This window comes from Miscanthus floridulus, chromosome 4 (genome assembly GCF_019320115.1).
Source record: "Miscanthus floridulus cultivar M001 chromosome 4, ASM1932011v1, whole genome shotgun sequence".
In the NCBI taxonomy this organism is placed as follows: domain Eukaryota; kingdom Viridiplantae; phylum Streptophyta; class Magnoliopsida; order Poales; family Poaceae; genus Miscanthus; species Miscanthus floridulus.
Window position 1 is genome coordinate 62,037,615 of NC_089583.1, and position 72,089 is coordinate 62,109,703.

Sequence of the window (72,089 nt, forward strand, 5' to 3'; positions counted from 1 at the left end):
ATCACATTGCGTACGTGTACATATTCATTTATCAGTTTGGGTATGTTGACATACTAACATTAAGATACTCCATATCTTTACTATATGAAAAAAATTTCAAAAGCGCACATATTTTTTAATATATTATATAATTCTATGATAGTAGCATATATAAAATAAGTATAACCATATACTCTAAGTATACATACATACTTGTCATACATAGTACCCTAGATGGTCTAGTATGATGATATACTCCATCTACATAGAGATATACACATGGGAGTAATAGGAGTAGAAAATAATTTTCATATATATATAGTGCTTATATATTATCTGTAGTCCTGTAGACATCACATCACTCATGGTACAAATCCTATAGACATGTATACGGGAATATCATAAGTAGCATCTATCTCATCTCAAAGAAGAGAGAGAGAGAGGGAGAGAGATGCATACAATGCATCACGGAATTCAAGCAGCCTTAGATCTCGGTTGCTTCTGTTGACTTTGTTGATTGAGATGTTGGGCTTGTTTTATGCGGAGGCCCCAGAAACTTGGTGTGTTGGGTTGTTTGTTTGTTATTTCTTTCACATGATAGTGCGTGTGGTATAGACAAGGTGAGGAGGTGACATATGGCAATGTATAAATGCAGTTGGAACGAGCTAGTAGTACCTGTGGAGTAGTACGTAATAGTTTCTAGGCATGATGCTTGCTATATATACATATCGATCGATGAGACAGATCGCTCCTTCACTTCAATATTTGGATCCATACATGACGACAAGGTCTCAGGAAAAATAACTACAAAAGCACATAATAAGCGGTGTACAGACGTAGTTCTGCTGGGCAATTCTTAGTTTGCTAAATTTCTCTTTAAAAATAAGTTTGCAACCGTTACCATATTTGGCCACCATTTGAACTCACAATCAGAGTTTTGGTAGTGTCCTGTCATACATGCCTCTTTAGTGTTTTTTTTTAAATCTTAAGATTGACGAAATCATAAAAGTGTTTTATTGTGGACGTATACATTGCACATACCATTATATTGAAAGAATAGTGTTGTGAAATTCTAAAATAAATTTAGAAAAATATAGGTATCCATATCAATTTAAGTGCTTGAACACGTGGGCAAGTTCCACCTAACCAGCTGATTTAAAATTGGGAGTTTTTTTCATGTAATGCTGAAATTTAGCCTGACATGACCTATAACGGCTAGTGTTTTCTACAATAAATTGCATGCACACAACTGCCGCATATCAGCTGTCCCCGAGAGAACAAGGCTACACAATTGTTGCATACTAGTAGATTGGCGCGCGCATCCGCGCGCCTGTGTGGCTGTAAATGGAGATTTTGTGTAACAATGGGCGCATTAGAAATCTGAGTGAACTGAAGTATAAAGTTGAAAGCAGTTCAATGTTCAATACATGTATGAAACGGAACTGTTCCATTGATTTAGTATATTATGAATTGAAGACTTAGAAAAAAGTCATCTACCCCTGAATCATTTATCCTTTACTCATCCTTGACACAACAAAGCAGTACAATGAAGTAAAGCTAGCTAATCTACGTAGAAGAGTCTATACAATAGTAGACAATATCCTGGTCATACACAAGGGCCTCAGAATATGTTCAACCAGCTACACAAGCATATATCTCGCTTACACTTATGGTTATGGAGATCATGGTGGTCTCCTCTTCAGCCTTTTTGGGATCAGTTCATGGTAATCTTCTTTAAGACTCCCTTGGCTAAGTGCACAAAAGGATAGAAGAAGCTGAGGAGCCAAATTATACATAGGTAAAATTGAACGCAGATGTTGATCAATGGCAGGCCATTTGTTTGGGGGCTTCAATGTGTGGCCTCTTAATGAGCAGCCTGTGTCCTGCAACAATAAATAATGGATGACTACAACGTCCATAATCTGTGTAGTGTTGACGTTGTTTAAGATCGATATGACGAACCGGACAAATTGACATCAATCTGAAAATGAAGAGCAAGCAAATCTGAGATGTTAACGCCGTTGAAGTGCGCCCTTAATGTGTTAGCTGTCTATGTATATTGTATGTATACCCTACAAAAGTAAATAGAAATGGCAGTAGATACCTATGTCATGAATAGAACCTAGAATTGTATATGAAACAACACTGCTAAAAAAAATCAATTTCCCATGTGGGCAATCTGATTTGCCTTTCTATCTGCAAGGATAGCTTGTCAAAAACTTGTCTTCTTAACCGCCTTAGAGTCTTAAGCAACAGGTCAGAGTTCCTATGAATTCCATTCGAATCCAAGAGGTTTTCATTACGGGAATTCTTAGTATGTTCCTCTAATCAGTTACATCATCAGTTAACTGAGCCATATTATCTTATGATACGTGTACTGTATATAACATATCAGGCACGGATCAACCTAACTACTGGTGCATCCAGAATATGGAGAAGGAAAAATAAGGCAAAGATGAGGTCAGTAAAGCAGCAAAACAGCACTAAGCAAAGTTTTTTTTTATGGACACTGCATTGAACCTTAGTGGAACTTACTTCGATATAGACAAGGTTCCTCCTTTGTAGCTTCATTACTAATCTTTTCTAACTGTAATTTAGAGGCAGACATGGCAGCACATTCTTTAACCAGTTGGACATTTTAAGTGAGAGTGTTCAGTGTAGTTGAATGGTGCTCATAACCAACTATATTTAAGATTAACTGGAAGCTGCAGGTTCGGCCTAACTATTTTGCAGGAGTCACGCTGTTGCAATTAGACCTCTTTTTGCATAGTAGTGCTGTGAGTTCGTCGCTGTGAGTTCGTCAACACGAGTTCATAAGGAAATAAATGGGAAAATAAATTATTTATTACTTTTTCCCCAACCGTGACCAACAACAGCATCACTGAAACTATAAAGATTCTGTATTGTTTCCAACAGTCACCAACAACAGTTTTCTAGCAGCAGTTCCATTTATGACTATTATCTAAACCGAACTATAAACTGTTGAGTCCACTATCATCATCATTAGTTGAATTTTAAACTAATAACTTCTATCAATATCTGTAATTACTACAGGCAAAGCTATATATGCAGGATGATCTGCTTGATTTCCTATTAGCACCAAGCCCATGATTGATGGCTGAAACTTAACAGAGTTTATCAAACTTGGTGGCCCTTTCAGTCCACTTAGCTAACTAAGGTTCCTGAGGTAGTTATCTATCTACATGCACACATATTCTATACAACATGTTGTAGGAGTGTCAAATATTCGTAAACAAACTAATCCATGAGTTCTAGGATCTATCAAAGTCAAAGGCAATGGATTCTGATGTCCCAATTATTTAATAACCAAACAACTCAACTGAAATACATGGAGTACGTAAATTTAGAGCAACAACTAATGTTGCTGATGAATCGATCATCAGCTGACTTCCCCTTATCTAGCATATTTTCTTAGAAACTATGCCCACAAAACATGTGCAGCTCGGCTGTAGTTTGCAAACATCATGTGAAGCAAAACGAAACACAGAGATAAGTTAGAAAATAAGTTCAGCTAGGGAACTCATACTCATTTATGCTGTACATCATTTTGGGATAGGGACCAAAAATAGGAAGTCGAAATCATGACGTATGGAAGCAAACGAAAGACCTCCTATTTGGAGAACCAAAGACACATGTACTGAAGTAAATTAAAAACAATAAAGAAAATTAACCTTTAGGCAGCAGGGTAGCAGCTGACATCTGTGATCAGCTAAACAAACCTTGAGCGGTATAGAGGAGGAAGCTAGAAAATAAAATCAGGAGCTCATTAGACCTGTATTTATGAAAACTCTAAACATTTCAACTATAGTACTGAATTCGAAGCATATGTGCTGTAGTAGCCGACTTTTTTTTTGAAATGTTGTCGCTCGCAACAGAACATTGATTCAATTATCATGTAATAAAAACGCTATGCATGGCAACTGAAAAACCAAGTAGATGTTGGTTCTGTCCTGCATGGAATGGCTAGCATGTGTGATGTAATAAACTGGAATGATTGTAAGGTAATATAATGCATGATAAAAGAAAAAGGCTTTACAGCTGTTTGACTTTATAGGACAAATAGAACAACGATGCATAGTGGGTCCCTTAATGGCAGCATGGTTCATTCTAGATGGTCAAAATCCTATAGCTCACATTGACGCAAATTTGCAGGAAAGCAGTGAGCTATAAATAAACAATAGTGGTATTGTTGTACAACTATTTATACAGCGTATATGTTGAGATAAGTCATAAGTGGGCCGGCAGCGGCAAGGAGCATGTACTGCACGATAGTTAAATAAGCATATTTGGACCAGCTCAAACTTGATACCATCTTCAATTAGAGGAACTGGAAACTGCGAAATCCAATAAGATATCCAAAACAATTTGGAATTTGATTCTGAATATCTTCATGCCATCTGAACACATATTACACCTTATTTGAACACAGAAAACAAAGGAAAGAACATATATATGAGTACATAAGTAGGCAGCATTTCGATCTATTATTATGAAATAATCTAAACTAACATCTAAGGAAGGCAGAGGAAGAGGATAACATACCAAAACGATGAACTGAACCCTAGGTGTCCTCCCGAGGATTGAATAGGTGTTCCCCCTGGATGATTAAGGGAGCCCAACCTACAAAATAGAGCCATATTAGAATTGGCGTTGAAAAATATGATGACACAACAAATCTCTTTTGATTTCATTTTGTGCATTTTTTGAGGTAAAGCTGGGCAGAGCTAAATGTACCTGTTATCCTAAACTTAGTTGATATATATTCCTCTTAAATCTAAAAAAAATAAAACACGAGGAAAAGCGTCGAATCTAATAAATATAGGATTCGAATCCTAACAGAAAGCATGATACGTTTCTCGATCCAAGTTTGATTGATATATTAGTGTCAAATCTCTTATTGGACGAGGCATTAAAAAACTTATGACAGAGTATGTTTCTGGAAGAACCATTGAAAAATTCAAACTGGCAGAGCACTTGTCCATGAAAAGGACCATGGCACTATATGTACGGTTAATCAAAAGAAATGAGCATATACGGTAAGAATTTAACATCAAAGAAACCGGATAACTTAGAATGGGCTACAAATATCATCAACCCGAGACCCTGATAAGGAAAAGAACCTGCATATCAGCAGGCATAAATAGGATGAGACCACTATATTTAGTCAGCTGCTGATGCACCTGATAGGAACTCGGACTCTTCCCTGCTTAGGGCGTAGGTTATTGGAGTGGGAGATGGGAGGTCGTGGCCTGAACAGGGAAGAACGGCGTCGGGGCGCCGTGATCTCGCGTGAGAAGAATAAAAGCTACGGCTAGGGCAAACTCCCGGCTCCCTGAGGGAAGCCGGAAACAGTTATATTGTTTCTGCCTAATTCCACAATAATTGTCTTACAAATATTTATAGTCTCTTGCTAATAATAATTTATAAATAACTCCTTCCTAATATTATAAATAATATAACTATGGCCCTTGGGCCCTCTAATGCCGGCGTCTTCTTAGCCACGATTGGGCCTCCTGCGCTGATAATGGATGCCGGTCATAACATCACCATTTAATGGTACAAAACTAATGGAAATGCATACCACTTTTTATCTGTATGAGCACCTTTAGTTACTCAATAGAAAGCAGAAGCGGAACCATAATGCAATTATTCCATAGAAGCACACACATGTTTCATTTCAGGATTTTCAATTTTATACTGAGAAAATCTCCACCACCACCTTGCTCTAGAAAAGTTAGATCCTGAATTCTCTTTAGGCCCAAGGTATTGAAGGCATAGAATAACGAATGAAGGATATGAAGTAATTCTTTTTTTTTTATCTAGAATGAGTTTTTTAGTAACCTGCACAGTATACTATGTTGCCTCGTTACATACCTGTGCCTGAAGAATCTGCTTGCAAACCTAGCCATAACAATAAAAAAGTCGACTCTGAAGTCCTGTTTTTTTATGAACATTCGAAATACACTGAAGGAAACTGGAGAGGGGAAAAGTACCTAGGCGGTATCACAAAGGAGACCTAGGTTTAGAAGGGGTGCATTCATGGGACTGCCTGATTCATAGCTGCAATAGCGCTACTTATATTGGCGTTTCCGTTGTATGGAATGACCAATCTTTAGAGGAACAGCAAACACGGCGCTACATAATAACCTCTTATATAAGTATATATCCCCTGAAAGAGTAGCAAACCAATCCTTTGGTAGCTGAGTTTGAAACATTTGGTACTAAAGCGATCCATTGCTAGCTGATAAAAAATCCTCATTATATATGAATCCAAAAAAGAATTCGCATGTAGGGAAAATATACCAGATCTATGCACACCAATGCAACAAGAATTGGCTTCGTCCATGTTCTGAACTTTGATCCGTAGTAGGATCTGTACGATGAAGAGACAGCATACATCGGTTAGGCAACAACAATTCTCCAATTGGCCAAAACTAAAGGGAGTAATGGGCCAAAGAAAGGACAATTTAAAACTTTGATATAGGTAGGCACCAACAATTCTATACCTAATCCATATGCAAGAGATTTATTCACGCTGATATGCATGAAGAACAATGTGCTGTTCTGTCCATCTCAAAATGCATAGCGGAAGGAAGAACTTACGAAGCCGAGGAGGAGGCAGATAGGTCACCTGTTGATGGACATATTCGATGTTGTTAACTACATTTTGAAGAGGAACTACCGAATAATCACATTAGGATAATGGAAAACAACAACAGTGGGGTCTCATTAACCTACTCTTGATTGACTGCGGGTGTACAAATATTTCAATGGTGTTCATGGGAGGCTGTTAGAGTGAGGAATAATGCTCACACTAACGATGAAAGTACCAAAGAAAAGGGAAAGTGGATTGGAAAGCACATGCCTTGCGGCAAAGAACTCTTATTAGTATCGCGTCACCATGTTACAGGAAGACACATTGAGAGAGGACCAGCTGTTCCTTGCGTTCCTGAACTCATTAACCTGAAAGAATTATTTACTATGAAATACACAAGAACAGTTAGGTCATATAAAAAACAGCAGCTGAAAATAGGATCATTTCTGGAAATGGGAAAGAAGAGATGAGTGTGGATTTAAGGGGAAAAAAAGGCGCAGTGAAAGCTGTAGACTTTGGATCTACAACAGCAACATAAAAGAAGCAAAGAAGAGAACAAGGGCTTGAACTGCATCTTTGTAGCAGAAAATCAGGGACCAAAGATGAGTCCTATTTAATCCGCAGACCGTGGTAACAGCAACACAACATCCTAAAACATAGAATATTTCTATCCCATCCCACAAAACCATAAATGTATGACACGGTTGCATGAACTCATCTATCAGCTAGCGAGACCAAACCCAACAACAGTAGGCTGTTTACAAATTGGGAAAAGAAACCAAAGAGATCGTAAAAGAGCAAGCCCATCATGGTAAATACGAGGAAGAGATGCCTTTTCTATGTGACCAAGAAGCAAAGGTTACATAGGAAAGGAAGTTTCCATTTCCTAGATCATGAAAGATGCTAACCATACATATTGTAAAATGATGAAATAATTTAATAATCAAGCAGAGTGGGGTGCTTACAGGGATTATTAGTCTGAGAGATAATTGTTTAATGTTTTTGTATACAGTTCTCTATTCTTTGTCGGAGTTTCTGTCGTGGATGGCTGTTGAGGTCCTGCAAGGAAGCATATATAGGTGGATTCAGTTTATACAAGAGGGAAAAGAAAAGAAAACTGGACTGCTATGATCACATAGTGCATATATAAGATCAATCTGAACATTGCGAAGCAAGGTTACAGTGAAGCCCAATGACAAAATCAAATAGAAAGATTGACTTTGAAACATGTAGCGCGTTACTAAATCTGTAAGCACAACATCTGAACTGGTCAATCTGGAGCCAAGCTAACCGTGAGGCTGCAACCTGCCTGGCTTACGAAAGCAAACCTTATTTAGAAATAGCTCTATCAAATTAGGAGCAAATTGCCTCTCAAATTGGGGAAAAGAATTGGAAGCAGATTCGCTTTGTATTTGCACCGGGAATATAGACAAAATCTCACCAAAAATTGATAACTGCAGCAACAATTTGGAGCCCCCGCCAACAATTTGGAGCCCCCGCCATACCTGGCCGCAGCGCAGGCGAGCAGTGGCGCCAGTGCACCACCGACGCCGGGTCATGGTCAATCCGAGGACGGCCAGCGATGGAGACGCGAAACCCTAGGCCGGCGTCATCACCGCGCTGGGGCGCGGCCAGGCCAAGTAGAGAGAGGGAGGAAGGAGGCGGAGGAGGAGGGGCTGCCGGCGCGCCACCCACGTGGGGGAAACGGGGCGATGCGGTACCGACGGTAGAACGTACCAGAGGTGTTCTAGGGGAAGGTGAAACACGCAGGGGAGCGCTGGTCAGGCCCCGAAGCAGCGGACGACGCCGAAAAGCAGGATCCGCGCGAAGACGACGGGAACCGAGCAGGACGGCGATGCCGCCGAGGCTAGGGTTTGTACGGCCGGGCGGCGGACGGGGAGCTGACCACAGGGGAGGCGGTCCACCCCCGCACCCCACGCACCAGATCGAGGCTCACTGAGCCAGATCCGGCAGGCGAAGGACGGCAGCGGGCAGACACAGGCGGAGGTGGACGGCGTGTCCCCGAGCGGTAATGCGGTGGCGGCGAACAAACCCGAAACAAGGAAAGCGCAAGAAGAGAAAGAGAGGGAGCAAAGCAGAGGGAGCACCCGAGGTACAGGAGGAAGGGGAGGAGCCGGCGGCGCTGGTGGGAACGGCGGGAATGGCGGGAAGCGAGGCGGAGACGACGACGGTGCGAGAGGAGAAAACGGACAGGACAGAGAGATAAGACCAAGCTAGTTTTTTCCCCCCTTTTTACCGTGGAGGTCTGCTGCACGGCGAGAATCAGAAGCGCAGGATGTAGAGGATTCTAACGGAAGCGGCTATAAGCACTGTCGGCCATACGATGACAGATCGGACGGCGGTGGCAATTTCGGGCGACGTGGAAGGCGGTCCTGCCGGAGGAGCTAGCCATCTTTTTGGCTTTTAAATAGGGCATGCTTGGTGTGAGGCCCAAAACATGTCGTTCTTCAGTAGAAAATAGAGAGGGACTTAAAAGGCCCAGTCCAGAAGAATGACATGATCGCGTAGGTGTCCATCAAAGGTTTTGCCGTTTCATGAAAGGGACAGTCATGTGTAGGATAGGAAAGGTTAAAAGAGTCGCCTGTTTTGAACAGAGGAATAAAAAACATAGGAACGGAATGAAACACAGGAAACAGATAGGAATGCAGTGACAAAACAGAGGAAAGGAAAAACACAGAAATTTCATAGAAGTGGGTGTTTGGAACACAGGAAACAAATAGTATATATCAAAGCTTCACTAATGTATTAGATGCTACTAAACAAGTAGTTGCAAGGTGCATGCATGGTTCTACTCCCACAAATGATGCACGATGTGCCTTAATGAGTGAGTTTCCCTCAGACTTCGCAAAGGGAAAGAAACCATGAGGTTGAAGTGGATTTTAAATTTCCTCCAAAACGTACAGGTATAGGAATCTTTCCTTTGAAAAGGAATCAATGAATCCTTTGTTCCAAACACATCTACAGTAGCTAAAACTACAGGAATGCCAATTCCTTTGAAATTCCCATGATCCAAACGCAGCCTCAAAAGAGAGCGTCCGGTTATCATCATCAGGAAACCAAGAGAGGGAATCATGCTGCTTACACTTCCTGTTTTAGTAAATAAAAAAGAATGTATGTAGATTTTTTTTTCAAAACACAGTGCAAATGGTGAGGCTCCTATACATGCTCGTACACTACCTTTATAAACACGTGCACATACATTCTATCCCTATGAGTATCTCCGAAAGAATTGGCTGATCAGCAGATGTCGAGATTAACGAAGTCACCACAAAGTGCCTTATTATCATCAAGCATATCGCCTACCACTGAAGAATAACATTGTTAAATCTAAAATAAATCCAGAAAAAATTCAAGCACCCGTGTCATGTTGTTCCACCACTGCAATATCCAGGATATGCATAGAATAAAAATGGTTTTAGATTTAGTGGTTGACCAGGAAGTTGATGTGGGGCCAAAAGTTTGCTTTTTGACCCATTTTGCTCAGATGGACAATCGTAGAGCTTGCCAAATGCTTTCCGTTTGACTAATCATACGCTTTTATCAGAGTTCGGATGGCAGAGTTAAGTAAGAGAATATTAGCTAATTTCAATTGAAGTTTTTATGTCCCATGTTCAAAGTGAACGTTTAGAACTGACAGTTGTAATCTAAATTAGTAAGAGCATCTTTAAGAGTTCCCAAAACGGACTTCCAGTTTTTATCTTGGCAAAGATTAAAAAAAGGCATATCTCCAACAACTGCTTAACTCTTAATCTTTCTGTACCTAGGGAAATCAATCTAATCGTGTGGAAAGATATGCACGCGTATCAAATTAGTCAATCTAGAGGTGGAAGGACATGAGAAAGAATAAGGAGAAATGATGGTTCATAATGTAAATGTACAAGAGAAAACTAAACTATAAAAATGGCTAGAGTGATTTGAAATGGTTCAGAATTTCTTACGTAAAATTGTCTTCTAGATTTTAAAATAAGATAATTAAAATGGTTGAAAAACCAAAAATATACTCCCTATTTTTTTAACGACTTAGAAAACTCACTGATTTACTTATTATTTTTTTAAAACTACTGGAGACGCAGCATGGCTGCTTAAACTATTTTTAAAGGCCACATCAATGCCAAATGAAGCCCTAAGGCTATCTCCAACAATGGCACCTAAAATACAAGACTCATTTGATGTTTGGGTAGCGCTATATGCAAAGAGTTGAATATCTATTTTTGGTGTTCTCCAATAATATAATCGAAAAGAGAACCATTTCTTCAAAATGGTTCTAGGAGAGAGATGCTTATATTTGGATCATGCCTCTCCTATCACTCAAAATATATCTCTCGTATAGGTACTTTATTGGAGGTCGATACAGTACCATCGGATATTTATTTTGGGTTTGGGTGCCCTTACGAGTACTCCGATGGAGATATCATAATTTTTTTTTGAGGAGGAGATATCATAATATATTTGGTCTAGCCTTCCGATCACATGTAATTTTACTCCGCTTTTGCCAATTGTGATAGGAGAGGATGATGAAAACAGAACAAAAACAAGCGGGCAGCCCACGAAACGACTATTGCCCTCGGAAAACCAAGAAGCGGAAAGGCCCTTGGAGCCCACAAATGCCATCATCAATAAACCTCTTCTCCTCTCCTTTCCGTCCCGCCGAAGCCGAACCCTCCTCTCCTCACCTCCCCTGCTGCCCGCGGCGCCGCGCCGAAGCAGGTGGCGGCGGCGCTGCGACCATCTCCGCTGTGACTCATCCGGGCTACGATCCACGTCAAGGTATCTATTCCCGCCGGCCTCCGTCGCCTACCCAACCCTTGTGCCTCGCCGCCGACTCCCAAACCCCACACTCGCCCTGAGCGCCGTCTCCGCCGCCTCTCGTCCCGGATGATTGCGCTTGATACGATTGTGCTTGTCCAGCCTAACATATCATTTCCGTGGATTGGCTGAAGGTGTTGCGAGTTGCATCCGTTGGAGTTGCGGCTCCCGCCGAATCCCCCAATCCATCACCGCCATGGCGTTCTGGGGTGAGCGGGCTGCCTTGTTTGCCAGGTTTAGTTTATTTCATCTGTTATCTGCTTGGCACGTGTCCGATTGATGGATGCAGGGGTGGAAGTGAAGCCCGGTAAGCCCTACAACCACACCCACCAGGCTGACCATGGCCGCCTCCGCATTTGCCAGGTTGGGTTTTTTTTCCCCCTTCAAACTTGTCATTTGTCCAATCAGTGGCGGAGCTTGCATGTAAAATCCAGCAGGGGTTCAAAAATGAACTGCAATTGATAGATTGAGTATTTCCATCGGTTAGCTAGTTGATAGTGTGTACATTTAGTGGAGTTTGCAAGAACTGAGGGGGCTGTGGCCCATGTTGACCTCACTGAAGCACTGCCCCCATGTCCAATTAACGTGTGCCTTTTGCCCTTTCTTATTTCGTACTCCTATGCCCCATCTGTTATCCTGTCACCTGAGATACTTTGGTTTTGTTGGCATGGGTATGTGTTCTCTTTGATTTCTATCTATCATGTTTCATAACAGAGGTCTTAAAATCAGGATGGTATATTCACATGTAATTGCTTTTGATTGTCTTCTGACGCAGAAATGTTTTCCAGTGACATTTGGTTACATGATGTGACCTTGACGTCTTGACCTCACTACATTAAGATCAATAAAAAAAATTATGTTTACACTGCATTAAATGAAGCTTGTTTAAACTAAAATTAAGATCAATATAAAATTTAGATTTACACTGCATTAAACGGAGCTGAATGCCTTGTTAGTTCCTTTTCATTTGGTTAGTACATGATACTGCAATTTACTATTTCTATCTCTATCTTGCTGCTGGGATTGAATGTACTTGGGAGGGATCAAAAGTTTAATTCTAAGCAACACCCTTTTTTTGACAGTATTGAATGTGTTTTGTAACTAAATCTTTTAATTTTTACAGGCTACACTGGGCAATTGTGATGCTGCTGCAAGGACAGTGCTGCAATGCAATGTTGGTAACAAGATTCCCATCAAACTTTGTAGTCTAAATCCGAAATTGGCTGAGACATGCCATCTAGAGATTGAGTTTGAGGAGGTCGATGATGTTGTCTTCTCAGTAATTGGCCAAAGTTCGATTCATCTCTCTGGATACTATGTCCGTGCAAGCAGCAGGTCTAATATGGGAGATGATGAATCGTATCCTTCTCGATAGTGTCATGTCTTTGTTTCAATTATGTAACTCTCAGACTGTGAAGTCATTCTTAACATGTAATTAGAGAATCTTATGGGGAAGATATTGGGCACTCCGACACTGATGAGGAGCATGATGCCAGTGAGGACAGCTATGAATCTGACTTTATTGATGATCGTGAAGTTCCTGAGAAGTATGGATCTGATTCTATAGATGATAGTGATGATGAGTGCACCCTTCGACGCCGCCGCAAACAAAAAGGTAAAAGGTTGACCCATGAGGTTTTACTATTTGATATTTGTCTGGATCTGATCCTGCATATCGTCAAACCGCATTGTACCCACATTGAACCAGGATATTGTACTGTTGGTAGACTATCACTTAGATAGCTTCTGGCCTTGATGTGAATTTAACATTGACTTTGTTGTTATGTTCTTACTATTACCATTATACTTAGTTTCTTCTTTTATGTGTTATTATCTGTCTAGACAGCTTTCTTAAAGGGGTGATACTAGAGTGTCCTATGGTGGTGCACATGCACCAGGGAGAAGAAAAAAATTCAATATCAACTAGCTCATTTCAACCATATAATACAATATGTTTTTAGATATTTACTAGATCCGCGCACAAGGATAGCTTATGCCTAGTTTCGCCCCTGCTTGCACGTTTATTCACATAAAACCATTGAACATTTTCATACGTTTAATGTACAGATATCTGCTCACAGTTCCATTTTCATGTTTTCTAACAAAGTTCCAATTTTGTGTAATTAGCTGTTGAAAAACCGACTCGAAAGGCTGAAAGACGGCGGCGCTTGAAGAAGCACCAAGTAGATAGCACCGATGACAATGATGATGATACTCCAGTCAAGAAGCCTGTTGTCAAGCGCAGTGCTAAAATATTTGATAGAGGTGATGATGACACTCCAGTCACGAAGCCTGTTGACAAGCGCAGTGCTCCTTCAATATTTGATAAAGGCAGTGATGAAGATGATAATGTACCTATATCTGTTGCATTGGGTAAGAAAGACAATGCTAAGGTTGCTGAGGAAACTGACCCTCGAAATCGACAGGCAAATGATGTCACCAAAAAAAAAGATTATTGATGTTAAGAAAAGAAAACATTCTGCCATCAGTGAAGATCCTGCATTATCAATGTATATCTTTTGGTTCCTACTTAGGCTTTTATTTATTTCTCATATCTACGACCCACTGATCTATAACTAATAACATATCATGATCAGGGATACAACAGATGCTAATGCAACATCTGTTTCAAAACAAGGTGCTGAAATAAAAAAGAAATCAAAGAAAAAGCGGAAAAATCAATCAGGGGAAAAGGATGAGAAGCAGTCCAATGTAAGAACATTGGAAGATGGGTTGATGGTAGAAGATCTATCAATAGGACACATTGATGCAAAAGTGGCTTCTGATGGCTGCAAGGTAGCCGCTTTTAGTTCTTTCCAGAGAGTTCTGTTGGATATGCTTTTAGTTGCAAATTTCATATGAATGGGCTTGATAAAGTTCCCACTATGATGACCTTTCTCTCGTCAGTTTCACACAGATTTCTACTGACAAATGTATTGCTAGCAGTTACTTGATCATGCATGGCTTTACGGTCAATACACTAAGTTTTCAATTTCACAGGACTTGTGGGAAAAAGAAATGATGCCAGCTATTATGCTTTTTTCGTGCAGGTCTACATAAAATATGTTGGCATGTTGAAGAATGGGAAAATTGTTCAGTCTAATGTTAGTGAAAAGCCTTACAAGTTCAAGCTTGGTAATATATTTGCAAACATGGTCACTTTCATACTACATCTTAAACTTCTTAATATAAATATTAATGCTGTACCTTGTGCTGATTAAGGTGCTGGAAAAGTTATTCGTGGATGGGATGTTGGTATTCGTGGTAACCACCTCAGAGCTTGATTTTTTTTTTTCAAGTTCATTTGAGTTAGGGTTATGGATTATAATTTCATAATTTATTGTAGGTATTATGCGTGTTGGGGAGAAAAGAAAGCTTACAGTCCCACCTTCTATGCTGTACGCATTCTGACATCTTATTCTTTTTTTTGTTGTATATACACATCGGAAGGACGGGTCTGGTGCAAGCGGTAGAGTCTTACCGTCTATGACCGGAAGGTCCCGGGTTCGAGTCGCGGTCTCCTCGCATTGCACAGGCGAGGGTAAGGCTTGCCACTAACACCCTTCCCCAGACCCCGCACAGAGCGGGAGCTCTCTGCACTGGGTACGCCCTTTTATATACACATCTCTCTAGAGAATCTGTATGAACACTTCATTTATATTGCTTATTGATGGTTTTGTATTCTGCAGCTCTGGTGGTAAATCAGTGGGAGAAGTACCTGAAAATTCTTCAGTCATATATGAAATCGAGTTAGTGAAAGTGAAGGCCCCGTTCGGCTTACCTTATAATCCGCACTATTCAGCTTGTTTTTTCAGCTGGAACAATATTTTTCTCTCACAACAATTCAGCCAGAATAGTGTTTTTCAGCCAACTCAGCTAAGTTTTAGCAAACCGAACGGGATCGAAATAGAGAAAAATGTCAGGCTTCTGCATGTGCCATATGTCAACATCTGCAACAGTTACAGGAATTTTGTTGATATGCAGATGACTCATGCTCATATTTTGCTTCCTTCTGGAAGAATTTCTATGCGGCACTCTTGCCCCGCACCATAGGACATTTAGCAGTGGACTGCAGCGGATGCTTCTCTATGCATGCCTTGAGCAGAAAATTTTGTCAGTCTAGCAAATGTTACTACTTGGTCTTGCACTGCCTAGCTACATTACTTTGTAATATGATGGTTGATTGGGTGAAGCACTATTGTGGTCTGGTAATTTGCCATAGTGCTTTGAATCATGTTTCTTTTGTCAATGATTGATTTAGTTGCGTAACAGTTTGATCAGGGTCTCTTAGACTTACGTGCCGCCTTGAATCTTAGAAGTCTTTCTTACTATAGAAGTGGATTTTTTTTTCTCTTTCTTGTCATGTTCTGCATACATTGAACCTGCTTTGGTGTAGGCCCAGTGATTCTTGTTAATATTGTTGTAGGTGGCCTAGGTGCCCACCGTCATCCAGGTTTTGAACTTCGATAATGATACTTCCGTCCTGTGTCGGACGCGGCTAACTGGACCTGCAGGACTGGCCCACAGCCTGCCCCCGGCCCGCATACAGAGCTCCTCATAAAAAACAAAAATGAAATAAATAAAGCGACGTATCTTTCCTCCTTTCGCATTACCGCTGTGGGCGCCTCCATTGCACTGTCGCCGTTAGCTCGCTTCTTCTCTGCCGCTACGGCTATGAGCCTTTCCCCCCACTCCATGGGGGCTCAAGCAAGTCTCCTCCCCTCCATGGATCTAGCCACCCTTCCTTCTGTCTTCCCTCAAGTCCGGCGGCCTCTATGGCGTCCCCTCACCCCACCCCATGGCAGCCGCGACCCTCCCCCGCATCCCATCAGATCTGGCCGTCCCCTACCCCGACCGACGGTTCCCTCCCCAAATCTGGCAGCGTTTCCTCTCCCTCAGCAGACTGCGGGCATGGCAGGGGTGTGCAGGCGCACACCATCCAGCGAGCCTGCGCCACCGCAATGCCCACCAGGTAGGTCATGGCCGCGCGACGATGCCGTGTTTCAAGTGTTTCTGGACGCTTTTCAGATATGTTGCAAGCCCATGTTTTAAGTGTTTCAGACATATATTTTCAATTGTTTCGTGCGGGTATTGTAAAAGTAGATCGGAATATTGCATATGTTGCAATGGTTGTACAAATATGACGCAAGAGTCTATCCCCAATGTTTCATCTGTTTTTTACACGTATGTTGCAAGTGTTTCGGACGTATGTCTCAAGTGTTTCATCCGTCTTATTTTCGTATGTTGCAAATGTTGCATCTGGATGTTTCAAAAGTAGATCAGGACGTTGCATATGGTGCAATGGTGTTTCAACTGTATATTTTAAATATTTCATCTGTTTTAGACGTATGTTGCAAATGTTTCGTTTGGACGTTGCAAAAGTAGATGGGGGTATTGCACGTCGTGGCCGATGGCTGTCGCTGCTGCTAGGGCACAGCCGTGGGTCAACCCAGGGTTTCCCGTGCAGGGCACGGGGTGGGCACGAGGCGTGAGTCCCTGCTACGGACGCAAGCGTGGGGTGCTGGGCAAGATGCGGGACGCAGGGCGTGGGGTGGGATGCGGACACGGGAGCAGCGCAGGTGTAGGAGGCGCGTCTGGACGTGACATCCCGTCCGTCCGGGCACTTGGCCTCCGTTTGAACTTATGCCAAATTTGCCTCTGAAACTGTAGAGAAGAAACCCGCAAGCAGTAGGTTTACCCTCAACACATGGATAACAGTTCAAAAAAGAACACAACATGGATAAGATCATAAACTAAAGAGGCACTCGTTTGCCACCTGTAGAAATTCCTGCAGCATTATATGTCTTTGCTTCCAAAAAAACTGAGACTTTATCGTTTATGAAAAAAAGAGAGGTTTGGGCTTCCTATTTTGTTTTAAAGAATTGTGCGTCAATTTTGTGATTTTTGCATCTGAAACCTTCTTAAAACTTTGTTCTGTAGTTGCTCCACCTTGTATGCCTGTAGGGTTTCTAATTGTGGTTCCGTTACCTGGTGACTGTTGAGCCTGGCATACTCACATCACACCTCCAGTAGACCTTGTTCCATTGGTATAATTCATTTCAATTCACAGGATTCTGGATTCTGTAGCAAAACACAACACCTAGTCGGCTATCCCAAAGCCAAACCTCTCTCTCCTTGCATAAGATAGAGAGGCCTTCAGCCCGTTCGTTTCGTCGTAAGCGATCGTGGATTATTTACTGCTGGCTGGTTTGGTGTGAGAGAAAAATACTGTTCCAGATTATAATCCACGACCGTATACGAACAAACGAACATGCTGCTTATTTCCTGGCACTTATTCAGAAACAACATATGAGCAAGTCCATAAGCCCAAATACGGAGGCATCATGCAGGACAGTGTGTCCGTCTGCCTCTTGAAATTTACAACTGTAGCTAGAAGCTCTAGGAAGGAGCGCCAAGGTAAGACGCCAGCCGCAGAATGTCGCAGAAGACGCCACCCGCAGTCACCTCTGCGCCCGCGCCTGGACCCCGCACGATCAGTGGCTGCTCCTTGTACCTCGAGGTGGTGAAGGCGATGATGTTGTCAGAGCCGGAGAGCTGGGCGAACGGGTGACCCCTCTTGTACCTAAGTAGTTCCACCTGTCCCCTCTTGTTCACCGTGTCCACCACTCCAACGTAACGCAGGACCTTCAGAAGGAAAAAGGGAAGCTGAATCACCTCTGCTCAAGTAATGTTGGAAATATGCACCGAGAATGGATCCAACAAAGCAAAAGCTAGATCTCATGCATCACACAATCCAATTGTCATGTCCCGATAGAAATGTATCTGATCAGAGTCACGACATGGGAAACAGAGGTCTACTCACTTCGTCTGCAGCCTCAGCATCACTGCGTTGCCTGGCCCAGTCCTCATCAAAAGATGGTAGCTTTTGCATGAATTCATCTGCTGACGAGCACTGACTGCGTGATAAAAAACAAATTAGGAAGATTGAAATACAAGGCATTAGTTGCTAAGAGGAGAATAATCTTACTGCAAGTGCTTCTGGCACAAGGCTTTTCACAGGAATATCGGAAAGTTCAAGCCTCAAACCAGATTCCCTTGCAAGGATAATGACCTGCTCCAATAGGCGGGGGGGGGGGGGGGGGGGGGGGGGTGTTAAAGTATGAGTGACTAAATGAAGAACAAGAAAAAAGAACTACATTAAATGTAAGTTTGGTTTTCAGTTTTTTGAAACCCTTACACACATAGTCAAGGCTAGGAATTTCGTTACGTGGTCAATCAAAAAGTGTGAAGATGAGGGCATAATGATCTTTTCTTCCTCACCTAGTATTGTAGTGTCCTGGAGACAGAACTACAAATTTGCGGTGGCCTATGGCGAAATCAAACATAATAGTGTCCTATAGGCAAAGCCAGTGTCGAAAATACACTTTCCCCATTATCTTTGGTCATATCCTCAACGTTTTAGTTTTATGTTTTCTGTAAGGATTCTTGTTGGTGCATATACAGAAATAAAAAATTGTCCCACTCAAAGAAAAAAGAAAAATAAATAAAAAAAACCATCTAGTGTGCTGATAAATTGAAATACAGTGCCTGGTGTAAGAAAGAATAAGTATGATATTCAATAACCGTTTGACAGAAAACAGGGTCTACCTTTCGGGCAACATCAGTTCCAGATAGATCATCTCTTGGATCAGGTTCAGTGTATCCTGACTCTTTTGCTTCAGCAACAACATCACTAAACGTCTTTGTTCCTTTGAAATTGTTAAATATATAACTCAAAGTTCCACTGAAAAAACAACTCTTCGTATCAGCCATCAATAGAATGATACTGAATTTATTGAATAAAGAAGATCGTGGACTTTCTATTCAAGCATTCCATGCAAACATTTACTATGGTTCACTTGTGGTTTACCAAAGTTGCAGAGTGGCACAGTAAAATTCTCCTGTAGCCTGGTCGGGAGCATACACACAAACCTGAAAATGCCCTCAATTCGCAGTATCTTATCACCCGTCTCCAGAAGACCACGCAAGGTACTAATGATTGGGAGGCCAGCACCAACAGTTGCTTCATAAAAATAATGAGTGTATGAGGCACGCTGCAGAGTCCGTGATTTCAGGTACTGTATCCAAGAAAAAAGAAACATTTATTAATCAATAAACACTGCAGCAGCAAATGTGCATTCTGTATGGAATGTGCTTAAAATTTGACATCTTTATGTAACAAGCAAATAGATCTCAGTTAAGTGATTATGTCTTAAGATTCACAAATCACAGAAGTTTTATGTCTTCCAAGATTCACAAATAACGAGGTTTATGCCTTTAAGATTCTGGATTAGCCATGATCAGGTGATCAGTCATTGATGCAGTTAATGGGCACAAACTGACAGTCAATTAAAATACAGTCAGTGATCATTAAAACAACTATTTCACACAGAAAAAATATAAAAAATTCCACCAGTCAAATAATTACCCGATCAAGTGGCCCAGAATTTGCTTTCTTATTCGGCGTGATGACATGAATACCCTTCTTTAACCAATCGTAATAATGGGATGCTACACTTGTATCCGCTGTGCAGTCCACCAAAACTTTGTTCGGAAATACATGATTATCAGATAAATGATGGACAAAATTATCAATATCAGCTGGTTCTGCTTCCTTTTGTAGAAGCTGTTTCCACTGGGTTAAGTCTATTCCCCTACAGAAAGACAAAAAGGAAAGTTTGTGAAATATTAAGGAAAACATAATTATAGTAGCAAACCCCAAAAGAGCAATGTAAAGCTTTAGGTCAGGAAAAAAAATCAGTAAAACAAATAAATAAATATCCACTGCTGTTTGAATGACATGCAAAATTTCTTAATTTTTAATAAAATTATAAGCTGATTCCTTCCTTCCAATAATGCGCCTGATAATACAAAATTATTTGCAGCAAGTCAGCACAATCACAGAAGAGGAAACAAGGATTCAATTACATACGTGTCACTCAAAAGCATTGTACTTGAGCCAGTTATTCCAATGACACGCAGATCAATGTTCATATTTTCCTTGAGAACAGCAGCCTGCGAAAGATCTAAATCAATACAACTGCAAATTTCTGGTTTAAATGAACTCTGAAAGTCCTTCAAAGAAATGACTGGATGCTGTTTATGAAATTACAAGGCTGAAGATACCTGATCCTTCAGCTGGTTAAGGAGTGTTCCACCAATTAAACCAGGTCCAACGATCCCAACAGCAAGTGTAGTTTTGGAGAGGAAGAACCTTGAGTGAACAGCTCTCAGAGCCCTTACACAATCTTCTTGCTTCAATACAACAGTAATATTGTATTCACTGCAACCTTGAGCTATTGCTCGAACATTAATGTTTGCCTGAATCCGTTATAATAGGTTAATAAGTCCCAGCATCAATGGAACTCCCATTTCACCAAACAAAGAATGCAAAATACCTTTGCTAACGCATCAAAAAGTATTGCACTGACTCCAGGAGTGCTAGCCATCCTCAGACCAACAGCAGCAAGAATGCTGCAACCATTAATAACTTCAACCTGAAATGAATTGTTTGCATAAAAAAATAGAAGTAATCCAATGCATACAACAAAGACTTTGCTATACATTCACATCACAACTCATTAAGCTACTTCCCTTGCTAATAATATCACAAATCTGTAAACTGCAAATAGGGAAAGGAAAATGCAGGAACAAAGTACATTTGAGAGGTGTTCTATTATCTTTCATTTTGTTGCTGGGTTTTTGGAGGTGGTCTTTAATCCAAAGTCATGGTACCGATGAAGAATGGAATGAAATTTATCTTCAATTTATTCTTTCTTGTGACCATGATATCGATTTAGCATCTTATTGTTCACTTCATATAATATAACATTTGGGATGATGCTACTGCTTGGACAGGTGTGTCAATCCGAGTCATGTTTCGCCAGATGAGCAAGCTTCATACGTTTAGACTGGAAATAACATTATTCCGTTCTGAAAACTAACATGATTCGCTCGAATAATGTCAACGGCCTTGTTTGGCACAGCTTATTCCTCAGTTTCTCCACAAATTAAGCAGAAGCTGTGCTGAACACCAGGATCCTGCAGCAGCTTAATAAGCAGAATCTGTGTTTGACTAGCTTTTCAAGTTGCAGATTATGCACAATAACAGGCTTGTCAAACAAGGTCATTTAAGTCATGTTTGCTGATTCGAGTATTTAAAATAATCGCTGTAGAAGATGAGAATTACCTTAGATAACCTCCCTGCTGCTAGTGCCTCACGAAACCTAACATGTAAGGCAGCAGAAACCGCAGCAACTTCCTTTTCTGGAACAGCAAAGCATACTGAATGTTCACTGCTAGCCTGCACGATATTTGCAGTGAGGAAGAACCAAGATGAATCATATGTACATAGCAAGATAAATGGACATTATCTACCTGAGATATCATGATAACATTAGCTCCAACATCTTTAACAGCACTAAATATAACACTTGCTGTACCTGGAACACCAGCCATTCCAGTTCTGCAGTGAAGAATTGTACAATAGAATATTAGGAAATACAAGAAATACCTTTTCAGAGTCACAGTCAATAGTTAAGCCATTTTGTGTGTAGTTAGTTAACATTGCTACATCAGCCAAAAGCAGCATCTAGCGTAGATGTCTCTAGTGGACATGGCAACCAATTTCTATTGAAAGCCACATACAGAAGGTCATGGAAGTTCAGTTTCACAAGGTTAATTGCTAAAAGCATAAATAATCAGTTGTATAGAACTTGGAGGTTTAAAATAATAAATTATGATAGCTTACCCTTCAACATTAACAAGTGCTAAATTATCAATGGTAGCAAATGATTTGACACATGCGTCTAAATCACCATTTTCATTGGCAGGCTGCTTGCAAATCATGGTTCCAGGGGCAGAGAGATTGAACATGTTCCTAATAACAATGGGAATGTTGTCTTTCATCACAGGTATAATGGTGCGCGGATGCAAAACATTCGCCCCAAAATATGACTGCATACAATAAGTAAATCAATGAGACTTAATGTGGTAGGGATATAATAGCTTGGAATGCAAAGAAAGAATGATCATAGAGCATAATTGCATAAAACATGTTGTGCCCCATTGCTCAAATGTAGTTAAATGATGAATGACTTGCATATGAACAACAGTCCCAAGAATAGAGAAAATACCATTTCCCAGGCCTCCTGGTAAGACAAAGTGCTTAAGATCACAGCCTCACTAACTGCATTAGTCAGATGCTTATAAATCAGATATATAATTAACTCATTGATACAAGAGAAGGACATTGCCGTGTTTTAATAAAGAACTAGACAGAGCCAACATGTTTGCTTTCCAATATACATAATGTGGTTAATGATTTTCTGGATAATTGAAGTTTAAATGTTTCATTGGAAGATATATTTGCACCTACATCAAAATGGAGAGATCAAAGTACTTGGAGGCTTTCATCAGCACATCCAGTTCTTTGATAAGTACTTGGAGAGAATACACTCAATACCATGAGTGGCAGTATTAACAAACAATTACTGTTGCAAGTTTCTAGTTAAGTACATAAATCACACTATCACAGGATTTTAGTTAAGCAATGTCAACCGTATTATGGCAAAAAAAAAGCATTATTGTGCTTCTAACCCTTCACATGAACTGTTTGACATATGGATAGACAAGAATTAAAGGGATGTGAGTAGGCACCCTAATCCATGTGACACTTGCAACTCTTTGATCTGATCTATCAAAATCTCATCCAACAGGTGATGCAAGGGTTAGCACCCAAACATGAATTTGCACTATAAGCATCCCCTAAATCAATTATGTGTATGCCAATGCCAACATCAGCAGTTTAAAATGGATCAGAAACAGTCAAAAAGCAAATTATGACTCTCTTAGGACAAACCTTTTCTAGGATCAGCGCTAAATACCCCATCAACATCAGTCCAAATAGTGACCTGGCGTGCCCTGACAAGAGAACCAATTATGGCTGCTGAGAAATCACTTCCATCCCTTTTTAGAGTTGTAGGAATGTTTTCAGCTGTACTTGCAATAAACCCTGTAGCAACTATTATCTCAGCTGGTTGCCGAGAAAACCATTTCTGAAGTCGCTTCTCAGATTCCAAATAATCAGGGTCTACTTGATTAGAACCACTGGGTTTTACAACTAGAACTTCTCTTGTATCCATCCAACTGCAGGGTGCCCCAGACTGCATGGTTTAAATACTGCAGTGTAGGTCAGTTTGTAAAGAAAGGTAAACACTGGATCAAAATACCGGTATCCTGTAACTGTAACAAAGGAATGGAAGTACAACTCGTAGTTGTAAATGTTTATGAAAGACACACACATGTCTAATGGGTAGCATTGTTACTATAAATACTCCTTCAATTCCAAAATGTAAGGTGTTTTAGTTTTGTCCTAAGTCAAACTTTAACCAAGTTTATAACAAAATGCATCAACACCCACAACTATATGGCACTTGGATTAAATTCCTATCCAACTATATTTAAAACTCTAAATTATGGCACTTGGAGAAAGCAGGAGCGATGAATTCACTGCTCCTGTCAATAGATTCAGTGATGATCAATTTGCATCATCAGAGTACCCAACTATATCAGCACATGGTTACAAATGTTGCTGACATGCCAATTCTACGATATTGGAGTGGATGAGCTCGCTGCAGCCTTAATAAGTTGTTCAAATTGCAGATAACTATTAGGTTGTCTAGCTTTTCCCATGTGTACCTTCTTTATTGCATACGACAGCATCTGCGCAGACCACAACTCTCCATGCCCAACAACAAAGTCAGAGAAAGATTCTGTCGCATGCCCAGCTGCAAACATATATAAATAAATATTAAATTGAGGGCATCTAGCAGACTGCAGATATCATGAAGTCAAGTTTTTCCAAAATCCATGATAGCTAAAATAACAAACAAGTAAGAATTCAACAAGCTGAGAATATACTTCCAGACCTGAGAAACAAAATTTGTTACTCAAGAATAGAAGAACATGAGATGTGGAGAAATTAGCAGCTCAAACCTATATAAATAGCACGGAGCATGGCTCGCAAGTTGCTGACGTCTGAGTGCAACTGAGACAAGAATCTTGCAAGATCTTCTCCATCAAGGAGATACTTTGCTGCAGCCATATGATTCTCAAAAACTTCGTCCAATGCTATTGTATATGAATCATCCCTTGACTGAGCCTTCTGTACAAGGTTGTACATCATGTCGGTTACTTTGGACATTGCTGAAACAATTATCAGCTTCCTCTCAGAAGAATCACCAAGAACTATATCTGCGACACTCTGGATTCTTTGGGGTGTTCCCATACAGGTTCCACCAAACTTGTGCACAGACCACATATCACCTTTTGGAAGATAAGTATTGACTTCATCTTGTTCAACTGAAATAGCTGCTGCAAGCAAAAGGCGCATATGTAAACAAAAGTGACAAATCTTTGATAGCAATAAGTTCAGGGTGAGAAAAGGCTAGTATTTTCAGGGTGAAGCAAGGTAAGCATGGGATTCTGCTAAGAATAAGATATTCAAACATTGGATGATGGAAGGTAGAACTACCAGCAGCTGGTCTGAGCAAATTTGTTGAGCGATGTCTGTGCAAACTTCCTTGAGACTGACTTATCCTGAACAACAGAGAAAGAGAGAAAAGAGGAATATCAAGGTTTTTTTTTGCAAGGCAATGTAAAGTATAAGTGGTAGCGCTAGCGCTCGCCTCCGCGTCGCCCCTCTCGGGCGGCTTGGGCGGAAACTCAACCCCGGCCGCCGGGGTCCCTCTCCCTCCTTCCCTCCACCTCGCCGTCGCCGGAGCATGCCTCCAGGAGCCGGCTGCAAGAATGGCGGCGGCAAGGCTCCTTACCGTCTCCCACCTCCTCACGGCGACCCTCACAGAGCTTCATCGTGGTGGCGGCCAACTCCTCTAGAGGCGGCTTCGGCGGGGCCGGATCCGGTTGCCTGATGGCCGGATTTGGCCGGCCGGCGCTTGGGCGACCGCGGGCTGGCACGACACTGGCGCTCGGACTCGACTCTGGTGGTCTCGTCGACGACTGGCCTAGGGCTGCGGCGTCCGTGCGGTTGGGCCCCGCGGTGGCCTCGTGCGTCGACCCTCCGGTTGCGTGCGTCAGGCTCCTGGCGGCCTACGCCCTCCCCTCCCGGATAAGACCGACTACGGGGTGCCGGGCTCACGCCGGCATGGGCTGGTGGCCGGATCTGCCTGGCCCGGGACTGGGGCTTTCTGCATCCTTCCTCAGCCGGGCTCCGGAAGGTCGCAACAGGCGGTGGTTGGGCGAAAGCCCAGATGGCGACATTTGCGGACACCGCTACCTCCTTGGAGGCGTCCTCTTCGTTCCTCTTCCCTCGCCCTGCTGGCGCGGATACTTGCCGGTGTGCGCCTCCCACCATCGCGGGCGAGTCTGGGACGACTCTACGTGGTGTGGCAGCGGTCGGCACCCCCCCCTCCGTCCGGGTGCGGAGGATGCTTGCCGAGTGCGCGCCTCCCACTGTCGCGGGCGAGTCCGGGAACGGCTCCGTGCGGTGTGGCGGCGGCGTCCACCAACACCTCCAACCCCCCCCCCGTCTGGGGCAGACGCTTGGCCAGTTGCGCCTCCTCACTGTGCGGGCGAGTCCGGGAACGGCTTCCGTGCGTGTGGCGGCGGCGGCCGCCTCCCCCCTCTCCATGCGTGGACACTTGCCGGTGCGCGCTTCCCACCATGCGGGCGAGTCCAGGAACTGCTCCGCATGGTGTGGCGGCGGCCGGCACCCTCCCTTTCTCCGTCCAGGCGCGGATGCTTGCCGGTGCACGCCTCCCATTGTCGCGAGCGAGTCCGGGAATGGCTCCACGCGGTGTGGCGGAGGCCGGCATCACCCACCTCCCTCCGTCCAGGCGTGGACGCTTGCCAGTGCGCGCCTCCCACTGCCGTGGGCGAGTCCGGAAACGGCTCCGCACAGTGTGGCGGCGGCCGGCACCCCCTCCGTCGCGGTGCAGCTACTCCTCGGCACAAGGCTCGAGTGAAAACCTCGCTAGGCTCCTACTTGGCTGACGATGATTACGTGTTGGCATCATTCACCTCCCTGGAGGCATCGTCCAAGAGCTCCTATGTCTTGTGGTAGTTCACTAGTTTATTTGTGGTTTATGCCACTCCTCGCCCTGGTGCTTGGGCGCTGTTGTTGTTGTTTTCCTCTTCCTCTTCCTCAATGTTTTAAACCATAAAACGAGCCGATTTGGGGCTATATTAATATACATTCAGGTGGGGAGTAATCTGCCCCGGTGACATTCAAAAAAAAATTGACATGATCCAGTAGAACACAATGAATAATTTATTAGTGGACAAGCACAAAACACTACCTTAGGGAGCCTCCCAGATATTGGTCTTGACTTAATTCGTACTTCCAACATTGTAAAACTGCTTCCCTGTAAATCAGCATAACATTGAAATAATGCATAAAATGATTGAAAGGATGGCAGATGATACTCGGATATGATGCATTTTGTTTTTAAGGAATGTGATATTAGATGGGACAAACTCCTGTAAATCTTGCAAGGAAAAAAGAGTAACAAAAGAGTGCAGACTGTCAAATCCAACAACGTGTAACCTGAAACCTAGTATATGATGCAAGTTTGTGCATCCATGCTCCCCATTTTTGTGGAAGGCGAACAGTACAAGCAGACAATTCTAAATACATAGCTCATGGTTCATAACTTTCCATTTAAATGTCACGCAGATCAAATCCATCGATGGATTTTCCATTTAGTAGCTCCAGAAAATTTGAGGGGCCAGCCAAGGCCAACTCGTATAGCACGAATAGCATCAAATTTCTGATACACCTATGAAGTGCATAAGAGAGCCAGTATAGCACGGGTGGTAGATACAAGGTACACAGAAATTGCAACTTAACGTCGCTCCCAAGAGCAAGTTTACTAATCCCAACAAGGCAACAAATCAGGAAGAGCAGTAATCTCGTGATCGGGTTCAGCAGCACCAACAAAAGGAGACCATATCCATCAGATTCCCAACATTGGAAGCCCCAAATTAGGCATAAAAAATCCATCCCCACCCCCAAGTAAGACGAAACTAACTGCAGCCACGACTGTCTCACTAGTATTCGCCGCCTGATACCTTCGCCTCCTCCGGCGCTCGAAGGCCCCCGCGCGATCAGAATCAAGGCCGCTACCATGACGGCGGAAATCCACCACGCCAACTTGCAATGCGACCACGAGCTCTCGAGCGGGAGCCACTCGTACCACGCACGGCCGTACTAGCCTCACCGAAACAACCTCAGAGGAGGCGGCAAATGTGGGGAGATGGCTGGTCCTTACCTGGTAGAGGAGGACGCGCGCGGTCGCCGACGAGCTGCGGCCGCGGCGGGAGGAAGCAGGCTTGCTACGGCGAGGCCCTGCATCTCGCTCGCGGCGACTGGCGAGAGCCGAGAGAACAGGAGGGGAGAGGGAGAGGAACGGAATGCAACGCCGGGTCGCAAGTTCGCAAGCAGAAAGGGACTGCTAGACGCCAAAAACCCCTCTTCTTTAACCCCCCCACACCCACAGGGCCTGCTGCCTGCCTGCTGCGGCAGTGCGCCCCGGCTTTTGACGTTGTCGATTGGCAAATTTGGCTTTTTGGCCACTTCTGGACGTCAGTCAGGGTGATAGTCATTAAAAACTCATTAGCTGTCTCCCACATGGTGCAAGTAAACAGATGTTTGTGTTCGTTCATAAAGCATAATAGATTGTGATTTATGATTATGATTCTTGTGTATATATATTTTGTAAGGTACTGGAAGGTTTGTGCAGAAAAAAAAAATGCTTATAAGTGTCATATGGGTATAGCAACATTCAAACCAGTTGCTCAGTTAATAAACATATAATGATTTACTTATGGGAAAGCAAACATCTTAGTACATCATAGCGGACGTCCCCTCTCCTCCAATATTTCTAAAACCCTACTTCAGTCCTGTTTGGATGCATAGGAATAATTGTTAGCTAGCTAGTTTTTAACCTAAATTATTGTTCCAGCCCATCCAAATGAGGCTAATAAATGGGCAATTTGTTAGCTTAGCCTACAATTAGTTGTTAGCCAACTAGTTTGCCAACTCTGGCCCGTTCGGCTTGCTGAAACTTGGCTGAACTGGCTGAAAAACACTGTTCTGGCTGAATTGTTGTGAGAGAAAAACACTGTTCCGGCTGAAAAAATAAGCTAAATAGTGTGGATTATAAGGTAAGCCGAAAGTTCATTTTTAGCAACTAGTCATAGCTAATCTAAACATGTCCTTTGTTTTATACTTAGTAATTATTATAATTATTCATGTTGTATCCTTGAAAAAATAAAGTAGTTATACTATATTTGTGTAGATGGTATGTGTTAGTACTTTTTATTTCCCATGTTCATGGAGTGTTCTAGTTGTTTTTCAGTCATGATTAATTTGTAGTATAGTTAGGAAGCTCGCTCGTGAGTGGTGTGCGGGGTGTTTTAAAAATTTTGTGGGTGGAGTTGTTAATTTGTTTATTTAGTGGATTGTCCCCGCCTCTTGTCTCCTCATGATCAAAGGGACACTAGGCCCCTTCTCCCAACTCTCTTTTTTCTCGCTCATTCCCGTCGCCCATGTTCTTCGTCACCAGGTTGCAACCACGCCGAGCCCTAGCAGGTTGGCGGTCGTAGCCGAAAGTGTAGGTGCCAGCATCCAACCATTCCAGGTAGTCGGATTTCATCCCCTAAATCCCACCTCTAATCGTTAGCTCTGCTCCTAATCCCTCTTATATTTGTGCTTCAGTTTCCATGGTGAGCCCTAGTTTGACGGGGACGCTTCGACGCCGGGACAAGGTGTTGCTCGCTCTCATTGTATTTGCAGAATGCAAGTCACGTAAGGTGAAGGCACTACGAGCAAAGACACTGAGAATTATGTTCATTACTTCTACATCTGTCCAAGCAGGTAGGTGAGTTGCTTTTTTGAGGAAGTCTGTCGATTTGTTCCTAATTTTGGTCAAAATTGGTTTGATGGGACTAATTTTATTGAAATTTTGTTCAGTGTTAAAGAAGTGGGTGCGATTTTTTGTATTGGAAGGATGACTATGAGTAGTTCTTGATTAAGAATGGATACTTGCTAGCTAGTTATGTACTTGCATTTTCTGGTCCTTCTCATAGTCATATGGAAATGAAGATGGTTATTGAAGACTGGTTAGTTGGTTAGTAAGAAGGAAGCATGTCAAGTTCAGGAGGAGAAGATGGTTGACAATCGGAGCATGTTGGCTAATAGTATTAGGGATGTCGTGATGTTATTCAAAGTTATCATGCTGTTACTGAAAGTTGTTGTAGGTTCTTATTTCTGTCACCATGAAAGCCCTTGCTCTACTATCATATGAGGCATACAGAGACCATGGGCAGCCTTCAGCACAGTGTGCCCTCACCCTCCTCTTATCATTCCTTGGGATTTTGATGTCTATCTTATTCTTCATTGAGTACTTAATGACAAGCGTTCCTCACTATGTCCACTGATTCAAAGATCATCCTAACTTTAAAACAAGGATTGCTAATATCTTCTGCCTTGAAACTTGTAAACTTCAAGTTGATTCTCCCTGCTGAATCTTCATCACTCATGTCCATCACATCTTCATCAAGTGAGCCATCTTCCTCATCATCTGGAGTACCTACTACTCTTTGACCCTTCAACCTACTACCTCTGGTCATCTTGCACCTTCCTGAGAACCCATCTTCACCCACATCAACATAAAGATCCTCACCTCCATCATTAGGATCATTATCACTATCAAACAAGTCTTCCACCTCAGAGTCTTCACTAGTATCACTTAAGATCTCAACCTCAATAGAAGTTTGTGGCAAATTCTTATAAAATTTAGGTAACTCCACACCTCATTTGCTCTCTGTGTGTTGGGCCTTCATAGGGCTAATCACCTTTGGCATCTTTGCCACTAGGTTGGCTACTATATCATCCCAAGTGGTAGATGCAACAATGTCTTCATAGTCAATGTACACAAATAATGTCTTGACCCTATCCACAATAGTACACATCACATTGGTGTCTTCATCAGTTGATATAATTCTCATTCTATTAGCTAAATTCTTGCCTGGTAGTAGCAAGTATATCTTGAGTAGGCTAGAAATTGTGTAACCATATTGTCGGTGTTACGAACAAACACCAACTAGTAAATTTATATTTATTGCGCGTTAGGCTCAGATGGTAACTAAAAGATACAAGGTTTATACTGGTTTGGGCAGAATGTTCCTACATCCAATTTGCTGCTGCTCTTGTTATTAGTACCGAAAAAGGTTCGTAGTAGGGGGTACAAACGGTCGAGAGAGGGATAGGTCCCAAGTCTCTGATGGAAAGGTCAAAAGGATGCCAAGAGCTCAGTTGCTGCTTGGCTGTGTGTTACGTGTGGAATTGATTCATCCCCCTAGTGGGGTGTCCTGCCCTCCCTTTTATAGACCAAGGGGAAGTAGGGGTTACAGATGGGAGAAAGAGGAAAAAACCAAAGGTAGAGAAGGTCCTTCGAGGGTGCCGACTCTTCCTTTTTCTTTGAGCCTGCCCTGCTGACATGGCAGACCACGCCAGGGATAGCATGTTTCATTGATCCTAATAGGGCCAGACTCTGGCTTCGTCTTAGCGAGTGGTCATGTCCCATCCTCCCTCGGTGGATGGTGCGATGTGTCAGGACGCCGAGCCATGACTCTATGAGGACTAGATGGGGAAATGACTATACGCCTATTTACTGTAGATGATGTGAGCTCTTCCTTGGATTGTAGTGGTTGTTGTATGCTTGTGTTAGGATCCACGCCTGAGGGCTAATGGCGGCGCCTACAACACTATTCGGGCTCTGCCATGCCTAGAAGGGCTTAAAGCGTCCGTCTCATCGTATCCTGACGGTACCTTCTCGCAGGCGTGCAGGGCATGGTCCTCGGTACCACGTTTGACCTGAGTGTCCTATCTTACCTCCTGGTCATCATTATGAAGGAGTAGGGTGCAGTCATCGGGCGAGGCGGAGCCAGCCCTCATACATCGGGCGAGGCGGAGCCTGCCCTTAGCCATCGGGTGAGGTGGAGCCTACCCTTAGCCATCTAGCGAGGCGGAGCCCACCCTCGGACGTCGGGCGGGGCAGAGCTAGCCCTCAGACATTGGGCGAGGCGGAGCCTGCCCTCAGATGTCGGGTGGGGCGGAGCCAGCCCTCAAACATTGGGCGAGGCGGAGCCAGCTCTCAGCCATCGGGCGAGGCAGAGTCTAGCCCTCAGGGGTCAGGCGAGGCAAAGCTAATCTTCCATCATTCGAGCAAGAACCGTAGTAGCGTTCTTGTCTGACCGGAAGCGTCAATGTTCGATGGTTATTAGTTCCACCTCATTGGGTACCCCAATATTGGGTCCCCGACAGTAACCCCCGAGCCCCTAGGTGATTCGGATAAAATCACCTGGGGGTGATTTGACTTGCCAAAGGGTGCGCACGAGCGCACCCGACGGGTGTAGCCCCCGAGCCCCCGAGTGATTCGGGCAGAATTGGCCCGGGGGTATTTTGATTCGCCAGGGGTGTGCATGAGCGCACCCATCGGGTGTAGCCCCCAAGCCCCTGGGTGATTCGAGTAGGATCACCCAAGGGGTATTTCGATTCGCTAGACGGTGCGTGTGAGCACACCCGTTGGGTGTAGCCCCCGAGCCCCCAGGTGATTTGGATAGAATCGCCCGGGGGTAATTTCAGACCCTTCATGGGTATGGCTGTGAGTTTTGGGTTTTGTCAACTAGATGGTTTAAAGGGGACCTTGGTATCCCGTTCGCGAGGATTTATCTAGGGTTAGCCTGATTGAGACTTGTTTGTGGATCAAGACTCCTTTGAGGTTCGTGCGCCTGAGTTTTGGCCGTTCATGGGCCCATCCCTCATTGGGACGACTGTTGAAACTATTGGGCCAACCCTCAAACTCCTAGGCCTAGGTGGGCCAAAGAAATGCTTTTTGACCTATATCCCCTATGTGGGAAAAGAGTCCTGGTCTGCTCGGGAAGACAAAACGTCTGATGTGATTGTGGTGGGAAAGGATAGGGATCGTGGGCGCATATCCCACGACGTGATGTGGTGGTGTGTCGTGGCAGGCTCAGAGATCTAGGCGGGCGGTTGCTCTTCTCGCATCCATCGCCCTTATAAAACTAAGGGGTTCGCCCCTAGGGTTCCATAATTCGCCTCCTCGCGCTTTTGCATCGCACTCCACCGCTAATCACCTGAGCCTCCTACACCCGCATCGCCGCCGCCGTCAGCTGCGCATCACATCGCAGCCACCGTAAATCTCGCATCCACCCCCCACCCAGTCTTTATGACTGTGGTGTAGATCTGCTCACCCTCAATACCTAGAGGGCCTCGTTCCGCCATGGACTCCTTTGCCACTGACGTCCGCCGAGGAGTGGCGGCTGCTCAGTTGAGGACGAGTCGTCGCGCTCGAGGGGTATGTTCGGTCCTTCGCTTCAACTTTCAAAGCGGGATTCCCAATACTTGCCCAAAAGTTTCTTCGTGGGCTATTTGATTACCCTAAAAAAAAAAAATAAGGTTGGAGTTGCAACACCTTACCCCCAATGGGGTCTAGCACATTGCGGCGTTCATCGCCCTATGTGAGGTGTTCCTGGGGATTAGTCCCCACTTCGACCTATGGCGGTATCTCTTCGCCGTCAACCTTTTGAAGAGGTGGGTTAGGAAGCAAGAGCTGAGCATGCCGTTGGATGCGACGGCATTCATCTCTGCAACAACTGGGTGAACAAATACCCGCTGATGCGTCTATCATCCTCTAACAAGGGGTGGCATTCGCATTGGTTTTATGTCAAGGACGATGTTGCCGCCCTCTTGTCGGCAGTTCTCCAGGTGCATCATCGAAGAGGTCCTCGGGTCAGTGGAAGTGGGGTGTCCTCGGACAAAGACAAGAAGAGGATCAAGGACCATCTTGCCGCCCTCCAAATTCTAAAGGAGAGGGGCGTGAAGGGATCAGGGATCATCGACGCCTACCATACGTGGAGGGTGGTGCAACTGATGAGCTGTGCGCTTCCCCTATACCTGATGGGGCCTGGAGCATTGCTCGAAGGGACGACGCTTGTCGACAAAGCACTCCCCCTTCAAAGTGGCGCAATGCATCAAGGAGGCGATGGAGCCTTTGAAGGACAACGCCGGTGTTGTCCTTGATTTCGTGTATCCAGTGCCAGGGCATCCCCTAGTGCGGCCAGAACCAGGGTTTATTGACTTCGTAAGTTCTCTTTTTCTCGTGCCTCCTTTTCACTTGAATTTCTGACCCCTTGATGCTGACCTCAGGATAGCGGGACTAGCCAAAGAGACTCGTCTTTGTGGATTGTCCGACTCCACTGTCGAAGGACCAGCTCATGGCGATGGTGAATCGCACCATGGTCGAGTGGGATAGGAAGACAAAGGAGCTCAAGAGGAAGAAGATGCTATAGAAGCAGCAAGCATGGGAGCGAGGAGAGGAGATAGACAGTGATGACGGCGATGATGAGGAGGAGTTTGACGAGGTAGTTGCCGATGTGGAGTGGGATGTCCTGGTGGGTGAGGATACGCTGATAGGTACCCACTTGTCCATGCAGGGACCCTTCCCATTCCATGCAGAGGGAAGTGAGTACGTGAGGCTGATGGAGACGGGCCAAACCATCGGCCCATCCTCAGAACTAGTGGGAGCTGGTGGATCCACCGCCGCGTCGGGGGTGCTGGTGGAGGCGGGCGGCTCCACTACCGTGCTCCATGAGCTAATGGGGGCAGGCGGATCTGCCGCCGCACCCGAGGTGCTGACAGAGAGGGGTGGCCCCGCCGCTGCACCCTCGGAGGCAAGGGAGACAAGCCCCTCTACCCAGGAGCAGGAGGTAGGCTCAAAACGGTCCTGCCCAGACGAATTGGAGCAGGAATCTAGGGATTCGTCCCCAAAACGTTCCTACTGCCCAACAACGCTAGCGTAAGTTACCAATTCCTCTGTTTTTTGTGTTTTTCAGTGTGACCTATGCCTTTTAACTTTTGTGGAATCTTGCAATGGGGCTGTTCTTTGGCGTTGGCACCCAAGAAGAGTGTTGCTCTTTAGGTGGAACGGGTGTTGTTGCCCGACATCGCTCCTGTTTTGAGCAGGAGTGGAGTCAATGTTGTGGACTTATCGGCTGGTCAGGCGCTGCCAGCAGTGGTGCCCATGCCCTCGGTGGGTCAAGCAGGTGCCGAGGCTGAAGAAGCGCCCTTGGGGGTCACCGAGCAGACGACGGTGGAGGTGACTCCGCCGCCTACGTTGGAGCGGATGGAGCTACCGCCCGCGCTTGTGGCGCCCTTTGTGGTGGGCACGGTGCCGCAAGTCGAGGCCCGAGTGTCACAAGCAGAGGTGGCCGCGACCATGACAAGCCAGGCACAGTCAGACGTTGCCATAGTGGTGTCCGAGGGAGTGGCGCAATCCATGCCACCGGTGGCCTAGGCGGCGGCGCTCGAGGTGGGCCGGACAAAGGGGGACATAGCCAGAGGGTCCTCGGGCATTGTTGCGGTGGTGGAGAGGATCAGCGGGGGTCGCCCTCGGCCCTGATGTCGGGGGTAGCCACTCACCCGTGTGGGGTGAGCCGCTGCTCTAGTGGATGGCTCCTCAAGACCCAATGTCGACTCTCTTCTCGCTCGACGATGCTACCGAGAGCATAGAGCAAGATAGTCTCGACGTTGGGTTCTTGACTATGATGGATGCCTTGAGCTAGGCTAGGGGCGTTCTGCGTGATGTCATTGTTCCCACTGGCCGAGTATCTACTTGATCTTTCCTCTCGCTTTCTTCTTTCTTCATGTATTTTTGTATTTTTGACACTGGTCTTCTTTTCAGTCCCTTATTGCTCATAGCTGAGAGAAGTCCTAGTTCCTCCATGAGTAGAAGATGGAATGGGACCACCTCACTGAGGAGGCCTGGCTACTCAGAGATGTGAGCGCCTAGCTTGCTGCTGCCCAACAGCGAGAAGCCAAGGCATGTCGAGACGTGGAGGAGATCCATGGGATGTTCTAGGATCTATCGGCAAGGGTGCAGCAGGACAAGGAGGCGGCCACCAGGGTCCAAAAGGAGTAGGACAAGCTGCTCTAGAAAGACGCTGAGACTAGCTAGTGGGCAGTTGAGCTCCTAGAGGAGCTAGAGAGGGAGCGGGACCTCAAGCTAGAAGCCGAGGAAAGGTCCGTAGCCCTGCAGTAGAGGGCAAATCAAGATGCCGAGGTGATCACCTAGCTATGTAGGGAGCGAGATGAGCTACGCCAGACCATAGAAAGACTCCACTTGGAGCATGGCACGACCTGCGAGGAGCACAACAAGGCCATCTGAGAGCACGATGATGTGCGTCAGGGGGTCAGCTCCCTCCGAGTGGATCTTGGAGCCGTGGTGGCTCGAAGGCTGGAGGTCGAGAGCGTCTCTACTAGGCTAGGCATGGAGCTTGCCGAGGTGTGGGGGATTCTTTAGGCTGTGAGTGATGAGCATGATCTCCTGCATGCTGCCATCGGGGTTGTTTTTGATGACCTGGGGGTGGCACGCTAGAGGAAATTGGCTCACTTGCGGCCCATGCCGTAGATATCACGGCGTGGGTGCGCCAGCTTGAGGAGAATGCCTTTCATGCTGGGATCACCCAAGCCTTTGCTATTGCCTGCTCTCATTATGATCAAGAAGTTAACTTGGAGGCAATGAGCCTCGGCTTCACACCTAGCTATGAAAACTCTGAGCTGGATGAGATTGAGAAGGCGGTGACTCCCATTGCGTGGGACCTAGCGAATAGGCTAAAAGAAATAGTTCTCCCTCCGAGGAAGTAGTTAGTTGAATAAGTTTGATAAACATTTATCTGTAATATGTGGACAAGTGTTGGTACTTTTGTGTCCGAAAATAGATTCATAATTTTGTTTTGCAATTTTGTTTCATTTGTTTGAGCTTACTTTCTTCCCTTTTTCAATCGAGAAAAAAAGTTTATGCGATCCAACCCTTCCATTCATTAAGACCGTAGGGCCCGAGGTGTATAAGGGGGAAATTTTGATTATGCTGGTGAGCAAAGTAACCATAGCCATTGGGGCGTGGGCTTTTTGCAGTCTTACTAGGCATGCTCGTTTATCTGCTCCCACAAACCTTGCCACTAACCTTAACATGAGGAAGAGGTCTGATGCAATGACTGTTTCAAAAAAAGAAGGTATTTATACCTTTATCAGCCCCCAAGTGAGTTCCAACCCCTTGCAATCGCTAGGGCCAGATGTTACTAGAGACCAAAGCGAGGGTAGCAAACTTAATCTTGTATTCGCATGTACCCCTTACCTAGGATTTTGGCGATCATTCCGTGACCGTGTGTTTGGTCTCATTGCTAGCCTGACCTTCCCCGAGCCCCCACACGTGGTGGGGATTCGGTCAAGGGCCGGCTCATTTTGTGACTATTGCCCCGTCCATGGTTTCCGCAACTAGAGGGGTTGAGGCGACATCACTTGCCTCGACGGCTCAAGTGACGTGCTTGATGAGCTTGCTAATGGGGATGTTCGAACAAAATCTGATCCCCTTGCTTTGCGACAAGGTCGGCAAAGCCCCTAGGTGGCATTTCGTTGCTCCTTGACCTGCCTTCCAACAGATTCCCCCTCAATGAGGATTCTATGGGCTTGACTAGAGGCTAGATTGAACTAGAAGGTTGAGATGACCCTATCCGCCTCAATGCGGGTTGGGCAAAGGCCGCTGAGGCTCATCTGCGTTTTCTCCCCTAGCTCTTGTTTGATGTGAGGCGGCCTTGGACCCTTCGCGGGCCAGCCTTCGAACCTCGATCTCTCAATATCAGATCGAGTGGCTCGAGCCCCTTGGGGTCTGATAAGGGTCAGCCATGTTTCACATGTGACCTAGTCCTTAGTTTTTGCAACCAGAGGGGCTGAGTTAACGACACTTGCCTTGACGGCTCGAGTGTCGCGCTCAATGAGCTCGCTAACGGGCACATTCGTGTGGAATCTGGGTCCATCATTCACTGACGGGGTTGGTAGAGCCCTCAGGTGGCATTCCACTACTTCTTAACCCGCCTCCCGGTAGATGCCCGAGCCATTCGATAGGCTCAGGTGGTCCATTGGCCTCTCCTCGATGGAGATTCTATGGGTTTGGCTAAAGGTTAGAATTGAACGAGAAAGGTCAAGGTGTCCCTATCCGCTTCTAAGTGGGGTCGGGCAAGGCCGCTGGGGCTCATCTTAGTTTTTCTCCCCTGGCTCTGTTTTACATGAGGCAGCCTCGAGCCCTTTGTGGGCCAACCTTTGAACCTTGGTCAGTTGCCACTCATATCAAATGAGGCGACTGCCGCTTCGTGATGCGACATGAAGTGTTGAGATGCAGTGATTGCATATGCAACGTTTTGGATGTATGGGATTAATGTATGATTTAATTGAAACGAAAGTGAGGGTCGGTAATATTACCTTGGTGGCATGAGCGATGAGAAGCTCTTACCAGACATGTCCATGTGGGGTCCAGGTCCGACATTTGCGACGGGGCCTGCGTGACCTTCATGAGCATCATAATTTTTCATTTTTGTCTCTTAGCGGCAATCCGAGCCATTCGATTGACTTTAGGCGACCTGACAGCTTCTCCTTTGATGGAGATTCTACAGATGGATCCCTCCGAACCCTTCTCGAGAAGGTGGATGCTAAAGATTGGGGTGCGAGAAACTATGAATTTGATTATGCTGGTGAACAAAAACACCATAGCCACCAGGGCGTAGGGTCTAGCGGTTCGTCCAGTTTTACTCAAAGTTTTACACTCGCACACCGTGTCTCCGGTTTTTAAACATAAGGAGGGGTCATGCAATGAGGATGTCTAAACAAGTAGACACTCTCGGTAGCCCCCGAGCGATGTCCGTGCCCCTACCATTGCTGGGGTTGGAAGCTCGGTAATGAAATTAACACGCAAAGTGAGTAAATAGAGGTGCTTATCTTTCAGCGATCGTTTGTTTGTCATTTTACCTAGGCCATTCGATCGACCCAGGAGGCCCGTTGGGCCCCCTTGGTGGGGTTCCGTAGTTGGGTCGTTTTGTGGTCCTACCTGGGGAAGCGGAGAGTCGCCTGCATGCCGGTGCGCCCTAATTCTTATGCTCGACATGCGGTAGTGGTGGGCCATGCCTCGGCAACGTCCTGTTTGATCAGATGATGCTCGTCGATCATAGCGCGTCCCGTCGTTCTAGGCGCATCCCCTTGGATTCCCATCAGCATCGATTTCCCATCTGCATTGAATAGGGGAAGGGAGAGGGTTTTTCATCCCAACCTTTTGCCTTTCTTCCGCTGCTGCGTCTCCTCCTTAAATAGGGGGAGGGAGGGGGTTCTCGTCCCCATTCCTTCGCTTATTCTTGAGCTGCTACCTCTCCTCCTTTCTCCTTCTTGCCGAGCGCATTCGTATGTCACGGTGATTCCTAAGTGAGAGAGGGTAATGCGAGGGAGAGGAGAACTCATAGATCCATTCATGAATCTAGAGTGCGATGTCGAGCTAGAGGTCATCCAATGTAGATGAGATGGCGCTAGCCGCCTTTGTTGAGAAGGGGCTGCTACTGCCGAAGGAGGAGGCACACTAGAGGATGCTGAGCATCATCGACTTTGTCATCGTCCACGAGGCCTTCATCGAAATGGAGCCATACAAGGACTTCTTCCAGTGAACCTTCTCTAGGTGAGTGTTATTGGTGGGGAAACCACCCAGGATTGTGTCGATAGGGGGCCGCGCCCTTGCTGCTACTCAGGTCAGCCAGTTCATGAAGCTTGATGAGATGTCAGAGACATCCATCGGCCATGGTAGCCTTTCTTCGGTGGGGAGCCCCCCTGTCCAGGTGCTGTTGTCAGGGTTGCGGCTGATCACAATGACGTAGTCCCTAGACGCCCTGGTGAAGGCACTAAGGTCACCGATGTGGTGCTCGATGTTGCAAACAATGACGCCCTCGAGGATACCATGGAGCGGTAGGATGTCGCCGATGGAGAGCATGGCGCGGCAACCGTAGTAGTGCTTATAGTAGAACTGGTCAGAAACTGTAATCGAATAAGTTATGGGGGAGCCCCGTGTGAATAGTTTTTTTGTATTTATGAATACATCAGTCCTTTTCATGATGAAATCACTTTGTAAGCGATGAATTTGTGCAAAAAATGAACAAGTTCTTAAATTTCATTACGGCAAGCTGCTTTTCAGCTCTTCTCCCTCTTTTTGTAAAAGATGTTTTAGTGCCTTCTGACCCTTCCCATAGTTAAGGTCACAAAAAACTTAGAGTGTGGGTGAATCAATTCTGATCACGCTAGTAAGCAAGGAGGCCGTAGCTGCTAGGGCATGGGTTTTCCACAGTCCTACTAGTTATACTCAGATTTTGTTCCTGAAATTCTAGCCTTTAGGACTTACCATGAGAACTGAGGGAAAACATAGAGAATGTTTATAAGATAACACAGAGAGTGTTTGTAAGATAAACATACTTATATCAGCCCTCGAGTGAGGTCTGAGCCCTCGCACTTTGTAGGGGTCGGATGTCACTAAAGATCAGGGATTTTTGAAGATAAAAACTGATAAGAAAAAGTATGCGTTTATTTAAGGGTAAAAACGACGTAGCTGCTCAATGTTCTAGGCGTTGGTGAAGACCTCATCGTCGATGGTTTTCAACTTGTAGGCGCCTGGCCAGAGTACTTCCGCGATGACATATGGTCCCTCTTGGGGCGGGGAGAGCTTGTGACGGTCCTTGTTGCTCTATATGAGGTGGAGAACCAGGTCCCCAACATTGAAGGCTCGATCCCACACCCGTTGGCTATGGTACCAATGCAGCGCCTGCTGGTACTTGGCTGAATGGAGGAGGGCAATGTTGCGAGCTTCGTCTAGCTAGTCCATGGCATCTTCATGGGATGCCTTCGCTCCTTGTTTGTCGTATGCTCTAATTCTTGGCTCTCCATAGTCGAGGTCAGTTTTGAGGATGGCCTTTGAACCATAGACCATGAAGAAAGGCATGTTGCTGGTGGCTCAGCTAGGAGTTGTCCTCAAGCTCTAGAGCACCGTAGGGAGCTCGGTGACCCAGCGTGCACCAAATTTGTTCAACCAGTTGAAGATCCTAGGCTTGAGGCCCTGTAGGAGCATGCCATTTGCGCGCTTGACCTACCCGTTCGTTTGGGGGTGCGTGACAGCGGCCCAATCGACCCAGATATGTTGTTCTTCATAGAATCAAAGGAATTTTTTGCCGGTGAACTGTGTGCCATTATCTGTGATGATGGAGTTTGATACTCCAAAGCGATGGATGATGTCGAGGAAGAGCAGCATGGCTTGCTTGGATTTGATCATGGAGATTGGCCGAGCTTTGATTCATTTTGTGAACTTGTCTACGGTGACAAGCAAATGGGTGTAGCCCCTGGGCACCTTCTTGAGAGGCCCAACCAGATCAAGCCCCTAGACCGTGAAGGGCCACATGATAGGGATCATCTGGAGTGCCTAGGCTAGGAGGTGAGTTTGCCGAGCGTAGTACTGGCACCCTTCGCAGGTGCGTATTATCTGCTCAGTGTTGGCTACTATAGTGGGCCAGTAGAAGCCCTATTGGAATGTGTTCCCCATCAAGGTTTTAGATGCGGTGTGGTGACCATATACCTCACCTTGGATATCGCTCTATAGAAGCTTCCCCTATTTGATGGGGATACAGAGCTGTAGGATCCTGGTGTGGATTCGTTTGTAGAGTTCGCCTTCTACAAGAACAAAGGACTTGGCACGATGTGCAAGCCATCAAGCTTCCGTCTTGTCCATCGGCAGTGTGTCATGGAGGAGGTAGTCGAGGTAGAGTGTTCTCTAGTCATCTAGAGGGTCAGGCTCTATCGCTGGATCCTCTTTAAGCTCCATGAGCTCTGGGCTAGACGGAGCCGTTGGTTGGTTAGCCCCCGAGGCTGGATCAGATGGACTATCATTGGCCTATTCCAACCCTTCATAGCATACTGAGGGCTTGTGTTGGTCGCTGGTGAAGACACCCATTGGCACTGGCTCTCGACTAGATGCCACTTTTGCAAGCACGCCAACCGCTTCATTGAGGTGCCTTGGGATGTGATTGAGTTTGAGGTTGTCAAATTTGTCCTCTAGCCATCGGACTTCTTGGTAGTACACAACCATCTTGGCATTGTGGTAGCTCGACTCCTTCATGACTTGGTTGACAACCAGCTGGGAGTCACCTTGGATGTCGAGGCGTCGGATGCCCAACTCAATGGCGATGCGTGGGCTGTTGATGAGTGCTTCATACTCGACCACATTATTTGATGAGGGGAAATGGAGATGAACCATGTACCTCATGCGGACCCCGAGGGGTGATACGAAGACTAGCCCCATGCCGGCACCCTTCTTCATCAGCGATCCGTCAAAGTACATCATCCAATACTCTTGGTCAACAACTGCCAGTGGTGTTTGGACCTTAGTCCATTCCGCGATGAAGTTAGCCAACACCTAGAACTTGATCACCGTTCAGGAGGCATACATGATGCCTTGATCCATCAACTCAAGTGCCCACTTTGTGGTTCTTCCTATGGCGTCTTGGCTCTAGATGACCTCGCCGAGGGGGAATGATGTCACGACCGTCATGGGGTGTGACTCAAAGTAGTGGCGTAGCTTCCTCTTGGTGTTGAGGACGGTATATAGGAGCTTCTGGATTTGGGAGTAGTGGGTCTTGGAGTAGGATAGTACCTCGCTGATGAAGTACATAGGGCACTGCACCTTGAGGGCGTGCCCCTCTTCCTCCTGCTCTACTACTAGGGTGGCGCTGACCACTTGCATGGTGGCCGCTATGTATAGCAGGAGGGATTCTCCATCGCTTGGAGAAACTAGGATGGGGGGTCTTATCAGAAGTAGTTTGACCATGTCAAGTGCCTCCTAGGCCTCGGATGTCCACTCAAAGCGGTCGACTTTCTTCAAGAGTCGATAAAGGGGGATACCTCATTCGCTGAGGCATGAGATGAATTGGCTGAGGGCAGCAAGGCACCCTATGATTCGCTGAACTCCCTTTATGTTCTGAATTAGGCCTATCCTTGTGATGGCTGAGATTTTCTCTAGGTTGGCTTCGATGCCACATTTAGAGACGATGAAGCCGAGCAGCATGCCCCTTGGGACCTCGAAAACACACTTCTCGAGGTTGAGTTTGATGCCATTCGCTCAGAATTTTGCAAAGGTCTGCTCAAGATCGGCAACGAGGTGGTTAGCTTGTTTGGACTTAACTATGATGTTGTCGTCGTAGGCCTCAATAGTCCACCCGATGAGGTCCCCGAAGCATCTAAGCATATAATGCTGGTATGTAGCCCAGCGTTCTTTAGTCCAAACAGCATCGAGACATAGTAGAATGATCTGAAGGGGGTGATGAAAGACGTCATGAGTTGGTTGGACTCTTTCATCATGATTTGATAGTAGCCGGAGTAGGCATCAAGGAAGCAGAGGTTTTCACACCCTGAGGTAGAGTCGACTATTTGGTCTATGCGTGACAAAGGAAATGGATCCTTTGGGCACACCTTGTTGAGACTCGTATAGTCTACACACATCCTCCATTTCCTGCTCTTCTTTCCTACAAGAATAGGATTGGCTAACCACTCTGGGTGGTATACTTCCTTGATGAATCCGACAACCAACAATTTTGCTATCTCTTCACCGATGGCCCTGTGCTTCTCCTCGTCGAAGCAACATAGGCGTTGCTTCACTGGCTTGGAGCCTGGATGGATCTTCAAGGTATGCTCGGTGACCTCGCTCGGAATGCCTTACATATACGAGGGTTTCCACGCAAAGATGTCTTTGTTGCTGTGGAGGAAGTCGACGAGCGTGCTTTCCTATTCGGAGGAAAGTGCGGTACCAATGCATACCGTTTTACCCTTGGAGCTGCTAGGATCTATGAGGACCTCCTTGAAGCCCTTTGTCAATTCAAACAACCTGGTCGACTTCTTGGTGTCAGGCGCTTCTTTGGCTACCTCCTCCTTGAGGGCAGTGAGTTCCCCGAAGGCAACAATTGCTATGGCGTGGCCGCAACACTCGACCTCGCACTTGTAGGCACTCTAGAAGGAGGTGCCGACAGTGATGACCCCATGGGGGCCTGGCATCTTCAGCTTGAGGTATGTGTAGTTGGGGATGGCCATGAACTTCACATAGCATGGATGTCCTAGAATGGTGTGGAAGGTTCTGGGGAACCCAACCACCTCGAAGGTGAGGGTCTCAGTCCTATAATTGAACTAATCCCTAAAAGTAATGGGTAGATCGATCTACCTAAGTGGCGTGGCATACTTCTCGGGCACGATGCCATGGAAAGGCGCTCAGGTTGGGCAAAAGTGTGTCCGGTCGACGCCCATCTCATCGAGTGTCTTGGCATGCATGATGTTGAGGCCGCTGCCTCCATCCATCAGTACTTTGGTGAGTCACTTTGGGCTGATGATTGGGTCAACCACAAGCAGATATCTCCTCGGGTGTACTATGGTATCTAGATGGTCAGTCCGATCGAAGGTTATGGCAGACTTCGATAGCCGGAGGAAGGGAGGTGTGGCTGGTTGGGCCGTGTAGACTTCGTGGTGCGTGACCTTCTGATGGTGTTTGGAGTCATAGGCCACTGATCCTCTGAAGATCATAAGGTAGCTATCTAGCGTTGGAAAGCCATCGTCCTTCTCCTCGGCGTCATCCACAGTGGGAGGAGGGTCTTTCCCCTGCTCCCCTTTGTTGGAGCCTCTGGACAAGAACCACCGCATGAGGCTGTAGTCCTTGAGCAGATGCTTAACAGGAAAGGCGTGGTTCAGGCATGGCCCCTCGAGTAAATTTTTGAAGTGGTTTGGAGTGCCCTTTGTGGGCTTCCGACCACCCTTGCAGTCAGCAGTGGCCACGAGCGAGTCCTTGCACCGTTGCTTCTTATTCTTCCTTTTGGCAGAATGATCAGTGGAGCCTTCACCGGCACCCTCGTCCTGCCTTGCCTTGCCCTCATGGTGATCGAAGATTGCTCCAACCACCTCTTCTCCTAAGGCATGGCTAGTGGCGATGTCCAGAAGTTCCTTGGTGGTTCGCGGGCCCTTGCATCCCAGCTTATGAACTAAAGACTCGTAGGTCATCCTGGACAGGAAGGCTCCTATCATGTTGGCATCGGTGATGTTAGGGAGCTCATTGCACTATTGGGAGAAGCATCAGATGTACCCATGGAGGGTCTCACCAGCCTTCTATCGGTAGTTCTTGAGGTCCCATGGGTTCTTAGGGCGTTTGTATGTGCCCTGGAAGTTTCCCACAAAGATCTCCTTCAAACCTGCCCAACTCTATATTGCGTTGGGCGGCAGGTGCTCCAACCATGCTCGCACCAAATCAGCCAAGAACAGTGGAAGGTTGTGGATAATGAAGTCATCATTATCTGCACCATCGGCTTGAAAGGCAAGCCGATAGTCTTCAAGCCAAAGTCCAGGGTTTGTCTCCCTAGAGTACTTAGGGATATTGGTAGGTGGTCGATACCTTAGTGGGAAAGCAGCGTTGAGGATGTGCCGGTCGAAGGCCTAAGGGCCTGGCAGGCCAGGGCTCGAGCTCCGGTCCTCACCACTATTGTAGCATCCATTGCGATGAGGATGATAGACATGGTGGGCTCCTTCTCTTGGGTCACTGTAGGTACGTCTTTGGGTGTCGAGGGTGCTGTGTGCATCGTGGTTACAGCCGAGACACTGATGTATCTGGGCCACAGCATGCTGCCTACCACCTTGTGGTGCTTGGTGGACTAATGCGTCTTTGGCGGGACACACTGAGGGAGTGCGCTAGCTGGTGTCGAGCTCGTGTCGCCGAGACAACGAGCTTTCTGCCTGCTGCGCCACCGCACGCTCGAGCAGCGTGTGAATTTTGTGGTGGGCCTGATGATCCTTAGGCGTTGCGGCCTCTAAAAGGCCATGGATCAAAGCCGTTGCGGTGGTGATGTTCTGGCTTGCCCGAGTGAAGTGAGTAAGGGTTTCATCATCGGTGATGATCCTTCGGTTTACGTCACGGGCCACAACACGTGTGCGCCCACCGTCTCCATGGCGTTCAATCTCGCGATCGACCTCCGTGTATTCCCGCATAAGCTGTTGTCTGACTTCATCAATCTCCTGCTTTTGGGCTCTCAGCTGCTCTACCCCTACGTGAGGTGGGGCTGCTATCTCCCCTTTGGTTTTGCCGCTGAGGTTGCCTGCCGGGGTAGCCTCCTACGCGGAGACGCTTTCGACGTGTCCCTCGGGGGTACCCACCATGAAACATTCCTTGGAGGGGTGGTGGCTACCCCTACTAGAGTCAGAGCCAGAGTCCAACCCCGGCCCCTCCATGAGGAGGCCATGGAGGGATTCCGTGATGCTTTTGATCATCCCCACAAACTCGTTGTTCATGGGGGACGAGATCATGCGCTGTGCCACGAGGTGGCTAATGATTGCCATGGTGTTGCGGAGACTGAATGGAAGCACCATCGGGGCACTCCATGCGGAGTGTTCCTAAGAGAGGGTGAGGTAGCATGGGTCCTCCCTGGATGGCTGGGGTCCAAGGGAGATGCCGGGCTGGTGCTCAAGCCTCCCATAGTTGAAGCCGATGGAGGGGAGAGACTGGATGGCGGCGTGGGCCAACGCCAACTCTCCTCCCACCGTGATGATGAAGTCTAGGTCACCAAAATGCATGTGTGCACCCAGGACCCAGCTGATTGCGTGGCTAGCCATCTGAGGCCTGATTTGGAATGCGCAAAGGCCTCTACCTGGCGTGCCAACTGTCGGTATTTCGAACAAACACCAACTAGTAAATTTATATTTATTGTGCATTAGGCTAGGATGGTGTACTAAAGGGCACAAGATTTAAACTAGTTCAGGCAGAATGTCCCTACGTCCAATTTGCTACTGCTCGTGTTATTAGTACCAAAAAAGGTTCATAGTAGGGGGTACAAATGGTCAAGTGACGGATAGGTCCCAAGTCTCTGATGGAAAGGTCAAAAGGATGCCAATAGCTCGGTTGCTGCTAGGCTATGTGTTGCGTGTGGAATTGATCCATCCCCCTAGTGGGGTGTCCTACCCTCCCTTTTATAGACCAAGGGGGAGCAGGGGTTATAGATGGGAGAAAGAGGAAAAAACCAAAGGTAGAGAAGGTCCTTCGAGGGTGTCAGGTCTTCCTTTTCCCTTGAGCCTACCCTGCTAACATGACAGACCATGCTAGGGATAGCATGTTTCGCTAATCCTAATAGGGCTGGGCTCTGGCTTTATCTTAGTGAGTGGTCATGTCCCATCCTCCCCCAGCAGACGGTGTAGTGTGTTAGGACACCGAGCCATGACTCTACGGGGAGTAGATGGGGAAATGACTATACACCTATTATTGTAGATAATGTAAGCTCTTCCCTAGATTATAGTGGTTATCGTATGCTTGTGTCAGGATCCACGCCCGAGGGCTAATGGCGACACCTACAACACTGTAGGACAAAAGTCATCGCCTACAACACTATTCAGGCTCTACCATGCCTGAGAGGGCTTAAAGCGCTCATCTCATCGTATCCTAATGGTACCTTCTCATAGGCACGTAGGGCATGGTCCTCGGTACTATGGTTGACCTGAGTGTCCTATCTTACCTCATGCTCGTCATTATGAAGGAGCAGGGTGTAGTCATCAAGCGAGGCAGAGCCATCCCTCAGCCATCGGGCGAGACAGAGCCTGCCCTCAAACGTCGGGCGAGGTGGAGGCGGCCCTCAAATGTTGGGCGAGGCAGAGCCTGCCCTTAGCTGTCAAGCGAGGCAGAGCCCGCCCTCAGACGTCAGGCAGGGTGGAGCCAGCCCACAGACATTGGACAAGGCAGGGCCCGCCCTCGGACATCGAGTGGGGTAGAGCCAGCGCTTAGACGTTGGGCGAGGTGGAGCCAGCCCTCAGCCATCGGGCGAGGTGGAGTCTAGCTCTCAGGGGTTAGGCGAGGCGGAGCCAAACTTCCATCGTTCGGGCAAGAACTGTAGTAGCGTTCTTGTCTGACCGGAAGCATCAACGTTCGATTGTTATTATTTCCACCTCATGGGTACCCTAGTTTTGGGTCCCCGACACATGTTGAGCAATGAAATCATCAAATGATAATAGGGACCAGGTGTCCACTTCTGTGGCAGAACCTCCTAAATTATAGGACCCACATGCACTTGTCACTGTCCAACGACCTCTAACGACTATGCATATGTTCCTGGTAATTTAAGAAGTCTGTCGGGTGTCCTCGGGGAACCCCGAATCATCCATGATTTCCGAGCAGGATCACATTACAGAGTCATTGCAGTAATACAACATTTATTCAAATATATATACATCAGAGTAAAATAGCGGAAGTCTTACGATAACTTAGTTTACAAACCAGTTGTTTCAAACCTTACAAACTGAGTACGATTATTATTACAAATCATAGTAGTAGTGGAGTGGCATAATTAACATAAACATAACACACAAAATAAGCATCCTGCCCAAGGATCACACATTCACTTATCGTCATCGACATGAACAACAGTCATGCAGCAAGGTCCAAAACAGACCTGCTCATGAGGCTCACCTGCAACAAGGGTCAACGAACCCTGAGTACAAAAGTACTCAACAAGACTTAACCGGAATAAAAACTGAGACGACTCAGGAATGTAGGCTTAGGGATTCAAGGTATGGCTTTAGCAATAGTCAAAGTTCTTTTGCGTAAAAGCTCTTTAACAAAATTCCCTATATCAACATTTTTATCTTCAAAAAGAGTAGATACAAAGCTGACATGATCCATACTGAGATCATGAAACTTCGTATCCCACACTTTCTCAAACCTTACTCAAGTTCCAGTTATTAACTACGATGATGAACAGTGAGTTGAGTCTCCATAACCGAGGAGCAACGACGATTCGAACCGATTATAAACCTAGCTGGGGATTCTAGACCACACGACATATGTAGGTCCCTAACCTACATATACCAACCTACCCTCAGGTCCTCTAAAACAAGAACGGGTCTGCGCCACCTGAGAATATAGTACTCCACCATTCCAGCCCATGGCCACGTGGGTACACGCTACTCTCACCATCTCTCCACTCCTAGTGCGCGAGTAGCCATTCTCGTAATAGAATAGCCGAGTTAAGGCTTACCGAAGTATGTGGTTAGTACTACAAAGTCTCACCTCATGCAATTCAACAACGGACGGACCTTAATCGACACAGGCGGAAAGAAGCCGCTCACAAGACCTCCATGTCTTGTGGCTCTCACATACCGAGTCCGCCCAGTCTAGATTTATTACTTCACATGCTCATATCTCATGATAACATAAGTAACCAAACGTAACCAAAGATCCATTTAAAATTAGCAGGTGACAGGTAATCACCCGGCTAAGCATGACTAAGCATAACTAGGCATTTACGAATTTAAACTGGTAACAAGGTAGATATGGAAAAACAAGGTTGGTAATGCACCAATTAGATTTCCACTTGACTCCTAATCACTTAATGTAGTATATAAAAGCAAAAGCGATAGAAATTTATAAAACACAAGGTAGGTTTAAATGCATCCGGGGCTTGCCTTGGTTCACGAAAAAGTCAGGTTCCTGCGACGTTCCACAAGTATCAGATCCGACCTCAATAGACGGATTAACTTCCTCCATAACTTGATTAACTACCACGTGTTCACCTTCGTTCACTACACGTAGTAACAATGCCATGTTTAACATGATGCGGAATACGAAACATGATGCTTGATGATGGATGCAAAATTAACAACTCGAATACAACTTTACTTCGCGGTACAGTTGCAAGTCAAACTAACTAAATCTTTTTCGTAACACATACATCAATTGCCAAGGATCAGTACCAACTAATGACCCAAGATCATCACTCAATAAAAAATTCAAGAAGAAACTAAATCATTAAAGGTTACTATTTGCTTTTATGAATTAATTATTTAATTCAAAATAATGAAATAAATCAACTTATTCTAATTGAGCTCAAAATTTTTGTAAATGTTCATCACATGATAACTAAGTGGCAAAACAATTTTCATAATTTTTGGTTAATTAATTAAGCCTAGAAAAATCATGGAAGACCATTTATTAATTAATTGAGCAATTTTTATCACATTCAAAAAGTACTGAAAAACAACATTTCATATTTTTCTTAAATAATATACATCACATAGAGGTCACTCAAAAATTTTCATAATTTTTGGGGCTCTAAATAAATCTACACAAAAATAACAAATCACATCACTATTCATTCATCTCTGAAAATTGAAAAATTCATTTTCAAACCGCTAAGTCACTGACAGCGGGGTCCCACCTATCATCTCCTACCTCCCGCGTTTGACTACGGCGACTACGTGCTGACCGGCGATTTCTCGCCGCCGGTGAGACCAACGGTGACGGCGAAGACACCAACACGTTCACCAAGACTAGGCGTACCTACTGATGTCCATACTTGCACCGATTATGGCTCCATACCATCTCAACGCCGGCCATGGCGGACACGGCCGAGTGGCTGCACTACGCTGGCGAAATAAGGCCAGTAGAGATCAAACAAAGCACTTGGGAAGGATCAGCAGCTCACCCCGAACGCGATGGAGCAAAGAGCGAGGTTGGAGGATCAACGGAGATGCTGGTCGACATTCACAGTGATCCTGGCGGCGCAAACAACGACGACGGCGGTGAACTGGTGACTGTGATGGACAAAATGACCAAGCAATAAGGTATTAAGCACCACAGTATCAAGGCGAAGCTGGAGGTACACTGAGCAAGAGCAATGGCTCACCGGAGAGCACTGGCCACGACGGCGCAAGCACGACGGTGAGGTTGCCGGCCACGAGGAAGAAAGGCGCGCACAGTGGGTTCCCGGTGGAATCAGGCACCAAGACTTAGTTGGCTAGGTGCGCAAGGAGTAAGCGGAGCTGGAACAAGCTTTGCCGAGATGGTGGAGGCACTACGGCGACAGCAAACGCACGACGGAGCAGCGGCGGTGGCGTCGAGAAAACAGAGGAGAAAGAAGGAAGAACGGCGACGACGCCTGAGCTTTATAGGGCGGCAAAGACTCAAGGAGGCGACACGTGGCTGCCTGCTCGTGCTAGCACGAAGCCAGAGAAGGCCACGGGCGCGCCTGGAAGCAGGAAGAAGGTCGTCGGCGGTGAGGCAGTTGCCACGGTCACTGTTCACCATATTTACAAAATTGCCACCCAATTTGAATTCCAAATTACTCCCAAATTTATGTAACAACTCAAAAATCTCCAAAAATAAAAGTTGTTGAAAATCCAAAGTTCTACAACTTTGCTTTTATAACCACCCCCTAATTCGGTCTACATTTTGAAATGCAAATTTGAATTCAAATAGGGGACATTTAAAGAATTTTGCCTTTTCAAATTACTTCAATTTTTTCATAACAACTTTGAAAACTCCAAAAACAAATTTTGTATAACTTGACAAGCTCTACACTTTTGCTTCTAGGCTCAACCCCAAAATATGCTTAGATTTTGAAATGAGTTTTCAGGGTAGGATTTAAATACTGAAAATCAGGGTTTTCTCGAAAATTCAAATCCAAACAAAATTTTGAACTTGATTCAAACAATACAATTCAACACATATAACATAAAGGTAAACTTGTTTTAGTGTATGCATATCAAAATTTTCACTAACACATGAATGATGTGCTATGCATATGATGACATGGCATATTTTAGTAATTAAACACCCGAGGTGTTACAACTTCGCAGCGATCAAACCAACTAATCTGCCCATCCATACAAGTCCTCAAGTTACCAACACCAAAAAAAACCACCATGGTGAAGTTCTACTAACTCGCTAGCACAACTACCTATAATGCATCCAACATATCATCTTGTAAGAAATTGCACTATGCACTAAGCCTCAACTAATTCTAGAGGGTGAAATCGAGTGAGAAAATCCCAACCCCAACAAGAAACCCCTAATCCAACCTTGTCCCACCATTACTATAGATAGGTCATCATAGTCGGTTCGTAACCCCCATCACGTCCGGTTTTGGCCCTCGACGGTGAACTATCAACGATGATGGCCATGGTCTTCACTGCAAGTTCAAAACTAGCTACGATATTACCCTAGCACCGATGGTTTATAGTGTAACAAGCTACCACATTACAGGGTGCGTTTGGTAGGGATCTAGATTCTCCTAGAAGCATTTCTGATCCATATTATATCTACAAACCTTTCTCATTTAAAATAGAGTCACTTGACAAGAATCATTGGAACCATTTGGCTATTGATCCAGATTCTCTCCTTAAAATGAACTAGAATCACTGTGAGATGGCTATTTGGCTTCATTCATCATTCGTTAAGGCCCTCTTTGGAACACAGGAATGCAAATATAAAACAGAGGATTGGAAAATATAGGAAAGCCATACAATGTGGGTATTTGGATGGGCATAGGAAATTCAAGGAATAGAAAATCTAGGAAATGTAATGATCCCCAAATGCATTGGTTTAGTAACTAATAACATGTCAATGTGTTATTATTTTGGGAAAATTGGCTAGCAGACACTGGAAATGGAGGTCATTTGCTAGTGGACACCCAAAATGGAGCTATTTGCTGAAAGACACTCTTGTTGCTGACAATTGTGCTACTAGACACCATGCCCATTATTTTATTCATTTCTAGTAGTTGAGAAGAGAGAAGAGCGATGAAATGACATTCTTGCCCCTGCCGCTTTCTTCTTCCTCTCTCTCCCTTCCTCTTTTTTTTTCTATTTCTTGTGTTAAGTCGGCGCATGGAGGCAAAGCTGAGGCGGCGACTGCCAGTGCGGGTGAAAGCCCTAGTTTGGTTTTGGATAATTGATGAAACCTATGGGGGGTATGACCCTGGATACCCACGGCAGGCCACATGGGCTACGCCTCCAGGGGCGGCCCAGCCCACAAGAAGGAGCCTTGTGAGGCACGATTCTACTCGGCGACTCCCACAAGGCACGGGGAGGATATCCTGAAGATGTTACGAGATCTGTTAGGATACATATGATTCCATGTTTCTTGTAATCTGTTATTACTTTCCAGTTATCTCTCAGATCTAACCGACTTGTAACCTTGCCCCCCGGACTATATAAGGTGGGCAGGGACCCCCTACAAAATCACAACAAATCATACGATAGCTAATACAAACCAATAGACTACAGGAGTAAGGTATTATGTCATACTGACAACCTGAACCTATATAACTCGTGTGTCTCTGTTGCCTTCTTGTTCTTGATTACACGCTCCTCTGCCGATCAATCTACCATCGCGGGATACCCCTTGGTGGACTATCGATGATATTCTATCAACAGTTGGCGCGCCAGGTAGGGGTGTGCGTGCTGTTTCCTTGTCAAACAAGATGGTTTTTTCCGCAGGCTCTTCGTCCCTCCCGCAGCCCGGCTAGATCTTCATGGTCGGATCCATCACATGGGTCATCAACGCCGACGGAGTTGGAGAGCTTCTCGAGCCGGTGCAGATCCATTCTGCGCCGACCACCCTCGCACCTGCAACCGTAGATCCAATCTCGGAACCACTTCTGGGGTCGACTTCGTTAGCTACTCGCTGCTCGCTTCCTCACTACCGGAGGAGGCATGTCAACAATGACGATCTGATCGAGTCTATCGATCGGGTCGGCCTAAAACTCGCCGATTGCCTCTCCATTGCTGAGTCGGCTCTGGACACCCTTTTTTCAACACCGACCACCTTCCGATCCCGATCTGTCGGTGTTCAGTGCTCGGCAAATCTCAGGGCTCACCGCCCTGCCCTTCGGGCTCGCCAACGCCACCGCTACGTATCAGGATGCCCTGAGGGGCAAATTCGCCGACCAGGTCGCCGACCAGCTCCCACCAACCGTCAACATGCTGCACGCCAGCCAGGGTCCCGGAACATCCCTCCAAACTATCCTGGAGGAAAATCCGGATTCCAAGTCTCAAGGCTCCATGGAGCCCCTCGCCGAGACCTTCACCGAGCAACCCCCTCTCCTGCCTTTCCGGGGTGGCGCAATCTTCAACGTCAGCATCGACAGCCCCCCTCGGAACGGCGAAATAGATGAGGAACGTGCTGCCCGAGAAAATAGGAACGCCAACCATGCGCAACACCGTGATAACGAACGCACCATTGCGATGGCCGAGGCCGCTCATGATAATCAGTTCGACTCGCAAGGAAGGCCCCTCCATCGCAACCTCAATGAAGAATTCCTCCGCATTGACGGCCACGATGTCTTCAAAACTCTGAGCGCCAATCTAGCGGTGGCTGCCAACGAACTTGCACACCTCCCGCAGACGCCCGAGCTCGCCAAGGTCACCGCTATGCTCAAAGTGGCACACTGTCAAGTTAATGAGATCCGAGAGGTTCAGAGACCTTCATGCTCCACAAGCGCGATTCACCGATCAGCCGATCCTAGATCTAATCGCCGCCCCAGTCAAAGCCGTTTTGCCGACTAGTCACTACCTCCCTAGGGGGGAGTTGGAGGCCACCACACCGAGCATCATCGCCAGCATGACCAAGAGGTCGAATAGGATGCCCGAGTGCACCTCAGTAACCTTCGGGATGCACGACGGCGTATCGATCAACATCGCTTCGGGCGCCATGAAGATGAAGTACGACGCCACCAAGAGTACGAGCAAGAGTACGGTAACCCAGACTCAGCTCTGGAGCTGATCGTCGCCGACAATACTGCTGATATCAGCCCCGACAACCTGGAAGGGCCCCCATCATTCACTAGGGCGCTCCGAACGCTCCAGTGGCCCCGTGGTTTCAAAATCACCAGAGTCGAGCCCTATGAAGGAAGGATGAACCCAACTCAGTGGCTACAGGCTTACGCCACTGCCGTCCGCACCACCGGAGGAGACACCAATGTCATGGCGAATTATCTCCCCGTCATGCTCATGCCAGCCGCCATGAGCTGGTTCACAAGCCTTGCCCCAGACTCCATCGGATCTTGGGAAGATCTGAAGCGAGTCTTCACCGACAACTACATGGCCACATGTAGGCGGCCGGGCACCAAGCATGATCTCAACCGTATCACCCAAAATCCATCCGAACTACTCCATAGCTACATCAGACGCTTCTCCGAGATGAGGAATTCTATTCCTAACATCACGGAAGCCGAAGTCATCACCGCCTTCGTCCGAGGACTTCATCACCGTGAACTCTGTTCTAAGTTCAACAGAAAGCCACCTACCGGCATCGGCGAGATGATCACAACCGCCAACTAGTACGCCAATGCCAAGGAAGCAGAGGTGCGTTTTAATGAAGATACGGGCACTAATCGCCCGCCTTGCCGCCACGACGACCGCAACGACGACCGACAGCACAATGATCGCCGCTACGACGACCGTAGTTTCCATCGGGACAGCGGACGAGATCGGCCAGATGGATTCAAACCTGGTCAGAATCGCCACCGCCGACCAGATCACTTTGTTGCCAATGTCAATGAGCCACGCGCAAAGCATAACTACGATGAGTAGTACAAGAAGATCCTCGACGGATTGTTCCCCCTGCACAAGAACGCCAAACACAAGATGAAAGACTGCCTTGGTTTGGCTAAGGAGTTCCAGGAGAAAAAGTACAACGACGACAATGGTGGGAACGGAGGACGCTGACCTCCTGGGGATAATAATAATGCCTTCTAGGACCATGACAAGGTGGTCGCCACCATCTTCGGGGGTTTCGCCTCCAATGAGAGCAGAAGGGAACAGAAGCTCGCCGCCCGATGAGTGCTCGCCGTCGCTTCAGAGGAAACTACCGCCAACCCTAGCTATCGCCCATGGTCCGAAGTCTCCATCACCTTCAGTAGGGCCGACCAGTGGGCGAACATACCCTACACATGGCGTTTTCCCCTCGTCCTTGACACGATTGTCTAGAAGGTGCTCTTCAGAAAAGTCCTTGTCGATGGTGGGAGCGCTTTGAATCTACTCTTTGCCGGGGCCCTAAGGGAGCTCGGCCTCAGGCCCACAGATCTCACACCCTCAGACTCCTCCTTCTAGGGCGTGGTACCTGGCAGGGCATCCAGACCGCTTGGGGAAATTACCCTACCAGTATAGTTCGGCATGGCAACCAACTAGCGAGTGGAGCATATCAACTTCTACGTCGCCGACTTCGACACCGCCTACCATGCCATACTGGGGTGTCCAGCTCTAGCCAAGTTCATGGCCGTTCTGCACTACGCATATTTGGTGTTGAAGATGCCTTCGCCCGTAGGAGTCCTGTCTCTGCGGGCCAACCTCTCCGTCGCCTATGCCTGTGAGACAGAAAGTCTTGCCCTCGCCGAAGCCACCGACCTCTCCATCTAGATGGCTAGCATGGTCACCAAAACCAAGATGGTGTCTACTGACGACATGGAGATCCCAGAGCCTCCTCGTGCCTCTGCTAAGTCCAAGGAAGTCAAGGAGATCAGCCTCGGCCTTGATGACCCTTCCAAGATAGTGAAAATTGGGGCTCACCTTGACCCCAAATAGGAAAGCGCACTCATCTTCTTCCTACGTGCCAATGCCGATGTGTTTGCTTGGAAACCTATAGACATGCTGGGGGTACCACGGGAGAAGATTGAGCACTCCTTGAATGTCTCGCCGACTGCTAAACCAATCAAGCAAAAACTTCGCCGATTCACGTCGGACAAAAAGGAGGCCATTAGGGTAGAAATAAAATGGATCTTAGCTGCCGGATTTATAAAAGAAGTGTATCATCCAGATTGGTTAGCTAATCCTGTTCTTGTTAAGAAAAAGAATAAAGAATGGAGAATGTGTGTTGATTATACTGATCTTAACAAACACTGCCCTAAAGATCCCTTTGGCCTGCCTCGGATAGACGAGGTTGTAGACTCCACCGCCGACTGTGAGTTGCTCTCCTTTCTTGACTGTTACTCTGGCTACCATCAGATCTCCCTCAAGAAAGAAGACCAGGTCAAGACATCGTTCATCACGCCTTTCGGTGCATACTGCTACACCACTATGTCCTTCAGACTAAAGAATGCTGGAGCGACCTACCAAAGGGCTATCTAGACGTGCCTCGACCAACAGATCGGCCGCAACATCAAAGCCTATATCGACAACATGGTCATCAAGACTAAAACCGCCAATAATCTTATCGCCGACCTTGAGGAAACTTTCTCCAACCTGAGCAAATACCGATGGAAGCTGAACCCTTCAAAATGTATCTTTGGAGTTCCATCCGGTATCCTGCTGGGCTACATTGTCAGCGCTCAGGGCATCAAACCAAACCCTGACAAGGTCTCTGCCATCACCAACATGAAACGGCCAACGTGTGTCAAGGATATACAGAAGCTTACAAGCTGCATGGCTGCGTTAAGCTATTTTATCTCGCACCTCGGTGAAAAAGGGCTACCTTTCTTCAAGCTCCTCAAGGCCTCTGAGCTTTTTTCTTGGTCAGAGGAGGCAGACACAGCTTTCGAGCAGCTCAAGTTGTTTTTAATAAAGCCTCCAATCATGACAGCGCCACGACCAGATGAAACTCTGCTGGTTTACATCGCCGCCACTTCTCGCGTTGTCAGTATGGCTATTGTCATCGAATGCGAAGAAACTGGACATGCCTACAAGGTGCAACGCCCGGTCTATTTCATCAGTGAGGTACTTAATGAGCCCAAAACTCATTATCCTCAGGTGCAAAAGCTGTTATATGCAATTTTGATTACCTCACGCAAGCTCCGACATTACTTCGAATACTACAAGATCACCGTGGTCACCGAGTTCCCTCTGGGGGATATTCTCTACAATAAAGAGGCCAATGGTTGTATCATCAAGTGGGCTGTTGAGCTCAGCACTTACTCCATTGACTTCAAAAACAGGCCGACCATTAAGTCACAGGTGCTTGCTGATTTTATCACCGAGTGGACCGAGATCCAAGAACCCATTGCCGCCACTTGCCCCGAGCACTGGGTGATGTACTTCGATAGCGCCCTTAACATCAATGGTGCTGGTGCGGGCATTCTGTTCATCACACTAACAAAGGATAAACTCCGATATGTTCTTCGCATACATTTTCCGGCCTCCAACAGCGCCGCGGAATATGAAGCATGTCTCCATGGTCTCCGTATAGCTATTGAGCTCGGCGTCAAACGCCTCATGGTATATGGGGATTCCACGCTGGTTATCAACCAGCTCAATAAAGTTTGGTCCTATTCCAGTGAGAAAATGGACGCATACTACGCCGCAATCAGGAAGCTTGAAGGGAAATTCTATGGTATCGAGTACCACCACGTGGTACGGGATCAAAACCAACCAGCCGACCAGCTATCAAAGATAGGATCTTCTCGCGCCATGGTTCCGCTGGGGGTTTTCATTCAAGACCTCCTGACACCATCCATCAAAGAAGAGAAGGAAGTTGTAGAAGTACCCCCTACCGAGCAGTTGGTACTCGCGGTACCTTCGTCGGTCGCCAATTGGAGGGAACAATTCATCAAATACCTCTCCAGCGATGAAGTACCCGCCGACAAAATCAAAACCGAATGACTAATTCACCGAAGTAAGCATTATGTGCTAGTAGATGGTAGCCTGATGAGGAAAAGTGCCAAGGAAGGGATACTACAGAAGTGCATCATCCAAGACGACGGTGTGAAGCTACTTTCCGAAATTCACTCTGGTTCCTGTGGCAATCACGCGTCTTCGAGAACACTGGTCGGCAAAGCTTTCCGGGTAGGTTTTTACTAGCCCACGGCCATCTCCAATGCAGAAGATCTCATTCGACGATGTGAGGGTTGTCAGTTTTTTGCTAAGCAAATACATGTACCGGCACAAGAACTACAGACCATTCCAGCTTCTTGGCCATTCGCATGCTAGGGACTGGATATGATCGGGCCTTTCAAACCAGCACCAGGAGGTTTCCGGTATGTGTACGTCGCCATTGATAAGTTCTCCAAGTGGATTGAGTACAAACCACTCATCTCAGCTACTGCAAAGAAAGTAGTCGAGCTCTTTGAAGACATCATACACAGATTTGATCTCCTGAACAGCATCATCACTGACCTCGGGACGACTTTTACCGGCCATCATTTTTGGGACTTCGGCGAAGACCGGTGCATCTCTGTTAAATACGTTTCCATTGCTCATCCTAGAGCTAACGGCCAGGTCGAGCGGGCAAATGGTATGATCCTCGACGCCCTCAAAAAAAGGCTCTATCAGAAAGAAGAAAAGCATCCGGGCAGATGGCTCAAAGAACTACCAGCTGTGGTCTAGGGACTGCGCACTCAAGCTAGTCGCAGTATCGGCGTATCTCCATATTTTATGGTCTATGGCTCAGAGGCTATACTCCCAGCGGATATTGTTTTCCGAGCACCAAGAGTAGAAAATTACGATGAAGAGCAAGCCACAGCTGTTCAGACAGAAGACATTGATCGGGCTGAGGAAGAACATCTGATTACTTGCGTTCGCACAGCCAAGTACCTCGAAGGTCTGCGGAGGTATTACAACCGCAACGTCAAAGGTCGTTCGTTCACGATCGGCGACCTCATCTTACGTCGGAAACAAAAAACCGAAGGGCTTCACAAGCTGTCTTCCCCCTGGGAGGGCCCTTACGTCGTCAAAGGTGTTACTCGACCAGGGTCTTATCGCTTATGTGACTTAGATGGAGTCGATGTTCCTAACTCCTGGCACATAGAGCACCTTATACGTTTCTACCACTGAAACAACAAAGATATGTATTCTTTACTTTCATATTAATAAAGGTCTGGTCTCCATAATTTTCCTCTATTTTTTCATCCATTATAAGTTTCACTTACCGCCATCGGGCTATACACCACTCCATGATGATCTCCAATACGCTCGCCAAGCACGCCCAAATCACCGAACACGTTAACTCCAAATCACCGAACACGATTTCTCCAAATCGCCGAACACGTTAACTCCAAATCGCCGAACACGTTACCTCCAAAAATCGCTGAACACGTTAACTCCAATTCGCCGAACACGATTTCTCCAAATCGCCGAACACGTTAACTCCAAATTGCCAAACCCGATTTCTCCAAATCGCGAAACACGTTAACTCCAAATCGCCGAACACGTTACCTCCAAAAATCGCCGAACATGTTAACTCCAATTCGTCGAACACGTTACCTCCAAAAATCGCCTACTATGTTTTCTCCGGATCACATAGGTTTTCCTACTAAAAACGACGATGACTTTGCGCTCCAAATTTCGTAACATAGCTCGTCGATCGTCGAGCAGCACACGTCTTTCTTTTCTGTTTTCTATGGAGAAGACCCAGTCTCCGATTACTTCCTACACATGCTTAGGGGCTCCGCGCTTTGCGTTACGGTTGGTCGGCTGCGGTTCCTTGGTCACGCCCGTTCATCCTACATGTGTCCGGGTCTCTATGCTCGATGTTATGGACTGTGGGCTAGTCAAGGCCTAGATTTTAGGCATAAACTAACTGCTCGGACGCCACTTTAACTATTTTTCTTGCCAAGTTACTCAAATTGGCCACTGGGCAGCATGTTTTTTGCTTTGATAATTATGGAGGACACCAAGGCTCTAATATCCCACCACACGTGCTATGGGCTCCATGCTCTACGCGATGGGCGATAGGCTATGGTCCTATGATAACGCTTGTTTTCCCAACATGCGCACGGGCTCCGCGCTCTGCGTTACGGATTACGAGCTAGCTAAAAGCATCAGGTTTAGTGCAAACTAACTGATCGAACACTGCTTATATTATGCATAACTGCATCGGGTTGTTAATACAAATGATTCTTCATCACCAAATAAAGTAAGTGGTACAGGCGATAATATCCGAGCAGTTTGTTAAGCTTCACCAACAGCTTCTGTTTCGCCAAACAGGTCTATATCACCGACAAGCATTTTTGCTGCATCTTCAACATCATCCTCCAGCTGCTGGGTTTGCACCACTCAGCCCATCGGCGAACCCACCACCTATCGACTGGATGTCGATAGACGGATAGTGGGACCAAACCACTGCAAGGGCATGAGTAGCGGCAGTCAAAACGGCGTCACGGTTGAAATTTTTGAAATTCTCCCACGCTGCCTTGCATCTCTGAATGATGGTGTCTGGCCCTTGCTGCCTACTGTCAAGATGGGGCACTAGTTCAATGTCGACGCAGTCGAGTACTGGTTTTATTGTGGCAGTTATAGTGTTGAAGTTGTCTTTCTGGACTTTGGACAGCCGCTCCGACCACTCCTGGCATCGCTGCGGGTGGTGAAGGTTGCTCCTCGGTCGTTGGTGGAGTTGTGTCCTTACCTTCCGGTGCATCAACAACAACTGCAGTTTTCGCTTCCAAAGTATCGACTTTTTCAGTCGTAGCCTTGGTCGCGGTTGCCAACGTGCCTGTCGTGTGCGCCAATGATTCACCGTCGACAGGACCACTGGCAGCGGCAGCTAGCCCATCCTCTGTTTGCCGAGCACTCGGGGACTCCTGGATGGGAGCAGTTGGCATTTTTTCTATTGAGGTTATGGGCCTCGGTGTTGCCCTACGTAATATCGGCTTGTCAGTAACCAAGAGAATTCAAGAAACAATATTGTTACTCCAAGGCAAATGTACTTACGGTTTGGTCTTCCGATTAAATTTCTTGAACCGGCGATGACGGCCTGATCCCCAGGCGCCGATGCTTGGTCTGCCTGATGGGAGAACTCCTGCTCCTCTACAGTAGGATGCTGCTCTGCTTGGTGCCCCGGGCCCCCCTCTGTGTGCTGCTCTGTGGTTATCCCCTCTTATTGCTCGGGGACTTTGGTCGTCTGTGCCGCCGGGACTTCCGTCGTTGCCCGCACATAACTTTTCCTTGCTTGCTGCTTGGGAGCTTTAGCATCCGTCAATGGCTCCTTCATGGTCGACGGATGCGCTGACTGGTCCTCGTCATCATCTGACCACTCCAGCACAGCGGTTCTTCATGGTTGAGCGGTTCGGTCTTCACCAAGCGAGATGCCACCCGATTTGTGTGCAGTAGAGCTTGCGGTTTTTCTCCTTTTTTGGACTGGCTCATCTACTGCCGGTCTTTTCCCGTGGGTCTTCTTCGATACTGGGGATGGACTATTCGATGAGGTGCTTGGCTCCTCCTCTTCGGGCTATAGCGGCCGCCGAATGTCTACTCCTTTCGACCAATCGGCTCTCGGCATGTTTGAAAAGTATATTGCCCTATCCTGCGAATGGATCTTTACATAAGTAAGTCAGTCCTTTGCTCGGCAATTGATGCCTAAACAATGCAAAGTGAAAGGGTTACCTGAGGAAGTGGATTGGTGCAGTTGAAAGCCTTCGTTCCTTTTGGCCAGCTGAATGAGACATTGGAAGTAACTAGGTCCATGGCACGGTCTATTACTTCTTTCTTCGATAGACGGTCTGTGTTTTCCTGGGTACCGTCGTTGTCACCTTTATAGTCGAACGCCGGGTGGACCCTCTCTTTGTAGGGTTGGATGTGCCGCACTATGAAGCTAGCTGCAACCAATTCACCCCTAAGCTCCACGCCCTTAATCAAGTCGAGAAGTTCCATTACTTGCTCCATGTCAGCATTGTTGGGTCTCTCCGACCAGTTACTATGGTTAACTAGGATGTGGTGGACGTCGCATCGAATCATTGGGTGACTTTGTTTGATATAGAACCATCTAGCGTTCCAACCTTTTAGGGAGGTATTTAGCGGTACGTTGATGTATTCGCTGGCCATCCCATCCCTGAGCTGCAGGTACATGCTGCCGACCACCTTGGAACTGCTGCCCCCTTCTTCTTCAGATAGAACAGGTGCCTGAAGAGGTTGAAGTGTGGAAGAACACCGAGAAATGCCTCATAGAAATGGATAAAGATCGATAAGTGCAGTATGGTATTGGGGTGCAGATTACAGAGGCTAATCGCCCAAAACTCCATAAGATCCCTCAGAAAGGGGTGGATAGGAAACCCTAATCCTCGCCAGAAATAATCTTCAAATACTACAGCCTCATCAGTATGAGGTGTTGGGAAGGGCTCACCACTAGCTGGCCGCCATCTGGCAGTGAGGTGGTCTGGGAGCACGCCAGCTGCCACCATCCTATTGAGATCCGCTACCCCCATCTTCGATGGCACCCACTCCTCATCACGGCTGGCTCCAATGGTTGCCTTCCTTGGCTTTGCGGCTCCTTTTTTCGGTGCCATTTTCTCCGGATTGGTCCTAGATTGGATGTGAGTGCTCGCGTTGGTGCAGAATGTGGAGCACAGGGATTGCAAAGGAAGGAAGCAGGGCAGATTGATAGAGGTAGGAGGTGATGTATGTGGCGGCGCGGTTATAAAGCACTTTCCCCACCTTTCCTTACATCTGAGGGTTTTTGGGAAACCGTTCCCACGATCAGCGCTACTTTGACTCCTCCAACATGGTTTAATGGGCCGCAACTTGGGCTATCATGTAACAGTAGCCCACGTCGCTCATTTGTCACCGCCAAATATTCACCAATTTCTCTGCAATTTAATGAGGCTCAGTAACCGATACTGCACAGCCATTACTCTGATTTTTTCTCCATGGTTTGATTTATCCGATATCTTCACCCGAAACACGGGGACTGGCTACTTGCTCGGCCGGTTTACTATTTTTTGAGCCTGGCACCATGTGACTACATCACCTACTATCAGGCTCGGGGACTAAGTGGGCACACTTCACCTTGCGGTGAATGTGTTTGTTTTTCATCTCGAGGCTACGCTCGGGGACTGGCTACCTGCTCGGCTGGTTCACTATTTTCTAAGCCTGGCACCACGTGACTACGTCACCTACTGTCAGGCTCGAGGACTAAGTGGGCACACTTCACCTTGCGGTGAATGTGTTTGTTTCTTCTGAAAGACTCTGAGCCTCTAAAAGCTAAAACAAGGTATCTTTACATTCGTGGTCGGACTCTAAGTGGGCACACTTCATTTTACCGTGCAGGAATTTTCAATTTTGGACTTGAGCTCCTTACACCCTTATGTCAAGCCGTGCTCAGAACACATTGCTCGGCGATGTTGCACGCTGCTCGGCAGCTGCTCACAACTGCTCAGCGATTCATTATGGTGGTCGGACCATGATTTGGACAGCTTGGTTTTGGTTCGCACCTACTCGGAAAAGTTCAAGACGGCGTTGCACAATAGGTACAAGGCACTCGGGGACTAGCTATGGGGGGGTACGACCCCGGATACCCACGGCAGGCCACATGGGCTACGCCTCCAGGGGCGGCCCAGCCCACGAGAAGGAGCCTTGTGGGGAATGATTCTGCTCGGTGACTCCCACAAGGCACGGGAAGGATATCCTGAAGATGTTACGAGATCTGTTAGGATATGTATGATTCCATGTTTCTTGTAATCTGTTATTACTTTCCGGTTATCTCTCAGATCTAACCGACTTGTAACCTTACCCCCTGGACTATATAAGGCGGGCAGGGACCCCCTACAAAATCACGGCAAATTATATGATAGTTAATACAAACCAACAGACCATAGGAGTAAGGTATTACGTCATACTAATGGCCTGAACCTGTATAACTCGTGTGTCTCTGTTGCCTTCTTGTTCTTGATTACACGCTCCTCTGCTGATCAATCTACCATCATGGGATACCCCTCGGTGGACTATCGATGATATTCTATCGACAAAACCTATGTACTAACCTTTGTCATGAGTTGTGATATGAGTTAGGTTGGTACAATCCAAGTGTGGAGCAATGGTGGCACTCAAGAGATGGTGATAATCACGTGAAATGATGAGACAGCTACATGTGATGATGATCAAGTGCTCAACTTGGAAAAGAAGAAAGAGAAAAACAAAACCCTATGGAGAACAAGGCAAAGGTATAAATAGAGGTTTTGTTTCGGTGATCAAGACACTATAGAGAGTGTGATCACATTTAGGGTAGATGGCCGTACTATTAAGAGGGGATCTCTACTAGACAATTTGGTCATCTAGTGCCACTAGGTGTTGGACTTCATGCATTGCATTTAGGCCTAGTGCACATCGAAGAGCAAGCAAAAATATTTATCGAAAATATTTATAGAAATGCAAACTTGGCTCTAACATGTTTTGAGAAAATACTTTGAGAGTTAGCATCGCTTATGGAGAGTAGCTCGAGTTGCTGTAGATTGAATCACAAAAAAGTTTGCAACTTGGAGAGCTAGTAGAGGTGCCTAGGTGGCACTGCCACCCCCTATCCGGTGCACTACCACCCCTGTGGTGGTGCCCACCTGACCATGGCCAAGAAGGGCAGTTTGGGCTAGGGCACCACACCCAACCAGTGTTCACCGCCACTAGCATGGTGGTGCACCATCGTAGGGCATCCGGTGCCACCATCGCTTTTCGACAGAGAGCAGGTGTAACCGAGACGATCACCGCCATGGTCACCAGCATGGTGACGGCGGTGCACTGCCCCATTTTTCTAGAGATGGGTGCAAGTGAAGTGGGGCACCGCCATGGGCGAGGCGGTGCACCGCCCTATTTTTCCAGAGACTGCATTTTTGAGGACTTGTCTAGGGTGGTTACCGCCACCCTGTTTGGTGCCCCAACAGCTAGTTTCTAGTCATTGGTTTTTGACCGTTGGGTAGGTCACCGCCCTATCCGGTGCTAGGCACCTACATGTCCGGTGACCTCATAGAAATAGCTCCAAGGGGTATAATGGCTCTATTTGCTTGTGTGGCTATAAATGGAGGGTGTGTCCAACATTAGCCTCTCTTGGCACTTCATACACTTCTGCACACCCTTTGGGAGCTGAGCAAACACAATCCACTCACTTGCACACTTGATTTCATCATTTGAGTGAGATTGGTGAGCCTCTAGTGCATTGCATTGAGTTGCATCATCTTGTGGCACAAGTTGGGTGATTGGAGCTGGCTGTGAGCTTGTTACTCTTGGTGTTTGCTGACACCTAGATGGCTCAGTGATTGGAGGATCATTGAGCAAAGTTGGTGATTCTTTCTAGCCTTGATCGGTTGCTTGTGCGGGTTCTTGACCTTCTCCCGGTGAAGAGCCAAAAGGTACTCTATTAGATTGCTCGTGTCATTGAGCTACCTCACTTGTGGGTAGGTTCTTGCAGCGCCATTTGTTGGCTAGGTGTGTGATACCTATTAGCCGTCGAACCACCAAGTGTTGGTCCACACAACGGGAACTAGCGTGCTAGGAAGCACATGAACCTCAGGAGAAAAATCTTGTGTTCCTTGTAAGATTGGAATTCTCCCAGTGATTGGATTGACTTCATATTGTGATTGGTTCATTTCTTGACATGGTGGTATAATCACCCTACTCACTCCCTTACATTTCTTGCAAACTAGTTGCCAAGCTCTTTAGTGTAGTTAGTGTTGGTGTTTCTTAGCATAAGCAGAGGGAATGCACAAGCGCACGGATACACCATTGTAGTACTTCACCTAGAAGTATTTAGGGTATCGTATTTTTCTAAAGGAATGGATGTGTAAGTAGTCTCTTGGCTAGTTCTCCTAAAGAACAAGAAGAACGATAACTTGGGTAGTGAGGTTCTCCTAAGGGTAGAACTCCTAAGTGAAGATAACCTTGTCACTACAAACTTACTTCGGGCACTGGGTTGTACATGGTCTACCAAGTGATCCTAGCCTATAGCTCTATGCTAAACCCGAACGTAGGGGATTACAAAGGATAGACAGGGCTATCACCACCTGCCGCCTACCCCTCAATCGTGGGGAACAAGGCAAACAAAGGTAACTTTAAGCTTAGACACCACGTCTACACTATCTGTTACTACTTTAGCGTTGGCCAAGAACTTTTTTCTTTATCAGGAGTCCTCTACTAGAGCACCCACCGCAAAGACGGATAATGAACCCACAAGTAGTGAACAAAGATAACTTTCTTAAGAATTCAATACCAAAGTTGAGCACAAACTTCTTACTTCAAGTAGTAAGATGATCATAGAGGTACAAGTGTAGAGGGAGCCGACAAGTCCGGCACTCCATCCACCCAATGTACAAGGCTCGCCGAGTACAAGAAGTAGAGGTAGCCGTTACTCCAGGATTCCTCCAACTCTTCCTCACTCACTCCCTAACTAGTCTAGCTAAGAGGCTAATGAAAATGTATGTAAAATATATGTAGCCCTTCTTCTTCATCATCAAGTGTATGATCATCTTTGAATGTGTGAGGGGGCCTCCTTTTATAGCTTGAAGAGGTTGGTTTGGTGAGGTATTTTAGAAAAGCAACCATGCAACCGACCTCCTGGGGCATTAAATGCACCGCCTATGTAAGGTAGGGACGAGTGGAGCTAGGGCCAGGGTGCGGCTATACCCTAGGCTAGCCCACTGCCACCTCCTTGCTCTGGTGGGTTTTTGGCTGGGTCTGGAGGGCTCCCACGCCGGTGCTTGGCCCAGATTTGGAGTTTGGATGGGCTTTGCTTGTATTTTTCTTGAATGCGCCTTCTTGGTTGTACATTTTAGTGTGTTTTCACTTGTTGCCCTGCAAAACATATATGTACCAAAACTCGTGGAGAATGTTAGTTAAAAACCCTATTTCTATGTTTTGGTTTTCATATTTGTTCATTTTGTTTTAAATGTAGGTGGTAGCATTGTGAGTTAAGCATCGCCAACAAGCTCCCCTCACACTTAGTCATTTGCTCATCCTTTAGTAAAGTTCTAAGGACTAAGCGGGTTCATCTCCTTGATATGAAATCTGCATACAAGTTATTCCAAGCTTGACCAGAACCTATGAACTTCCAAGTGTCTACCAAAATATCTTTAGTGATTGAAAAATGGATCAGCTTGGATTCAAATCTTCTCATTCTATCCCTACAATAAAACTTGGGTTTTTATGATTTTTGAAAACATAAAGATAGTTTTTGTTCCTTGAATGATTCTCTCAAATCACTCAGATTTGTAAGTGGTTCCTCACCAAGGCATATTTTGCAAGTTTGTCTTCTCTTTGATCATCCTACTTCTAAGAGCTTATATGGAGCTTTTGGGTAGGGATGAAAAATTTTGAGGCACACTTACCTTCCACATGTTGTAAAGTCAAATACCGGACCTACCAGAGAGAAGCATCATACTCTTAGATCAAAACTATGCAAGTGTGTGGAATTTGATGGAACTACACTCCTTTGTTTGATATGATCTCTAGCTTTTTATTTCAAGATATGGCTAGCTTATTTTTCTTATGAGCCTTCATGTGCTCATCATTTTTTTAAATGCTTCTGGGACCTTCATGTGTCCTTTTTTCTCAAAACTTTTTGCATAGCCTTTTTGTCTCTTTCTGGAAATATGCTAGTGAGATCATATTTTATAGCATGGAGTATTTATTTTGCTAGTGATGGAAACATGTTTTAGCGTATTCCTAGTGTAGGAATAGCTGGTTATTTGTGGTGTGTATGTGAGTTTTGATCTTGAGAGCGTGAAACATCTCTCAACAGGGGTCACACAACTTGACCAAACTCAACACAAAGTAAGAGGCATATGTAGAAGGTTTTGTCATGAATGAGCATATATGGCATTGGTAGGTATTTGAATGGCATTCAAAGAACATGCTATGTTAAATTTTTGTTTTGTAAAATAATTCCCATGTACTTTGCAAGAATGAGCAAGCTTCATGTCATCCTACTATATCTCATTCACCAATTACTTAGATAAAATGGGTTCCCTATGATAAGTGTTCACAAGTTTTTAGGAATATTAGCAAGAAATAAAAAGTATGCAAACTTTTTAATCATAGGAAGACATGGAGATGGAGCATTTCTTTTTAGTTTATTTTAAAATCTTATTCAATTTTAAGCTTTTATTAAATATGGAGTGAGGGAGTGAGAGTTGCACAAACTGAGTTTGAATTTGACCATCTTTTGTGCAATGAGTCAGAGGTGAGTGTGGTGCCTCGCCCACACTTGTTCTCTTACCTGTTTTATTTTGGCAACAAAAGAAAATATGAAAACAAGTGCACAAATATTTCTAATAATATCTTTATTCAATTATCCAAAGGATAGGTGCACTACATGATGGAAATAAAAAATGATTAGAATGTAAAACTTGAAATGATAAAAATGCGCCTGATTATTGTGGCAGGAGCAGCCTAGAAGGGTTGATCTAGAGCATGTGCTACTCCCACTGCCTTTGCCAACCTAGCAACCTTTTCTCCAAAGCCATGGCGAAGCTCATTGATCTCATCACCGAGGTCTTTGATTTTCAAAAGACTCTCGGTGAGACGATCATTGGCCTTCTAATAGGACTTTCACGCAAGCTTCTATTGCTAGCACTAAGCAAGGCAAGTGTAGGATCTTTGGGTGGCTTCTCATCATTACTATCACTAAAGAATCCAGCGGGCTACCTTCTAATAGGAGGTTTCACCATCCTTTTGAACCTAAGAGGTTCACTCAAGGATTCCGCCGGCTCCTTAGCGGGCTTATGCATGAGCGCTTTCCCATATTCCCCATCTAGTTTGTGCATGCCTACCACGATGTAGGAAAGACTAGGCCTAGCGGTATGCATGGACGAGCTAGCGCGAGAGACTAAGTTGCCCGAAGGCATTACAAGAGATTGTTTATTTGGTTCGCTAGCTTTGGACACCTTCCTCTTGAGCCTGGTAGTTGGCCTTGTTGAGGGCACCTTTTTCTCCTTAGCGCCACCAAGGGGCACCTTGGAATGCGCTGTGGTCTTCAAGCTAGTTCCACCGCTTGTGGCGTAGCTTGGTGGTGGCATGATAGTGAGAGGTGCCTCCAAGATCACCTTCGCTTCCTCCCTCACGAATGAGCTCTTGGGTATAAGATCAATGGACACCGGAATTCCATCAAGATTGTAGGTGGAGCAGGAACCTTTGTACAAGGTGAGAGCATGGCTGGCCATCTTGAGCTTAGAATGCTTTGTGGAGGGAGAGAGGAAGCTTTGGAGCTTGGTGTGAAGAGAAGAGAGAGTCTTGGCAGGTTTATATAGGAGCTCAGGCCTCTACCATGAAGGAAAGAATCGAAGCACCACCATAGCCATGATACATAGAGGATTAGAAGGATGTGCACGAAGATTGGGGGCAAGCGGAGCCATGAGTTGTGCGCTCGCACCCCTAGCTCCTCCTAGCCTGAGTTTGTGTCTAGGTGCACATGCATGCATGGGGATTCTAGGGATGTTGGTGTTAGATTCTTATTCAACAGTATCACAGCGTTATAGAGCAGGATATTCATATGATCAAGTTGAATCAAGAATATTCAAGTTGCAAAATTTCACATGATTTTGTAATTAAGAGTGAATATTCATGTGATCAGCAAGAATCAAACAAAATTAAGCAAGAATCATGGGTTGTCTTAGTGAGAGCAAAAATGTCATTTAGCCATGATAACTTGCTTAGGAAGATTAAATAATATTTTTATATTTTAAGTAAATGAAAGAATATGTTAGTATTATTCTTAAATTTTCATAGGTTTTGAACGAATTTATCAAAAGCAATTAAATCTATTCTATCAATTTCTTAGTTAAAGTCATTATTGTGAGAAGGCTTAAGGAAAATTTGCAAACATTGAGCATTGACTTTGAAAATGTTACCGTCATGTTGATGACATTGTACGGTCCTTTCCACTTGCTACGCAATTTTTCTTCACCGAATAACTTGACTTTTGAATTGAAGGGCACGACCTTATCTCCTTGCTTGAATCCCTTGAGCTTGATTCGGTGATCATGCCATCATTTGGTTCTTTCATTATATAGCTTGGCACTGTGGTATGCCTTCTCTCTCCATTCTTCTAGCTCGGCTATTTGTTTTTGTCTATTTTTGCCGGCTAGCTTGAAATCCATGTTGTAGCTTTTGATTGCCTAGTGAGCTCGATGCTCAACCTCAACTGGCAAGTGGCAGCTCCTTCCATAAACCAGCTAGAATAGTGACATGCCAATGGGGTTTTATAAGCCATCCTGTATGCCCAGAGTGCATCCGCAAGCTTGTTCTTCCAACCTTTCCCCATCTCATTGACCATTTTCTATAGGATATTTTTGATCTATTTGTTTGAAGTTTTGGCCTGACCGTTGGTTTGAGGATGATATGGGGTGGCGATGTTGTGCTTCATCCCAAGCTCTTCTAGAATGCTCTAAATGTCTTGTCGATGAAATGAGATCCCCCGTCGCTTATCACCATCCTTGGTGTTCCAAAGCGAGGGAAAATCACTTCATGGAACATCTTCCTTGCATGCCTGATGTTAGTAGCTCGGCAAGGCAATGCTTCCACCCATTTTGACACATAGTCAACAATGACAAGGATGTGTTCGCAATCTTGGGACTTTTGGAACAACCCTATGATGTCTATGCCCTACACATCAAATATTTCTATTTGAAGGTTGTAGTGTAGGGGCATTGCATTGCGACCGTTGATGCTTCCTTGAAATTGACACTTCTGACACCTTCGGATGAATTCCTTGGTAATGGAAATGGGGATCCCGATCTTCCGTTAGGTAGAGGTAACTATCATTGTGGTAGAGAATGACACACCGATCCGGCTTCAGATCGAAAGATCGAACCCTGCAATCTTAGCACCATAGCTCCTCTGGTTATCAACCAAGTCATAGACCAGGTTAACCTCGCCAAGAAGGCTAATCCTTGCCTACACAACGAAGAACACAAGCAAGAACAAGAAAGACCACAATCAAATTGCAGATGAATGATTGATCTCATGAAGTTGGGGTCTCACAAACTGATGAACGGCAAAACTGTTCTTGATAGAATAATCTAAGCAAAACCCAAACCCTAATGGAGGGGCGGCGGCTATTTATGAAGACTCTAGGGTTGTGCAAGACCCCTGGACACGCCCCTAATGGGCCCAAACTCGATACATGGTCCAACGGACCAAAAGATGGTGTTGCAGCACCCTGGTAGATTCTGGATGCTAACTTGTGACCATAATTCTTGTTAATTTCGAATAGATTTTGACATGAAACCACTTGAATTGGATTCCTTATCAAATTAGCTTTCCATCCATATGTGGATCATTGAAAACGGAGTCCGGATGCATCCTGGGTGACCAGTTTAAGGCAGACTGGTCCTCGAGGCCGAGGCAGACTCGAAATCATATTGGACCTGGCCTCTGGTTCCCGTTGGACATCCTTGCTAGTCATCTTTGCCTCCACCATGTCCTCTAAGTCCTTCATGACCCTCTCCAATGTTCCTAAGCAAGATAACATCATTAGGTAGTAGTCTATTCTCAAAAGTATAAAAAGAATTGCTTAAGAACGATCTCACCTCTAAATTGAGTTGACGCATTTAAGCCCGGGCCATTGGACCTTGCATGACGGTTGGAGGATCAACAGGTACATCCAAAGGAGTGATGTCCTCATCATCCACCCCCTCTTAAAATGGAGTCATCCTCGACTCAAGCTCATCTTCTTCTGTCAAATAAGGTTTCAAATCTGCAATGTTAAAAGTGGGACTAACCCCGAACTCAGGTGGCAACTCAAGTTTGTAGGTATTATCATTTATTTTCTCAATTATCTTATAAGGACTAGCTGCTCTTGGCATTAATTTAGACTTACGCAGCTCAGGAAATCTATCTTTTCTCAAATGTAACCAAACCAAATCACCCGGTTCAAGTTTAATCTCTTTTCTACCTTTACTACCAGCAATTCTATACTTTTCATTCATTCTTTCAATATTTGCTTTAGTTGTTTCGTGCAACTTACAAATAAAATCAGCATGCTCTCTAGCATCACTATGTATTCTCTCAATGGTAGGTAAAGGCAAAAGATCAATAGGAGCACGGGGGTTAAAACCATACACTACCTGAAAAGGACTTACCTTGGTGGTGGAATGTTCCGCCCTGTTATATGCAAACTCCACATGCGGCAAACACTCTTCCCACATCTTCAAATTGCGCTTCAAAATTGCTCTCAACATGGTGGACAATGTTCAATTCACAACCTTAGTTTGCCCATCAGTTTGGGGATGACATGTTGTAGAAACCAAC

At 46.1% G+C, this 72,089-nt stretch overlaps 1 protein-coding gene, 1 long non-coding RNA gene and 1 pseudogene across 14 annotated transcripts; 1 reads left to right on the plus strand and 2 right to left on the minus strand.

The window, feature by feature from the left end:
* Positions 1-1,422: 1,422 nt before the first annotated feature.
* Positions 1,423-8,862, minus strand: LOC136549730 (uncharacterized). Of its 13 annotated transcripts, none has more exons than XR_010782019.1 (11): positions 8,037-8,862; positions 7,561-7,654; positions 6,866-6,963; positions 6,507-6,631; positions 6,304-6,373; positions 5,994-6,169; positions 5,875-5,901; positions 4,543-4,620; positions 3,672-4,414; positions 1,942-2,051; positions 1,423-1,862 (listed from the first exon to the last, which is right to left on the minus strand). It is a non-coding gene; the product is annotated as an uncharacterized lncRNA (long non-coding RNA). The 13 variants fall into 13 exon arrangements; XR_010782025.1 differs by having other exon boundaries at positions 3,672-3,742; positions 8,037-8,860; XR_010782018.1 differs by having other exon boundaries at positions 4,543-5,901; positions 8,037-8,860.
* A 2,375-nt stretch (positions 8,863-11,237) lies between these two features.
* On the plus strand, positions 11,238-15,732 carry LOC136551565 (peptidyl-prolyl cis-trans isomerase FKBP53-like; annotated as a pseudogene).
* A 2,558-nt stretch (positions 15,733-18,290) lies between these two features.
* On the minus strand, positions 18,291-27,918 carry LOC136551566 (bifunctional aspartokinase/homoserine dehydrogenase 2, chloroplastic-like). Its single transcript, XM_066543105.1, has 17 exons — positions 27,712-27,918; positions 26,740-26,805; positions 24,957-25,021; positions 24,419-24,796; positions 24,122-24,210; positions 23,283-23,586; positions 22,558-22,610; positions 22,173-22,378; positions 21,800-21,887; positions 21,612-21,725; positions 20,821-20,919; positions 20,549-20,743; positions 20,355-20,437; positions 19,851-20,076; positions 19,355-19,500; positions 19,031-19,166; positions 18,291-18,494 (listed from the first exon to the last, which is right to left on the minus strand). Exons 1-17 carry the CDS (start codon positions 27,792-27,794, stop codon positions 18,390-18,392), a joined length of 2,436 nt encoding a protein of 811 aa, XP_066399202.1. The 5' UTR covers positions 27,795-27,918; the 3' UTR covers positions 18,291-18,389.
* Positions 27,919-72,089: the final 44,171 nt, after the last annotated feature.

Bases quoted from the DNA above. Each gene is read 5' to 3' on its own strand.
- LOC136551566 (XM_066543105.1), bottom strand. From the start codon at position 27,794: ATGCAGGGCCTCGCCGTAGCAAGCCTGCTTCCTCCCGCCGCGGCCGCA. The intron at 24,211-24,418 runs GTTTGAGCTGCT...ATATGTTTGCAG, and splicing joins GCTCCGTGCTATTTATATAG to CTGGGCATGCGACAGAATCT. The intron at 22,611-23,282 runs GTTTGTCCTAAG...TGACTAATGCAG, and splicing joins TAGCGCTGATCCTAGAAAAG to TTAGTGAGGCTGTGATCTTA.